This window comes from Oncorhynchus clarkii, chromosome 24, assembly GCF_045791955.1.
Source record: "Oncorhynchus clarkii lewisi isolate Uvic-CL-2024 chromosome 24, UVic_Ocla_1.0, whole genome shotgun sequence".
Lineage (NCBI taxonomy): Eukaryota > Metazoa > Chordata > Actinopteri > Salmoniformes > Salmonidae > Oncorhynchus > Oncorhynchus clarkii.
The window spans coordinates 5,579,587-5,651,184 of NC_092170.1; the positions used below are offsets into that span (position 1 = coordinate 5,579,587).

At 46.2% G+C, this 71,598-nt stretch overlaps 3 protein-coding genes across 6 annotated transcripts in view; 1 reads left to right on the forward strand and 2 right to left on the reverse strand.

The window, feature by feature from the left end:
* The window catches only part of LOC139382571 (neuronal PAS domain-containing protein 1-like), a 38,243-nt gene extending 28,970 nt beyond the window's left edge, over positions 1-9,273 (forward strand). Inside the window, exons 6-12 of one of the 2 annotated variants that reach the window (XM_071126686.1) lie at positions 755-929; positions 2,629-2,747; positions 3,040-3,236; positions 3,606-3,712; positions 4,169-4,316; positions 6,301-6,413; positions 6,684-8,071. In XM_071126686.1, coding sequence (XP_070982787.1) covers positions 755-929; positions 2,629-2,747; positions 3,040-3,236; positions 3,606-3,712; positions 4,169-4,316; positions 6,301-6,413; positions 6,684-7,684 — 1,860 coding nt within the window. In that variant the 3' untranslated portion in view covers positions 7,685-8,071. Of the gene's footprint in view, positions 1-754; positions 930-2,628; positions 2,748-3,039; positions 3,237-3,605; positions 3,713-4,168; positions 4,317-6,300; positions 6,414-6,683 lie in introns of both variants that reach the window. The other variant, XM_071126687.1, reaches the window with a different exon arrangement.
* A 3,015-nt stretch (positions 9,274-12,288) lies between these two features.
* Positions 12,289-16,055, reverse strand: LOC139382260 (transmembrane protein 160-like). Its single transcript, XM_071126124.1, has 4 exons — positions 15,779-16,055; positions 15,641-15,665; positions 13,712-13,804; positions 12,289-13,544 (listed from the first exon to the last, which is right to left on the reverse strand). Exons 1-4 carry the CDS (start codon positions 15,995-15,997, stop codon positions 13,252-13,254), a joined length of 630 nt encoding a protein of 209 aa, XP_070982225.1. The 5' UTR covers positions 15,998-16,055; the 3' UTR covers positions 12,289-13,251.
* Positions 16,056-31,975: 15,920 nt separating this feature from the next.
* On the reverse strand, positions 31,976-54,266 carry LOC139382261 (egl-9 family hypoxia-inducible factor 2). Of its 3 annotated transcripts, none has more exons than XM_071126127.1 (6): positions 54,002-54,266; positions 51,728-53,244; positions 36,935-37,054; positions 36,615-36,751; positions 33,941-34,008; positions 31,976-33,805 (listed from the first exon to the last, which is right to left on the reverse strand). In XM_071126127.1, exons 2-6 carry the CDS (start codon positions 52,997-52,999, stop codon positions 33,753-33,755), a joined length of 1,650 nt encoding a protein of 549 aa, XP_070982228.1. In that variant the 5' UTR covers positions 53,000-53,244; positions 54,002-54,266; the 3' UTR covers positions 31,976-33,752. The 3 variants fall into 3 exon arrangements, with proteins under 3 accessions (XP_070982228.1, XP_070982226.1, XP_070982227.1); XM_071126125.1 differs by having other exon boundaries at positions 33,941-34,025; positions 54,002-54,235; XM_071126126.1 differs by having other exon boundaries at positions 33,500-33,805; positions 33,941-34,025; positions 51,728-53,100; positions 54,002-54,207.
* Positions 54,267-71,598: the final 17,332 nt, after the last annotated feature.

Consider the following 71,598-nt stretch of genomic DNA (forward strand, 5'->3'; position numbering starts at 1 on the left):
AGGGAGAAGACAGGCAGCGAGCAGACAGGGAGCAGGCAGGCAGCCCAACAGGGAGCAGACAGGCAGGAAGCAGATAGGCAGGCAGGCAGGGAGAAGGCAGGGAGAAGACAGGCAGCCCAGCAGGGAGCAGGCAGGCAGGGAGAAGACAGGCAGCCCAGGAGGCAGGGAGAAGGCAGGGGGAAGACAGGCAGCCCAGCAAGGAGCAGGCAGGGAGAAGGCAGGGAGAAGACAGGCAGCCCAGCAGGGAGCAGGCAGGCAGGGAGAAGGCAGGGGGAAGAGAGGCAGCCCAGCAAGGAGCAGGCAGGGAGAAGGCAGGGAGAAGACAGGCAGCCCAGCAGGGAGCAGGCAGGCAGGGAGCAGGCAGGCGCTTTATCATATGAAATGGAATCTCACCTTAAATGATTGGAGTAGGACACTATGATGCAGGAGGATGATAGCTGGGAGGTGTTAGTGGTCTTCATCCCTCTCTGGGAGTGGGCTGGATACGCTGGTGTCTATGAATTAATAGGGAATGAATGAACCGATTCAAATAGTCAAATCTGACCTTCACAGATGGTATATCCCTGGTGTCTTTCAGCTACCTTTAATCACCAAATACAACAGGATTCTGTCCTTCCCGATGTGTATTATTGTCATCGGTGTCTGTCCCCCAGCTCAGGGGTGTGTGTGCGACGTGCGTCCGTGTGTTGTTGCGTGCATTCATGTGTTCATGCATGAGTGTTTGTGTCTCACCTCTACATTTGATTGTGTTCAGGTGGAGTTAACAGGCAGCAGTGTGTTTGACTACATCCACCCAGCGGACCATGTGGAGATGGCAGAGCGTCTGGGCATCAGGCCCCACCTGAGGGCCGAGGCTGGCTGCCACGTGGCCCCCGAGAGCGCTTCCAGCTCTGCCTCCACATCCTCCCTGGCCGGGACCCCCGAGCCTGGTACGTCTCACATACAGTGGGGCAAAAAAGTATTTAGTCAACCACCAATTGTGCAAGTTCTCCCATTTAAAAAGATTAGAGAGGCCTGTAATATTCAACATAGGTACATTTCAACTATGACAGACAAAATGAAAAAAAAAATCCAGAAAATCACATTGTAGGATTTTTTAATGAATTTATTTGCAAATTATGGTGGAAAATAAGTATTTGGTCAATAACAAAAGTTTATCTCAATACTTTGTTATATACCCTTTGTTGGCAATGACAGAGGTCAAACGTTTTCTGTAAGTCTTCACAAGGTTTTCACACACTGTTTCTGGTATTTTGGCCCATTCCTCCATGCAGATCTCCTCTAGAGCAGTGATGTTTTGGGGCTGTTGCTGGGCAACACGGACTTTCAACTCCCTCCAAAGATTTTCTATGGGGTTGAGATCTGGAGACTGGCTAGGCCACTCCAGGACCTTGAAATGCTTCTTACGAAGCCACTCCTTCGTTGCCCGTGTGGTGTGTTTGGGATCATTGTCATGCTGAAAGACCCAGCCACGTTTCATCTTCAATGCCCTTGCTGATGGAAGGAGGTTTTCACTCAAAATCTCACGATACATGGCCCCATTCATTCTTTCCTTTACACGGATCAGTCGTCCTGGTCCCTTTGCAGAAAAACAGCCCCAAAGCATGATGTTTCCACCCCCATGCTTCACAGTAGGTATGGTGTTCTTTGGATGCAACTCAGCATTCTTTGTCCTCCAAACACGACGAGTTGAGTTTTTACCAAAAATGTTAATTTTGGTTTGATCTGACCATATGACATTCTCCCAATCTTCTTCTGGATCATCCAAATGCTCTCTAGCAAACTTCAGACGGGCCTGGACATGTACTGGCTTAAGCAGGGGGACACGTTTGGCACTGCATGATTTGAGTCCCTGGCGGCGTAGTGTGTTACTGATGGTAGGCTTTGTTACTTTGGTCCCAGCTCTCTGCAGGTCCCCCCGTGTGGTTCTGGGATTTTTGCTCACCGTTCTTGTGATAATTTTGACCCCACGGGGTGAGATATTGCGTGGAGCCCCAGATCGAGGGAGATTATTAGTGGTCTTGTATGTCTTCCATTTCCTAATAATTGCTCCCACAGTGGATTTCTTCAAACCAAGCTGCTTACCTATTGCAGATTCAGTCTTCCCAGCCTGGTGCAGGTCTACAATTTTGTTTCTGGTGTCCTTTGACAGCTCTTTGGTCTTGGCCATAGTGGAGTTTGGAGTGTGACTGTTTGAGGATGTGGACAGATGTCTTTTATACTGATAACAAGTTCAAACAGGTGCCATTAATACAGGTAATGAGTGGAGGACAGAGAAGCCTCTTAAAGAAGAAGTTACAGGTCTGTGAGAGCCAGAAATCTTGCTTGTTTGTAGGTGACCAAATACTTATTTTCCACCATAATTTGCAAATAAATTAATTAAAAATCCTACAATGTGATTTTCTGGATTTTTCCCCTCATTTTGTCTGTCATAGTTGAAGTGTACCTATGATGAAAATTACAGGCCTCTCTCATCTTTTTGAGTGGGAGAACTTGCACAATTGGTGGCTGACTAAATACTTTTTTGCCCCACTGTACATGTCTGTAGGCCTGGACTGATGTTGTCCAAATCTGGTCCAAATGTGGTTTCTCCCAAGCTAACTCTGTCGTCCCCCTGTCTCTCCACAGCCCCCTCAAGCCCCCTCTCTCCTGGGAATGAACCTCCTGACCGAGGCTTCTTCATCCGTATGAAGTCCACCCTGACCAAGAGAGGCCTCCACGTCAAGTCCTCGGGCTACAAGGTCAGAGTAAGAGACATATATATATATATATATATATAGAGAGAGAGAGAGAGAAATCAAACTCTCCATTCCTAGAAATCATTCAGACTGTTTGGAATGTACAGGGTGGCAAAATTCCGGTTTCCTGTTTATTCCCTCGTAAATCCAGGAATCTTCCAGCCAGGATTTCTGTAAAAACAGAGAATTTCTGAAAAGTTACAAGAGTTTTGCAACTCTAGTAATGGACTACTCGCCGTTCGTTTAGTAGAGACACTGTACATGTGCAACCGTGCAAGTTACTGTAAACTCTTCCTGTCAGGTGATCCATGTGACCGGGCGAATCCGCTGTCGCCCTGCCATGGTGCCAGGCTCCGCCCGCTCGGTGCGTCGGCCAATGGGCTTGGTGGCCCTTGCGCACACGCTCCCGCCCTCCACGCTGAACGAGGTGCGCATGGAAAGCCAGATGTTTGTCTTCCGGGTCAACATGGATTTGCAGGTCACCTACTGCGAGAACAGGTACAGCTACAGTGACACACGACGACACAGCAACACGACAACAACACACACCGACACAGCTATACAACAACACAACAACACAGCAACATAACAACACAGCTACACAACGACACAACGGTACACAACAGCACATCAACACATCAACAACGCAACAACACGCCAACGCAGCTACACAACGACACAACAACACATCAACAACACGGCTGCACACAGGGGCCGGTGTCTGTATGGGGCGCATATATGGTTGTACTGTGAATAATTTTATGGTTGTATTTGACTCCATTAAGAAATGGTATGTGTTTGTTTGCCTGTGTATGTGTGTCTATTATGTTTACATCACGTGGATAAAACCATCGTTGTTCCCTGTAGGATCTCAGAGTACATGGACCTGAGCCCGGCAGAGGTGGTGGGACACACCTGCTACCACTTCATCCACGTGGAAGACCTGGATAACATCAGACAGAGCCATGAGGACTGTGAGTCACTGCCCTGCCCTGTGTGTGTGTGTGTGTGTGTGTGTGTGTGTGTGTGTGTGTGTGTGTGTGTGTGTGTGTGTGTGTGTGTGTGTGTGTGTGTGTGTGTGTGTGTGTGTGTGTGTGCGTTTAAGTTAATATTTTGCAATCAGCGCCCTCTGCTGCCAAAGTCCTGTAGTGCTACGCCAACTCTCTCTCTCTCTCTCTCTGTCTCTCTCTCTCTCTGTCTCTCTCTCTGTCTCTCTTTCCCCTCTCTCTCCCTCTCTCTCTCTCTCGTTCCCTCTCTCTCTCTCTCTCTCTCTCTCTCTCTCTCTCTCTCTCTCTCTCTCTCTCTCTCTCTCTCTCTCTCTCTCTCTCTCTCTCTCTCTCTCTCTCTCTCTCTCTCTCTCTCTCTCTCTCTCTCTCTCTCTCCCTCCCTCCCTCCCTCCCTCCCTCCCTCCCTCCCTCCCTCCCTCCCAGTGTTGAGGAAGGGTCAGGTGGTGACCGGTTACTACCGCTGGCTCCAGAGGAGAGGGGGTTATCTGTGGGTCCAGTCCTGTGCCACTGTCTCCATCAACCACAAAGCCCCCCACGAACGCAACGTCATCTGGGTCAACTACGTCATCAGGTCAGCCCCGTCGCCAGTCAGCCCCGTCGCTAGTCAGCCCCGTCGCCACGGTAGCCTCAGGTCAACCGCAGCAGACAACGCATCCAGCATTATGCTCTTAGACAAGGAGTCTGACTCCTTCAGTCCACCGTCATTTTAACATACTAAACTGTAATGCCGACTTATACATTTCATTATAGCATTATGTAGGGCTTTGTTCATTTACAACACCTAAATGATACAAGTATTCGCACATGGATTCAATATTTTCCTTTGTCTCTGTCTCAGGACCCACAACCCCCCAGCTCCTAAACACACATACACACTCCAAGACAAACAGACACACGTGCACGCACAGAGCAAGAGAGGAGTCGGACAAAAACAAGAGGAACAGGCTGAATTACAATACTAATTGAAGCTTTATAATTACAACAAATAGATGTCAGAATGTTGGGTCTGAATGGTGTTTTAGTTCATTAGTGCTGTAATTACAAGAGCTCATTAACTTCTCCAGCAGCAGCCCCCCCCCCCCCCCCCCCCCCGATCCTGTCTGGGCTCAGTTCTTTACGGGTGGGCTCCTGAGTGGAGCAGGGCTGGCTACGGGAGAGCAAGGGTGGCTGGTGTGTGTGTGCGTGAAATTGGGGGGTGGTTGGGAGTAGCTGATGGAAGGTGTTAGTTGGAGAGGCTGGTTGTTGTTGATAGATGAGGATAATGGTGTGGAGGAAGTTGATGGGAGGTATTAGTTGGAGAGGCTGGTTGTTGTTGATAGATGAGGGTAATGGTGTGAAGGAAGTTGATGGGAGGTATTAGTTGGAGAGGCTGGTATTGTTGATAGATGAGGGTAATGGTGTGAAGGAAGTTGATGGGAGCTATTAGTTGGAGAGGCTGGTTGTTGTTGATAGATGAGGGTAATGGTGTGAAGGAAGTTGATGGGAGCTATTAGTTGGAGAGGCTGGTTGTTGTTGATAGATGAGGGTAATGGTGTGGAGGAAGTTGATGGGAGGTATTAGTTGGAGAGGCTGCTGGTTGTTGATAGATGAGGGGAATGGTGTGGAGGAAGTTGATGGGAGGTATTAGTTGGAGAGGCTGGTTGTTGTTGATAGATGAGGTTAGTGGTGTGAAGGAAGTTGATGGGAGCTATTAGTTGGAGAGGCTGGTTGTTGTTGATAGATGAGGGTAATGGTGTGGAGGAAGTTGATGGGAGGTATTAGTTGGAGAGGCTGCTGGTTGTTGATAGATGAGGGGAATGGTGTGGAGGAAGTTGATGGGAGGTATTAGTTGGAGAGGCTGGTTGTTGTTGATAGATGAGGGTAATGGTGTGGAGGAAGTTGATGGGAGGTATTAGTTGGAGAGGCTGCTGGTTGTTGATAGATGAGGGGAATGGTGTGGAGGAAGTTGATGGGAGGTATTAGTTGGAGAGGCTGGTATTGTTGTTGATAGATGAGGTTAGTGGTGTGAAGGAAGTTGTTGGGAGGTATTAGTTGGAGAGGCTGGTATTGTTGATAGATGAGGGTAATGGTGTGAAGGAAGTTAAGACCATATAAAGCTCTCTGTAAAGTACTCCCTGCACCCATCTTGCTAAATCAGGAGACATAAACAGGGGTTTGCTGCAGCACTCAAGAGCTGTAAAAGGTGCATTTATTATCTTATATTTACTGTCTCACCCTCACTCTCTCTCTCTCTCTCTCTCTCTCTCTCTCTCTCCGGTTCCCTCTCTCTCTCTCTCTCTCTCTCTCTCCGGTTCCCTCTCTCTCTCTCTCTCGTTCCCTCTCTCTCTCTCTCTCTCAATATCTCTCTCCCCCTCTCTCTATCTCTCTCTCCCGCTCTCTTTCCCTCTCTCTCCCTATCTCTCTTTCCCCTCTCTCTCCCTCCCTCTCTCTCTTTCCCCCTCTCTCTCTCTCTCTCTCTCTCTCCCTCTCTCTCTCTATCTCTTTCCCACTCTCTCTCCCTCCCTCTCTCTCTTTCCCTCACTCTCTCTCTTTCTCTCTCCCTCTCTCCCTCTCAGTCGGACAGAGCTCCCAGACACTCCCCTGGATCTGCTGCAGCTCCCAGAGAGTCTGAGGGCGGAGCGTCTGAAAGCCAGCTCCTCCCCTTCGGAACACTCACCACAAACCCGGGGTAGGGAACCACACAGTCAAAACAGACACGCACACTCACACATACACAAACACACATGATGGGGCAGCAGGTAGCCTACCGGCTAAGAGCAATAGACCAGTAATTAAAAGGTCGCTGGTTTGAATCCCCGAGACCACTAGGTGAACAATCTGCCGATGTGCCCTTGAGCAAGGCACTTAACTCTTATTGCTCCTGTAAGTCACTCTGGATAAGAGTGTCTGCTAAATGACTAAAATGTAATGATACATCCAACTCTTTTCCCCTCCCCAGGCCCACAGCCAATGAAAAGCTCTGTGTGTAAAGGTGACCCTGACTCGAAACTGAGAGAGATCTATAATCCCGGTGTCCAATCAGGGGACAGGAGGAAACGTCCGCTGCGGTCTGACTCGGAGGGTGCTCCCGCGGAAACGCGGCGTCGCCTGGAAGAGTTCCGCCAGAGAGAGCGGAGTGTGTCAGCCTCCTCAGACCTGGGCAGCGAGAGCGGGGGAGAGGAGAGAGAGTGGGAGCATGGGGGAGACAGCGCGAGTGTCAAACGAGAGGAGGGGCCTTCGAAACGAGGCGAGGAGACCCCCATGAGGGGCGACAGGGGCGGCGGGGCGCACAACGGCCGTGCGGTAATCCAGCACCTGAAGAGTGTAGTGTCCTCGCCTCTCTCTGGCCGCCCCAACATCAAGACTGAACATGAGGCACTGATCGCAGGGGGTCGCTGGACACACACACACACCTCCTCACACATACAACCCCTACCCTCACACACACAAACACCCTGCGGCAGCCTGAATGGTGACAGTCCCCTCACCCCTATCCCAGACTCCTCCTCCAGCAGTGAAGCCCCACCCAATGGTATTTTCACCCCGCCCTCCCCCTCCATGTCCCCTCCGATGTCCGGCTCCTCCCCTCTACCCTGTGAGGAGCGGGGAATGTTGTCTGGAGGCAGGGGGGGCGGGCCGGACTTTGAGCTGTTGCATAGACTGGCAGCGGGGGGTGCTGCAGGACGGGTGTTGTTTCACCCCCTGGCCCTCGGCCCCCAGGGGCCACAGAGCCTGTACGCCCCCAGTACCATCCGCTATGCGCCCCCAGAGCTGCCCCACTCCCACCTCGGTGCTGAGGGGCTGCGCTCCGACCACCACAAGGGCCCCCCAGCCTTCTTCCCCCACCTCCAGAGGCTGGCCGGCCTGCCCTCCTTCAGTGGGTTCTCCGCCTCGGACAATCCCTTCAACCCCTTCTGTGTGAACGGACTGAGGGGGGCCGCGGGGTCTGAGGAGGACTGAAAGAGAGGAGGGGCTAGAGAGAGAGACATGGGGGGCAGGACGTCGGGACATATGGGGTTGGGAAACTGAACAAAGGACCATTTGCACAGCTTCCGTGGGGGAGTCAGATGGTGTCCGACGCAGGTGACAGGATGGGTGGCACTCAAAGTGGACTTTGACACTTGACTTTACCCCACTAGCTGTCCAAGCTTTGTCCCCCTCTCTGCTCTCCCACCTCCTCTCTCCGCTGCTGTTAAATGACTGTGCAGTGTTCCATGTCTAAAGCCATATTGTACATAGAGACAGGGCCATGACATAGCTTCACTATTCCTTCCTCAGTATTATAACAACTGCTCCTGAGCCTCTCAGACTGACTTAAGTGTGAATGAAAAAAAGAGAAAAAGAAAATGGATGACATTTGTCCCCCCCCCCCCCCCCCCCACCCCACATGTTTGCGTGAATACTGAATAATCTCTTAAAGAGAGAGTGAGAGAGTCTCAGATACATTCCATTCCACTCCGAGGCTGTTCTGTCATGATGTCGTCTGGGAAAGAAAGGCATGGGAGGGGAGAACGTACAACACCTCTACTGTCTGGTGACTTTGTAATGTTTTCAGTCTTGTAAAAACTGAAAAATGATCCTATAGAATGAAGTGTTGTGAAAGTTAGAGATGCTGGGCTGTGCTGGGTTTGAGATGAAAGCCATAGTCCTGTTATATTGTCATGTTGTTGCCATAGGGTGAAGTGGGAGAGGTGTAAGAACTATTGTCTTACTAGAGAACATACTTTGGGAAATGTCACAGTTGAATTCAGAAGCCCTCTACAAATGTATTCAAAATAAAGGATTTGGGGGGGGGGGGGGGGGTATTTATTTTGAATTATTCACATTTGTCCGAGCACTTCCTGAAATTTGTTATGAACACATAGCACTTTTGAATTTCCTCGTGTGCATTAAGGGTTGAATTACAGAGTGGTCATGATGAATACCACAAACGGACCACATGAACGAAAGACCACAGGAGTTTAAAAACGCGGTCATTAAACGGGCGGTCATTCAAATATGACCATGGGGATTTACTACAGTTGTGGTCAATAAAATAAGAACTGCAGCTTTTTGTTCTCAAAAAGTGGTTGTCCGAAACGTCCATATAAGGGCATTAGAGGCGGGGTGGAGAACATATATCAAATCATATCAAAGATCTTCATCTTTATACACATCACTCCAGAAATCCCATCCCAAACATTATGAGGCCATGAGAGAAAGACCATCATCCCAAACGGAATATTCTACCGATTAAAATGTCCCCAATCTTAAATCGCTGTCCTGGTTATAAGTGAAGAATTACTGACGGACAGGGGTCGGATGTCAGCTGTATAGGACCATGTGTGTCATACGAGGGGATGTCTGTCCGTCTGTATGTCTGTTCGCCTGTGCGTCGGTTGTAATTCCACTGGCTCGGCAACAACAACAAAACACTTCCCTGCCACATCAGTGACTCTAACCCCTTTCTGTTCAAATATTTCTGAATACACCACCCCCTTCTGATCTTCAAATGAAAACGAACCCATGTATAAATACTATGATACTGATGACGACAATAAAATATTACATTTGAGGAGTACAAGAAAGTTTTCTTATTTCCCTCTAGTGTCTGACTGGCTGTCGGTAAGAGTGGGCCGGGCGACTGCCTGTCTCGAAAAACATGCCTTCAGAATGTACCTCGAGAAGCCTTCAAATGTCTCTCGGTGTCTCAAGTCATCTCGACGTTACGTCTCGAGACATTGGAAGATGAAGGAGATGGCTGAATATGTCTATACCTGCCCCGCACAAGGGTGCACAACAATGTTCGTGAAAAAGTACCTGATGTTAAAAACCATCATCCATATTGGTCCCTGTAGACCCGGTTTGAGTGACCCGGGCCTGATGTGGTGCAGAGAAAACATGCCCGTTAGACAGTGTACTGTATATCCAGGTTTATGAGCCAAAGCTCTCTAAGTAATGGATCTGAAGATTTAGACAAAGGGGGTGTGTGTGTGTGTGTGTGCGCATGTGTGTGATTGAGGCAGTGTTTGTGTGTGTATGCCTGTGTGCGTGTGTCAGGCTGGGTGTCTGTCTGCCTGAGGCCGTGTGTATGCATACAGTGGGTTGTGCGAATAGCCGGTGTATCTGTGTGTGCGTATGCGAGCATGTGTGTGTTACCGAGGGGCCGTACGTGTGTATGTTTCAGAGCGGGTGTTGTGTTGTTCCAGGCAGCCCTAGGGAGGGGCTCTGACATTGAAGATGGGTTAAATCCTGTTTTACATTCTAGTGGCAGGCCCCAGTTCATTAGAGGGAGGATCATTCCTTCTCAAGACCAAAGGAAGCGCATACTAAACAAGAGCAGTTGTTGGGGAGAAAATGTGAGTACACGTGTGTGTGTGTGCACGTCTGCTGTGTTTGTGTGTGTGTGCACACGTCTGCTGTGTGGGTGTGTGCGCACGCACGTCTGCTGTGTGTGTGTGTGCGCACGCACGTCTGCTGTGTGTGTGTGTGTGTGTGCGCCCGCGTAAAGAGAGTTAAGAAATGACCTCAGGTTCCTCCTTTATCTCTTGCTTTCTCAGGAGTGAGTTCTTCCGCTGATAGCCTTTTCCATGGTGGGTGTGAAGGTGTGCCTCTACATCTCAGATAGGGACTGTGGGTTTGTGGGGGACATGGGCGTCTCTCCTCAACCCTACGCCCTGGCTGTCTGTCTGTCAGTGACTTTGAAGGCTTATCTCAGCCCCTGAACGGAGCTGCAGTCTCTAGGGAAATAGTACCTTGGCCACATGGGCTTGACACTGAAACGGAAAACACGAGAAGAAATATTTGAGTGAGAACTGAAGGTAGACCCCCCCCCCTTCCTTTACACCCCCTCTCCTCCCTCCCCCCATCCATCCTATCCCCAACTACACCACCCTCAACACCACTTTTCATTGTGCCCCACCCCCTCTCTTCTCCACCTCTTATCTTCCCTCAATCTAACCACTCATTTTACACTATCAACCCTCCTCCTTCAGTCTCTCCATCCTCACCCACGCCACCTGTTCCACTCATTATTTCACTGCCACAGCCCCATCCCTCTTCTATTCTGTCCAGGTCGTGAGGGGAGGGTAATACGCTCATCTATAACCTGCCATGGTGCCGTGAGGTGGGTTGAGTCAGTCCACGGTCCGGGTGTTTGTCAGTGTGGGTGCGTGCTGCTTGGCGCCATGCCCTTTAGACGCGCCAGGCCCCAGGAGCCGCCTGCATGCCAAACAGCGCAGTCTGACGCAGCCGAGGAGAAGGGAGGTGGTGGTGGGGGGGGGGGGGGGGGGGCACGATGCAGCACCCAGACACACCCTGCATGAGAAACTAACTGCGCCAAAACGCCTTGGGTGGAGAGAAAGAGAAGGACAGAGAGGGATGGTATGAAGCACTGGATGGGCTTCCGACCTCAGGACAGAGAGGTGAGTCTCAGCAGCTCGTGCCTCGACCCGAACCTTCTCATCTCTCCAGTGAATCGATGGATGAGAGATAACCCGCACCTGGGCCTGTAACCTACTCGGTGATCCCTATAATCACCCTCCCGCGGTGTTATCCAGACAGCACGGGAGGTGCTGCTCTGTGTGTCGTGTACCCAGAGCGGAGGGTGGAAGAATACATGGCATTAATGCTTGGTTGAGTGACAGGAACGACACAAGACGAATTAAGGGAATGTCAGCCATTTTGATTCCAAATTCTTATTCCATTTCTATGGTGTCAAATCTGATAGATAACCCTACGTGTGTGTATGCAACATTCTGATCTCTTTAAATAGGTGCTACACATAGGATACTTTTGCATTGTAATTTCAGAAATTAGAATATGCAAGTTGAGCCTTTTACTTCCGGTTTGGTTCCAACAGTAAAAGCTATATTTGTTGTTGGAAATATATTTCACTGCGATGTAGATGAGACAATGACTCCCTACACTATTCAGCGCTTATTTGCTTATTTGCATGAACTGAAATTGAGCAAACAGTGTAGCATTTTAACCATGACATAGCGATTTCCACAATATAACACAGCCACAAAGTCAGAACAGCAATGGTGGGTAAGTAATAAGTGAAACACTTTCATTCCACTATTAGCGCCAAATATATTATGGACATTTTCTGAAATTACAATGCAATTTTCATTTCGTTTTATCCTGTGAGTATTGACCACAAACATACAGTATGTAGTCTTTTCGCGTAGGGGTCAAACACACAGCAATAACACCAGTTTGATTTTGTAACTGTGTTTATGTACACATTCATACATACATAAAGTCTAATGATGTACCTATACGTTGTACTGAAGGCCATGCAGAAATCAAAACACACATCACACTGCAACTCCATACAGATGACCTCTAACCCGGAGACCAACTCGCCTCGTTCCACCATCCGGGTCTCGCAAGCTCATGTTCTGTAGCTCAGCGGCCAGGTCAGGATGGCGGCTACAGGCTACATGCTAACAATACCTAAATGTACTCTTATCATCTCACACAAAACATACAGGTTATACAAAATGGTATAGTTTCTTAAGGTTGGTATTTTGATTCAGTTGTAGCTCCCAACTATCAGCCCTCGATTGACTAAAGGTATGAAATATCATTACTTTGCAGTTCAACGACTCTATGGAAATTGAATATTGAATTCAAGATTGCATTGAACATGTTTAATAAACCAATTACAACTCATGACAAAAACAAAACTGGCAAAGTGCTATTTGCTATACGAATCACAAAACCCTTTGGAAAAATGTAAGCCGAAGCCTAAAGAGTTTTAAAAAAATAAAAATTATCTGTAAGAACAGAACAAACACATTAAAAAGAAAAACCCAGGCTTACACGCACACAGAGACCTATTTATACCCTATATCGTTCGATTCTCATAGGCCTAGTTCATCCACTCAACGCGTCGACATGGGCTACATCTCCTCCTTCTACGTCACCAGCAAGGATTACTACAAAGAATCCAAGTAGTCCTTTGTATGGATATAGAATCAACTGATGCAAAAAAAATTGAATTTATTTTATATCAATCAAAACCATATTTAGGTGAACACAGCATGAGCTGGCTCAGAGTATGGCTTAGGAATTGTACAGGGCTCTTTGATTCATAAAGTTAACATGATCAGGAGTAAATAAACTCAAATGAGGCACTCTCACAGTGTGTGTGTGTGTAAAATAAAACTAAATTGAAAAAAATCTAACATCTGATATTATTTAACAAGGCAAGTCAGTTAAGAACAAATCCTTATTTTCAATGACGGCCTAGAAACACATGGGTGGGTAAAACTGCCTCGTTCAGGACAGCTCGGGATTCGAACTTGCAACATTTCGGTTACAAGTGCAACGCTCTAACCACTAGGCTACCTGCCGCCCCATCTGATAGCTATCACAGTCACCCACCCACACAAACTACTCTCACAGAGGACATAACCAAATCATGCCTTTCACTGATCCCCTTTGTACTCACCTGTCTTTGAGTGTCATACACTCTCTCTGTCTCACTCACACACAAAGAAACAAAACACACACTTTGTCACCTTTGCCACTCAAGCGCTCTACTTGTCTTGGCCTTTGCCGTTGCCGTGGTGCCTGTCGCCATGGGAGTGGTTGCAGCGGTCGCGACAGTCTGGGCACTCCCCTCCGTCATCCTCATGAATAATCTCCACCTCCAGGCGTCCGATGTAGAGCAATACCGCACACAGCCAGAAGAGGGCGATGCTGCTCACCACAGCAACATTCAGCAGCACGGCAGGCAGGGAGAGAAGCATGATCCTCCTCAGGGAAAACAGGCTGCCCACGTAGGACGCCCCGCCGAACGATACACACACACCACCCAGGATGAAGAAAGCTGGGGGAGAGAGAGAGAGAGAGGCAGAAGGATTGATTACCGATAGCAGTATATTTATAATGGGTGTGTGCGTGGGTGTGTTTCAGCAACGTTAAGGACTTTTCTGATAATTATGCTTCGCTGCGACAGAATAGAGCCTTGCCCCTGGCCCTTCCTAGCCTCCTTACCATAGCCTGCTTCTCGTCCTACGTCACTCTGGACAAAAGCGATGACCCCGATACCGGTGGCCAGGAGTCCGTTACGGAACCAAGACAGGAAACCTAGAACAGAACAACACGGAGATACAGCCCAGTCTGAAAACAACCCCCTCATCCCTTCCTCTAACCCTATCAGTGTTTGCAGTCAGGAGCTTCTCCCATGTTGCGGAGGTTCATGGATTCAGATGTGTAAACATAGCCTAGAGACGCATGCAGAACTTCTTACACTACAACAACTAATCTAACTGTGCCAACAGGAATTCTAACAAAAATGCATAGCATAGTAATTAAATAAAAAGCCTGTCTTTAAACCTCTTCCTAATCTACAGTGCCTTCAGAAAGTATTCAGACCCCTTGACTTTTTCCACATTGTTACGTTACGGCCTTATTCTAAAATGTACAAAAATATGTTTTTTTTCCCCCATCAATATACACACTACACCCCATAATGACAAAGTGAAAACAGGTTTTAAGAAATGTTTGCACATTTATTACAAATAAAACAACAGAAATACCTTATTTACATAAGTATTCAGAACTTTTGCTATGAGACGTGAAAATGGGCTCAGGTGCATCCTGTTTCTATTGATCATCCTTGAGATGTTTCTACAACTTGATTGGAGTCCACCTGTGGTAAATTAAATAGATTGGACATTATTTGGAAAGGCACACACCTGTCTATATAAGGTCCCACAGTTGACAGTGCACGTCAGAGCAAAAACCAAGCCATGAGGTCGAAGGAATTGTCCGTAGAGCGCCGAGACAGGATTGTGTCGAGACACAGATCTGGGGAAGGGTACCAAAACATTTCTGCAGCATTGAAGGTCCCCAAGAACACAGTGGCCTCCATCATTCTTAAATGGAAGAAGTTTGGAACCACCAAGACTCTTCCTAGAGCTGGTCGCCCGGTCAAACTGACAAATCGGGAGAGAACGGCCTTGGCCAGGGAGGTGACCAAAAACCCGGATGGTCATTCTGTGGAGATGGGAGAACCTTCCAGAAGGACAACCATCTCTGCAGCTCTCTACCAATCAGGCCTTTATGGTAGAGTTGCCAGACGGAAGCCACTCCTCTGTAAAAGGTACATGACAACCTGCTTGGAGTTTGCTAAAAGGCACCTAAAGGACTCTCAGATCATGAAAAACAAGATTCTCTGGTCTGATGAAACCAATGTTGAACTCTTTGGCCTGAATGCCAAATGTCACGCCTGGAGGAAACCTGGCACCATCCCTACGGTGAAGCATGGTGGTAGCAGCATCATGCTGTGAAGATGTTTTTCAGTGGCAGAGACTGGGAGACTAGTCAGGCTTGAGGGAAAGATGAACGGAGCAAAGTACAGAGAGATCCTTGATGAAAACCTGCTCCAGAGCGCTCAGGACCTTAGACTGGGGCGAAGGTTCACCTTTCAACAGGACAACAACCGTAAGCACACAGCCAATACAACGTAGAAGTGGTTTCGTGACAAGTCTCTGAACGTCCTTGAGTGGCCCAGCCAGAGCCCAGACTTGAACTCGATTGAACATCTCTGGAGAGACCTGAAAATAGCTGTGAAGAGACATTCCTCATCCAACCTGTCAGAGCTTGAAGAATGAGAGAAGCTTTTAGTGTCATACTCAAGGCTGTAATCGCTGCCAAAGGTACTTCAACAAAGTAGTGCGTAAATGGTCAAAATACTTATATAAATGTAATCAGTTTATTTTAATTTTATAAAATTTGCAAAAAAATCTAAACCTGTTTTTGCTTTGTCATTATGGGGTATGTGTAGATTTGAGGGGGGGGGGGGGGGGGGGGGGGGGGGGGTAATTTAATCCATTTTAGAATAAGGCTGTAACGTAACAAAATGGGGAAAAAGTCAAGGGGTCTGAATACATTCCGAATGCTCTGTAAATGTGCAGTTACCGGTTTCGTGGGACTTTCTCAGCATCTGCAGAGCAAACAATAAGAAAAATCCCAGTGATTTAGAAAGGTGCTTGATGTCAGCACACACACATCATTTCTGTAATGCAGGAAGGAGTCTGTCTATTCATTGTAATTTACCAAGGCATCCGCCTTATCGAGTTCTGTCAGCTGATGATACTCGGGAACCCGAGCCTTGCCCCATTGCTCCTTCTCAACCACCCATTTCCGCGAAGACCCGTGGACTCTCCTCGCCGGCAGTCCTCCGAGGTATTGCGGCCGGACGTGTTTCACAACCCGGGCGAACTGAAATGCAATCCGCGGCAGCTGCCTGCAAGTAAACCAACTCAAGGCAGCCATAGCTCGCTAAAAACACGACCTTAGCATGCCCTGTGAACTTTCACACTGCAAACGTCACACGGAAGGAGGTGGTGCTCCCGTGCACAATGTTGGGAAATGTATTATTTGTAGCGCCGTCCTGCGTTTGGTATGTAAAATAAACCGTGCCATATTCTTCCCTTATTACATGTGTATTTTATTTGTGTAAACGTTTAACGTAGTCTGTTTCTCTTTTACCACTGGTTTCCTCTCTCGGTACATCTGGTTAATCTCTTTATACTTTTCCTGCACCTTGTGTTTAGCTTATTCAGCCACCAGATGGCGCCGATAGACCTCAACATGGAGTCCATTATCACATAAGGCCAATTAAACAGTTTTAGTGTTTCAAATTGTTTGTGTGACAGGGAAGGAACCAACGACCCTGTAAGGATTACAAGGGAACATGTAAACGGTATGAAGCCACCTTTGCACCTGGTGACGCTTTCAAATTTTTCTACATGGTCCTGTGTAGAATGTGTGCCTGGCTTTAATTGCTGTGCCGGGCTTTATTGCTGTGCCTGTCTGTTATGCTCATGTGGCCAACCATGCAGTCTGATTGAGAAGAAATGTTTGAGGTGTGATTCATTGTAGTGAGAACCAAATGCAACACAACACTTCTGTGTTATTTGTTTGACAACATTCCATGTGTTTTTGTAAAGTTATGCCTCCAGTGCCCTTTAAGTTTCCAGCTGGTTTGTGTTCGGACAGGCTTTATAAATGTGCCTGTGATGCTTGTCATTTGGTGCCAAGCAGACAGGGTGGCGTGAGTGGTGAAACAGAAGCCAGTGTCTGTTCTTTTGAGTTTACAGGTTGAATCTGTGCCTGAAAAAGTGAACTGCGAAGATGGCGCCGAAGAACATGGCTGACGTTTTACATTCATTTTTTATTTATTGTGTACATAATGTTGCTGCTACCGTCTCTTATGACCGAAAATAACTTCTGGACATCAGAAAAGTGACATTTTTTCCTTTTAATGAGTCCGACAAGAAGGATATCCTGCTTTCACTGAAACAGGCCCAGATCCACGCCTTTGCGTGAAGATAAGATGGTGGAAAAGGGGATCCTTCTGAGAATCCGGAGGCCAGCGAGTAAACTCCCACTGCCTTCCATTCTCCTTGCTAGCGTGCAATCGTTAGAAAATAAAATGGATGACCCACTATTAAGATTATCCTACCAACGGGACATTAAAAACTGTAACATCTTAAGTTTCACCAAGACGTGGCTGAACGAAGAAACGGACAATATAGAACTGGCGGGATCTTCCATGCACCGGCAGAACAGAGACGCTACCTCTGGTAAGACGAGGGGTGGAGGTGTGTGTCTTTTTGTCAATAACAGCTGGTGCGCAATGTTTAATATTAAAGAAGTCTTGAGGTATTGCTCACCTGAGGGAGAGTACCTTATGATAAGCTGTCGACCACACTATCTACCAAGAGAGTTCTCATCTATATTATTCATAGCCGTCTATTTACCACCACAAAGCAAAGCTGGCACGAAGACCGCTCTCAACCAACTCTATAAGGCCGTAAAGAAGAAAATGCTCACCCAGAAGCGGTGCTCCTAGTGGCCGGGGACTTTAATGCAGGCAAACTTAAATCAGTTTTACCAAATTTTTACCAGAATGTCACATGTGCAACCAGGGGAAAAAGAATCCTAGACCACCTTTACTCCACACACAGAGAAGCATACAAAGCTCTCCCCAGCCCTCCATTTGGCAAATCTGACCACAAATCTATCCTCCTGATTCCTGCTAACAAACAAAAACTGAAGCAGGAAGTACCAGTCACTCACTCAACACGGAAGTGGTCAGATGACGCGGATGCTACACTACAGGACTGTTTTGCTAACACAGACTGGAATATGTTCTGGGATTCATCCAATGGCATTGAGGAATACACCACCTCAGTCATCGGCTTCATCAATAAGTGCAACAGTGACGTCATCCCCACAGTGACTGTATGTACACATCCCAACCTAGAAGCATTGGATTTCAGGCAACATCCGCATTGAGCTAAAGGCTAGAGCTACCGCTTTCAAGGAGTGGGAGACTAACCCGGACGCTTATAAGAAATCCCGCTATGCCCTCAAACGAACCATCAAACAAGCAGAGTATCAATACAGGATTAAGATTGAATGCTACTACACCGGCTCTGATGCTCATCAAATGTGGCAGGGCTTGAAAACTATTACGGACTACAAAGAGAAACCCAGACGCGAGCTGCCCAGTGACGCGAGCCTACCAGATTAGCAACATTTATTTTTATACTGCTTCGAGGCAAGCAACACTGAAGCATGCATGAGAGCACCAGCTGTTCTGGATTACTGTGTGAGAACGCTCTCGTAAGCCGATGTGAACAAAACCTTTAAATAGTTACCAACTGTCAAGTGTCTTCACTGACATTTTCAACCTCTCCATGGCCAAGTCTGTAATACTTACATGTTTCAAGCAGACCACCATAGTCCCTGTGCCCAAGGAAGCGAAGGTAACCTGCCTAAATGATTACTGCCCCATGGCACTCACGTCAGAAGCCATGAAGTGCTTTGAAAGGCTGGTCATGGCTTACATCAACAGCATCCTCCTGGACACCCTAGACCCACTCCAATTCGCATACTGCCCAAACAGATCCACATATGACGCAATCTCAATCGCACTCCACACCACCCTTTCTCACCTGGACAAAAGGAACACCTATGTGAGAATGCTGTTCACCGACTACAGCTCAGCGTTCAACACCATAGTGCCCACGAAGCTCATCACTAAGCTAAGGACTCTGGGACCAAACACCTCCCTCTGCAACTGGATCTTGGACTTCGTGACAGGCCGCCCCAAGCGGTAAGAGTAGGCAAGAACACGTCTGCCACGCTGATCCTTAACACTGGGGCCCCTCAGGGGTGTGTACTTAGCTCCCTCCTGTATTCTCTGTTCACCCATGACTGTGTGGCTAAACACGACTCCAACACTATCATTAAGTTTGCTGACGACACAACAGTGGTAGGCCTGATCACCAACAACGATGAGACGGCCTATAGGGAGGAGGTCAGAGAACTGGCAGTGTGGTGCCAGGACAACAACTTCTCCCTCAATGTGAGCAAGACAAAGAAGCTGATCGTGGACAACATGAAAAGGCGGTCCGAACAGGCCTCCATTAACATTGATGGGGCTGTAGTGGAGCGGGTTGAGAGTTTTAAGTTCCTTGGTGTCCACATCACCAATGAACTATCATGGTCCAAACATACCAAGACAGTCGTGAGGAGTGCACGACAAAACCTTTTCCCCCTCCTGAGACTTAAAAGATATGGAATGGCCACCCAGATCCTCAAATGATTCTACAGCTGCACCATCGAGAGCATCCTGACCACTTGCATCACCGCCTGGTATGGCAACTGCTCGGCATCTGACCGTAAGGCGCTACTGAGGGTAGTGCGGACGGCCCAGTACATCACTGGGGACAAGCTTCCTGTATAATAGGTGATGTCAGAGGAAAGCCCAGAAAATTGTCAGAGACTCCAGTCACCCAAGTTATAGACTGTTTTCTCTGCTACCGCACGGCAAGCGGTACCGGAGCACCAAGTCTAGGACCAAAAGGCTCCTCAACAGCTTCTACCCCCAAGCCATTAGACTGCTGAACAACTCATAAAAACGCCCCCAGACAATTTACATTGACCCCCCCCCCCCCCCCCCTTGTACACTGCGGCTACTCGCTGTTTGTTTGTTACCTATGCAAAGTCACTTCGCCCCCACCTACATTTACAGATTACCTCAACTAGCCTGTACCCCTGGCACTGAATCGGTACCAGTGCCCCTGTATATAGCCTCGTTATTCTTATTGTGTTGCTTTTTATTATGACTTTTTATTTTAGCCTACTTGGTAAATATTGTCTTCTCCTAAGAACTGCACTGGCGTGTGTGGCAAGTAAAGTTTGATTTGATGTTAGGATATACAGTGCCTTGCGAAAGTATTCGGCCCCATTGAACTTTGCGACCTTTTGCCACATTTCAGGCTTCAAACATAATGATATAAAACGGTATTTTTTTGTGAAGAATCAACAACAAGTGGGACACAATCATGAAGTGGAACGACATTTATTGGATATTTCAAACTTTTTTAACAAATCAAAAACTGAAAAATTGGGCGTGCAAAATTATTAAACTAAAAAAAGTTTATTAAACTAAACTCAGCAAAAAAAGAAACATCCTCTCACTGTCAACTGCATTTATTTTCATCAATCTTAATATGCGTAATATTTGTATGAACATAAGATTCAACAACTGAGACATAAACTAAACAAGTTCCACAGAAATTAAATAATGTGTCCCTGAACAAAGGGGGGGGGGGGGGGGGGGGGGGTCAAAATCAAAAGTAACAGTTGGTATCTGGTGTGGCCACCAGCTGCATTAAGTACTGCGGTGCATCTCCTCCTCATGGACTGCACCAGATTAGCCAGTTCTTGCTGTGAGATGTTACCCCACTCTTCCACCAAGGCACCTACAAGATTCCAGACATTTCTGGGGGGAATGGACCTAGCCCTCACTCTCCGATTCATTAGGTCCCAGTCGTGCTCAATGGGATTAATGATCCGGGCTCTTCGCTGGCCATGGCAGAACACTGACATTCCTGTCTTGCAGGAAATCATGCACAGAATGAGCAGAATGGCTGGTGGCATTGTCATGCTGGAAGGTCATGTCAAGATGAACCTGCAAGAAGGGTACCACATGAGGGAGGAGGATGTCTTCCATGTAACACACAGCGTTGAGATTGCCTGCAATGACAACAAGCTCAGTCCGATGATGCTGCGCCCCAGACCATGACGGACCCTCCACCTCCAAATCGATCCCGCTCCAGAGTATAGACCTTGGTGTAACGCTCATTTCTTCTACGATAAACATGAATCCAACCATCACCCCTGGTGAGACAAAACTGTGACTTGTCAGTGAAGAGCACTTTTTGCCAGTCCTGTTTGGTCCAGCTACTGTGGATTTGTGCCCGTGGGCAACGTTGTTGCCGGTGATGTCTGGTGAGGACAAGCCCTCAGTCCAGCCTCTCTCGGCCTATTGCGGACAGTCTGAGCACTAATGGAGGGATTGTGCGTTCTTGGTGTAACTCGGGCAGTTGTTGTTGCCATCCTGTACCTGTCCTATTGTTACACATGGTCTGCCACTGCGAGGAAGATCAGCTGTCAGTCCTGTCTCCCTGTAGCGCTCTCTTAGGCGTCTTTGGATTTTTACAAATTGTCTTTGAAAGACATTTCTTTTCTGGCTGAGTTTATTAGTGTTTAATTTTTCAGAAATAAACACTAGTATATCTTGACTAGATAAGTATTCAACCCAAGAGTCTTTCTGGGTGAGTCTCTAAGATCTTTGCACACCTGGATTGTATAATATTTGCACATTATTATTTAAAAAAGGCTTCAATCTCTGTCAAGTTGGTTGTTGACCTTCTTCTTCGATGAGGTTTAACGGCGGTTGGCATCCAATATATTTTGCATTAGCGCTACCTACTAGACTTTACTAGACTTTGCATTAGCGCTACTACTCCCTTATACTTTGCTTGACAAAATAAAACAAATACCCTCCCACACTATTTTGTGTAGATTGTTAAAAAAAAGGTTTAAATCCATTTTAATCCCACTTTGTAACACAACAAACTGTGGAAAACGTTCAAGTGCTGCTGTCGGATCTGTGTGCGTGCATGTGTGACTGGTCACTGTAGGATAAGTGGGGGACCTCTTCCTGTCTGTCTCTCTGTGCGGTGGGCCCTTTGTCTCCCTGCAGTCCTTGGGGACACAGACCACGTCTGCCCTACCTGACGATTGTTTAGCATGAGGAGCACAGGGAGGCAGACGGGGGGGTCTCAGGAACAAGGTGCTTGTGTGTATTGACAGGGTTCTTTCAGGAAGGCCAACAACCCTTTGATGTGATGAGCAGCTGACACTCTGGTCTCAGTCACACCACCATTCTGACCATGCTGGACACACACACACCCACGTACACACACACACACACACACACACACTTGTACAACTAACCTCGTGGGGGGACACAATTCAGTCCCATTCAAAACCCTAACCCTAACCTTAAATCAAAAACCTAACCCTAAAACTAACCCTAGCTCTTAAACCTAGTTCTTATCCTAACACCAATTCTAACCTTAATCCTAAACTCCCTAGAAATAGCATTGGACCTCGTGGGGGCTAACGGAATGTCCCCAGTTGGTCAAATTTTTGTTTGTTTACTATTCTTGTGGAGACTTCTGGTCCACACAAGTATAATTAAACACACACACCAGTTTAGTTTTAAGATCTGTTTCTGTGTTTACTTGAATCATGCTCAGGGCTAGGGACTGAAGCAAATTTGATCAGAAACTGAGAGTAATGGAATGAGTATATTATGTTGGAGAAAGCTTTAGGTTGGAGAACCTAATTAGTTGAAGTCAATGGCAGAAGTGTGCTACAGTACAGAACATCCCTCCTAGACCTCTCAGCTGTCAATATCCTGGGTTAGACTAAACATGAGAAGACATCACATTTTATCGGTCACGTACACATGGTGAGCAGATGTTATTGCGGGTGTAGCGAAATGCTTGTGCTTCTAGTCCCGACAGTGCAGCAACATCTAACGAGTAATATCTAACCAATACCTAATACACACAAATCTAAGTAAAGGAATGGAATAAGAATATATAAATATATGGATGAGCAATGACAGAGCGGCATAGGCTAAGATGCAATAGAATACAGAATATACATATGAGATAAGCAATGCAAGACATGTAAACATTATTAAAGTGACTGGTGTTCCATTATTTAAAGTGGCCAATGATTTCAAGTCTGTATGTAGGCAGCAGCCTCTCTGTGCTAGTGATGGCTGCTTAAAAGTCTGATGGCCTTGAGATAGAAGCTGTTTTTCAGTCTCTCGGTCCCAGCTTTTATGCACCTGTGCTGACCTGGCCTTCTGGATGGTAGCGGGTGAACAGGCAGTGGCTCGGGTGGTTGTTGTCCTTGGGTGATCTTTTTTGGCCTTCCTGTGTCATTGGGTGCCGTAGGTGTCCTGGAGGGTAGGTAGTTTGCCGTACCAGGCGGTGATACAGCCCGACAGGATGCTCTCTATTGTTCATCTGTAAAGCTTTGTGAGGGTTTTAGGTAACAAGCCACGTTTCTTCAGCCTCCTGAGAATGAAGAGGCGCTGTTGCACCTTCTTCACTACACTGTCTACGTGGGTGGAACATTTCAGTTTGTCCGTGATGTGTACGCTGAGGAACTTAAAACTTTCCACCTTGTCCACTGCTGTCCAATCGATGTGGATGAGGGGTGCTCCCTCTGCTGTTTCTTGAAGTCCACGATCATCTCCTTTGTTTTGTTGACGTTGAGTGAGAGGTTATTTTCCTCATACCACACTCCAAGAGCCTTCACCTCCTCCCTGTAGTCTATCTCGTCGTTGTTGGTAATCAAGCCTACTACTGTTGTATCGTTTGCTTGATGATTGAGTTGGAGGCGTGCATGCATTTTCTTCCCCAAGATGGCGTAGCAGTGCAGATGTGGTTTGTCGTCCTCTCGTGTACTTTTGTATTTTTCGTCTTTCTTTTGTATACAGTGCCTTGCGAAAGTATTCGGCCCCCTTGAACTTTGCGACCTTTTGCCACATTTCAAGCTTCAAACATAAAGATATAAAACTGTATTTTTTTTGTGAAGAATCAACAACAAGTGGGACACAATCATGAAGTGGAACGACATTTATTGGATATTTCAAACTTTTTTAACAAATCAAAAACTGAAAAATTGGGCGTGCAAAATTATTCAGACCCTTTACTTTCAGTGCAGCAAACTCTCTCCAGAAGTTCAGTGAGGATCTCTGAATGATCCAATGTTGACCTAAATGACTAATGATGATAAATACAATCCACCTGTGTGTAATCAAGTCTCCGTATAAATGCACCTGCACTGTGATAGTCTCAGAGGTCCATTAAAAGCGCAGAGAGCATCATGAAGAACAAGGAACACACCAGGCAGGTCCGAGATACTGTTGTGAAGAAGTTTAAAGCCGGATTTGGATACAAAAAGATTTCCCAAGCTTTAAACATCCCAAGGAGCACTGTGCAAGCGATAATATTGAAATGGAAGGAGTATCAGACCACTGCAAATCTACCAAGACCTGGCCGTCCCTCTAAACTTTCAGCTCATACAAGGAGAAGACTGATCAGAGATGCAGCCAAGAGGCCCATGATCACTCTGGATGAACTGCAGAGATCTACAGCTGAGGTGGGAGACTCTGTCCATAGGACAACAATCAGTCGTATATTGTACAAATCTGGCCTTTATGGAAGAGTGGCAAGAAGAAAGCCATTTCTTAAAGATATCCATAAAATGTGTTGTTTAAAGTTTGCCACAAGCCACCTGGGAGACACACCAAACATGTGGAAGAAGGTGCTCTGGTCAGATGAAACCAAAATTGAACTTTTTGGCAACAATGCAAAACGTTATGTTTGGCGTAAAAGCAACACAGCTGAACACACCATCCCCACTGTCAAACATGGTGGTGGCAGCATCATGGTTTGGGCCTGCTTTTCTTCAGCAGGGACAGGGAAGATGGTTAAAATTGATGGGAAGATGGATGGAGCCAAATACAGGACCATTCTGGAAGAAAACCTGATGGAGTCTGCAAAAGACCTGAGACTGGGACGGAGATTTGTCTTCCAACAAGACAATGATCCAAAACATAAAGCAAAATCTACAATGGAATGGTTCAAAAATAAACATATCCAGGTGTTAGAATGGCCAAGTCAAAGTCCAGACCTGAATCCAATCGAGAATCTGTGGAAAGAACTGAAAACTGCTGTTCACAAATGCTCTCCATCCAGCCTCACTGAGCTCGAGCTGTTTTGCAAGGAGGAATGGGAAAAAATGTCAGTCTCTCGATGTGCAAAACTGATAGAGACATACCCCAAGCGACTTACAGCTGTAATCACAGCAAAAGGTGGCGCTACAAAGTATTAACTTAAGGGGGCTGAATCATTTTGCACGCCCAATTTTTCAGTTTTTGATTTGTTAAAAAAGTTTGAAATATCCAATAAATGTCGTTCCACTTCATGATTGTGTCCCACTTGTTGTTGATTCTTCACAAAAAATACAGTTTTATATCTTTATGTTTGATGCCTGAAATGTGGCAAAAGGTCGCAAAGTTCAAGGGGGCCGAATACTTTCGCAAGGCACTGTATATTTCAATTTATTTTCAATCTCTTTTCCATTATTAAATTAAATATACCTTCCGGTAACCCGCCTCACCCAATGTGACACAGATCCGCTATTTTTTTTTAACTTATACCCAGAACCTCCATCAGAGCTAGCCATCAGAAGATAACCAGCTAATTAGCTACTAGCTAACCCATTGTTAGCCACTGCTAGCTGCCTTTCCTTCTGCACAGACACCAGCTGTTTTTTTTAGCCTGGATAATACTTGCCAGCATCGGACTGTTTTCTCCACTACAACGCCGTATTCCTGCCATAAACCCTGGACCATTACTACTGATCATCACAGCTAGCTAGCTGCCACCGAGTGACCCAGCCCCGAAGCTAGCCTTGAGCCAGGCCCACCTCCCGGCCTACTCTGTGATCACCCGGCTACCTAGCCGATGCCTTCCGGATTCTACCCCAACACCGCTAGAATCCACCACTCCACCGGATCCTTGCCGTAAGCTCTGGACCTGTGCATTTGATCATCGCTGCTACCGAGTTGCTATAGTGGCTAACGCCCCTGCCCAGAAGCTAGCACCAGTTAGCCACGAGCCAGGCGCATCTCCAGGCTAGCAAAAGAAATAACTACAACTACAATTACCTCTTTCGCCATCTGGTCTGGACCCTTTGTCGACATGGCTTCTCACCGTACCACCACGACTGGTCCACTGACTTAACTCCATCTGCTGTGCCCTCAACCGGCCTTTGCCGGACGTCGGAGAAGACACTTCTACTTACCCCGGCCTGCTAACTTTAAACGCTGTGTATCCCGCGTGCTAGCATAGTAACGACTACCCCGCGGCTTCCCTGTTCCATCTATTGCTGTTCACTGGACCCTATGATCACTTGGCTACATAGCTGATGCCTGCTGTTCATAATTGTAAAGTCCCTCTTTGCCTTGCAAATTAACTGAATCCCCCAAAAACATTTCTACTGCATTTTAGCCCTGCCACAAAAGGACCAGCTGACATCATGTCAGTGATTCTCTTGTTAACACAGGTGTGAGTGTTGATGAGGACAAGGCTGGAGATCACTCTGTCATGCTGATTGAGTTCGAATAACAGACTAGGAAGCTTCAAAAGGAGGGTAGTGCTTGGAATCATTGTTCTTCCTCTGTCAAACATGGTTACCTGCAAGGAAACACGTGCCATCATCATTGCTTTGCACAAAAAGGGCTTCACAGGCAAGGATATTGCTGCCAGTAAGATTGCACCTAAATCAACCATTTATCAGATCATCAAGAACTTCAAAGAGAGCGGTTCAATTGTTGTGAAGAAAACTCTAGGGTGCCCGAGAAAGTCCAGAAAGCGCCAGGACCATCTCCTAAAGTTGATTCAGCTGCGGGATCGGGCACCACCGGTACAGAGCTTGCTCAGAAATGGCATCATGAGTGCATCTGCATGCACAGTGAGGCAAAAACTTTTGGAGGATGGCCTGGTGTCAAGAAGGGCAGCAAAGAAGCCACTTCTCTCCAGGAAAAACATCACGGACAGACTGATATTCTGCTAAAGGTACAGGGATTGGACTGCTGAGGACTGGGGTAAAGTCATTTTCTTTCTGATTGTTTGGGTCATCCGTAAAAAAGCTTGTCCGGAGAAGACAAGGTGAGCGCTACCATCAGTCCTGTGTCATGCCAACAGGAAACTCCCCAGACCTTAATCACATTGAGAACTTGTGGTCAATCCTCAAGTGTGTGGGTGGACAAACAGAAATCCACACATTCTGACAAACTCCAAGCATTGATTATGCAAGAATGGGCTGCCATCAGTCAGGATGTGGCCCAGAAGTTAATTGACAGCATGCCAGGGCGGATTGCAGAGTTCTTGAAAAAGAAGGGTCAACACTGCACATATTGACTCTTTGCATCAACTTCATGTAATTGTCAATAAAAGCCTTTGACACTTATGAAATGCTTATAATTATACTTCAGTATTCCATAGTAACATCTGACAAAACATCTAAAGACACTGAAGCAGCAAACTTTGTGGAAATTAATATTTATGTTATTCTCAAAACTTTTGGCCACGACTGTAGTAAACCAACCCTCTCTGCCCATTCATCGCCATTTTAGCTGTTGTTGTTGTCTTAGCTGATTAGCTGTTACACGTTGTTGCCTTAGCTAGCTCTCCCAATCAACACCTGTGATTGTATTATGCCTCTCTTTATGTCTCTCTCAAATGTCAATATGCCTTGTACACTGTTGTTTAGGATAGTTATTATTGTCTCAGTTTACTGCAGAGCCCCTAGTCCCACTCAACATCCCTCAGATACCTCCCACCTCCCACACATGTGGTGACCTCACCCAGCATAACTAGCCCGTCCAGAGATGCAACCTCTCTATTTTACCACACCCAGAAATTGTCTCCTTTTATTCTCTGTCCCCAACGCACTAGATGACCAGTTTTGATAGCCTTTAACCATACCCTCATCCGTACACCTCCTCTGTTCCTCGGGTGATTTGGAGGTTAACCCAGGCCCTGCATGTCCCCAGGCACTCTCATTTGTTGACCTCTGTAACTGAGAAAGCCTTGGTTAACATCAGAAGCCTCCTCCCTAAGTTTGTTTTACTCACTGCTTTAGAACACTCCTCCAACGCTGATGTCCTCGCCGTGTCTAAATCCTGGCTAAGGAAGGCCACCAAAAATTCTGAGATTTCCATCCCCAACTACAACATTTTCCGTCAAGATATAACTACCAAAGGGGGAAAAGTTGCAATCTACTGCAGAGTTCTGTCATACTTTCCAGGTCTATTCCCAAACAGTTCGAGCTTCTAATTTAAAAAAATAATCTCTCCAGAAATAAGTATCTCACTGTAGCTGCCTGTTATAGACCCCCCTCAGCTCCCAGCTGTGCCCTGGACACCATATGTGAATTGATTGCCCCCCATCTATCTTCAGAGTTCGTTCTGTTAGTTGACCTAAACTGGGATATGCTTAATAATAAGTCTCTCACTGTTGCTGCCTGTTATAGACCCCCCTCAGCTCCCAGCTGTGCCCTGGACTCATATGTGAATTGATTGCCCCCCATCTATCTTCAGAGTTCGTTCTGTTAGTTGACCTAAACTGGGATATGCTTAACACCCCGGCAGTCCTACAATCTAATCTAGATGCCCTCAATCTCACACAAATTATCAAGGAACCCACCAGATACAACCTTAAATCCGTAAACATGGGCACCCTCATAGATATCATCCTGACCAACCTGCCCTCCAAATACACCTCTGCTATTTTCAATCAGGATCTCAGCGATCACTGCCTCATTGCCTGCATCCGCGATGGGTCCGGTCAAACGACCACCCCTCATCACTGTCAAACGCTCCCTAAAACACTTCTGCAAGCAGGCCTTTCTAATCGACCTGGCCCGGGTATCCTGGAAGGATATTGACCTCATCCCGTCAGTTGAGGATGCCTGGTCGTTCTTTAAAAGTAATTTCCTCACCATCTTAAATAAGCATGCCCCTTTCAAAAAATGTATAACTCCAGACTTGACCGCCCTCGACCAGCACAAAAACATTGTGTGGTGGACGGCACTAGCATTGAATAGTCACTGTGATATGCAACTTTTCAGGGAAGTCAGGAACCAATACACGCAGTCAGTTAGGAAAGCAGGCTAGCTTTTTCAAACAGAAATCTGCATCCTGTAGCTCTAACTCAAGCCACTACAGTGAGGCTAGGTAACACTGTCACCACCGATAAATCGAGAATTTCAATAAGCATTTCTCTACGGCTGGCCATGCTTTCCTCCTGGCTACTCCAACCCTGGCCAACTGCTCCGCACCCCCTGCAGCTGCTTGCCCAAGCCTCCCCAGCTTCTCCTTCACCCAAATCCAGATAGCAGATGTTCTGAAAGAGCTGCAAAACCTGGACCCGTACAAATCAGCTGTGCTAGACAATCTGGACCCTCTCTTTCTGAAATGATCTGCCGCCATTGTTGCAACCCCTATTACCAGTCTGTTCAACCTCTTGCGTATTGTCTGAGATCCCTAAAGATTGGAAAGCTGCTGCGGTCATCCCCCTCTTCAAAGGGGGAGACACTCTAGACCCAAACTGTGATAGACCTATTTCCATCCTGCCCTGTCTTTCTAATGTCTTCAAAAGCCAAGTTAATAAACAGATCACTGACCATTTTGAATCCCACCGTACCTTCTCCGCTGTGCAATCCGGTTTCCGAGCTGGTCATGGGTGCACCTCAGCCACGCTCAAGCTACTAAACGATATCATAACCGCCATCGATAAAAGACAGTACTGTGCAGCCATCTTCATTGACCTGGCCAAAGCGTTCGACTCTGTCATTCACCATATTCTTAATAGGCAGACTCAACAGCCTTGGTTTCTCAAATTATTGCCTCGCCTGGTTCACCAACTACTTCTCAGATAGAATTCAGTGTGTCAAATCTGAGGGCCTGCTGTCCGGAACTCTGGCAGTCTCTATGGGGGTACCACAGGGTTCAATTCTCGGGCCGACTATTTTCTCTGTATATATCAATGATGTCGCTCTTGCTGCTGGTGATTCCCTAATCCACCTCTACGCAGATGACACCATTCTGTATACTTCTGGCCCTACTTTGGACACTGTATTAACTAACCTCCAAATGAGCTTCAATGCCATACAACACTCCTTTCCTTGGCCTCCAACTGCTCTTAAACGCTAGTAAAACCAAATGCATGCTTTTCAACCATTTGCTGGACAGTTCTGACTTAGAATATGTGGACAACTACAAATACCTCGGTGTCTGGCTAGACTGTAAACTCTCCTTCCAGACTCATATTAAACATCTAAAATCCAAAATTAAATCTAGAATCAGCTTCCTATTTTGCAACAAAGCCTCCTTCACTCACGCGGCCAAACATACCCCTCGTAAAACTGACTATCCTACCGATCCTTGACTTCGGCGATGTCATTTACTGTTTCCTACCTTCACCACCTGGGGTCGGCCCTTCATGAAGTCCAGGACCCAATCGCACAGGGTGGGGTTGAGACTCGGGCCTCAAGCTTAATGTTGAGCTTGGAGGGTACTATAGTTTTGAATGCTGAGCTATAGTCAATGAATAGCATTCTTACATGTCCAGATGGGATAGGGCAGTGTGATGGTGATTGCATCGTCTGAGGACCTATTTGGGCAGTAAGCAAATTGAAGTGGGTCTAGGGTGACAGGTAAGGTGGAGGTGATAGGATCATTGACTAGTCTCTCAAAGCGCTTCATGATGACAAGTCAGTGCTCCTGGGCGATAGTAATTTAGTTCAGTTACCTTTGCATTATTGGGTACAGGAACAATGGTGGCCATCTTGAGGAATGTGGGGACAGCAGACTGTGATAGGGAGAGATTGAATATGTCGGTGAACACACAGCCAGCTGATTTGCGCATGCTCTGAGGACGTGGCTAGGGATGCCACCTGGGCCGGCAGCCTTGCGAGGGTTAACATGTTTAAATGTCTTCCTCACGTCAGCCACGGAGAAGGAGAGCCCACATTCCTTGGTAGCGGGCCGCGTTGGTGGCACTGTGTTATCCTCAAAGCGGGCAAAGAAGGTGTTTAGTTTGTCTGGAAGCAAGGCGTTGGTGTCCGTGACGTGGCGGGTTTTCCTTTCGTAGTCCGTGATTGTCTGTAGGCCCTGCCACACACCAGGGCTTCTCTTTATGGTGATCACACTTTTAAAATGAAGTGCAAGCAGTACATTGCTTTTATACTGTGACAACACCCCACATTCCAATAGGAACAGTCCATTCATCATTGCAGCCTGCTTGTCTGGATGTTTGGGCCCGTATCCACAAAGTGCCTCAGAGTATGAGTGCTGATCTAGGATCAGTTCATATAATCTCATGAATGTGATCTAAAATGCACAACTGATCCTAGATCAGCACTCCTACTCTTGAGACGCTTTGTGGAGATGGGCCCTGAACACTGAGCACTGAGAGGTTGAGGTTGTGCTTGTGTGGTGACTATAGACTCCTGGACTGGCTCCAGGAGGGTGCAGAAAAAGAAGTGGATGTGAATGGACTTTTTTTTCCCAGACGAGAAGTGAGAGGCACTAGGACCATTGTCTTGGTGTGTGTTTGTGTGGCTGGGTTTATCTTTCCAATTATGTGTGTGTGTCTCTTCGTGTGAGCGAGTGGATTTATGTTGTCATACTGTAGCAGCCGTGTTGGTAGATACTTGATATTGATATGGTTACATAAAGGGGGCTGAGGCTATGAGCATTTGGGTTATGAAAAGAGGTGGTAGAGAGAGGAGGAACAGGAATGTGGTTAGTATAGAGGGAGGGGCAGATTCAGGGATATCATAGACTTAGGTCCCAAATAGCACCCTTATTCCCTTGTGCACTACTGGTCAAAAATTGGAGCCATGGAGTTCATTCTGGTCTGCAGAACACCGTGTGACCACGCTGTGATCTCAAATCTGTAGTGACATGCAAGCTGCCCACCCACCACCAGTTTAATATTACTCTCTCTGTTTGTCTCTTGCCAGTCTCTTGCCATTCAGTCTATCTTTATACCTCCCTATTCTTCCCTCACCACTGCTGAGACAGGTCTGGGAGAGGAAATGGCTGCATGATTGTGGTAAGAGAGTGGACTTCTTACTGTATGGCCTCAGTGTGTGTGTGTGTATGTATCGTTCATAATTCCCCTGAATGTCCAGACAGTGTCAGGGTCCCTGCTCTGTGTTGTATCAGTGACTCTGTCCAGAATGAGAAAGGAGTACTCCATGTTCAAGAAGGCAAAAAATAAACAAGTCTTCTTGTACAAAAACACGTTTTAATTCAATAATGCAAAATATCTGAAAAAACTGAGGCAACATTTTTTTGTTCTCATTGTTTTAGTCACTATTGCATCTCAACCATATTATCCACAGCATAAAAGCAGTTTGTTTCAAAAATTTACACTGATCATTCACAGATAGCATTTCTGAAAAGTCATATTTTTACTTCTCTCTTACCCAGTCTGTCACACACACACACACACACACACACACACACACACACAAAACACAGTCAAGCGCCTCCCCACCCCCATTCAAGGCCAGACACACACACGCGCACACACACACATTTAACTAACCTTGTTGGGGGGTACAATTGATTCCCATTCAAAATCATATTTTCCTTAACCCTAAACCCCATAGAAATATACTTTTTCCTTGTGGAGACAAACTAAAATGTCCACAGTTAAATGTTTGTTTATTTACCATTCTTGTGGAGACTTCTAGTCCCCACAAGTATAGTTAGACAGACAGACACTGCAGTAGTTTCACACAGACCCTTCTGTGCATTAACATTTGCTTCTGTGGAGTATAACAAGGTTGACTGAGGGTTTGGGTTAGGTTAGATTCAGATGTTGTGGTGAACCGTGTCCAATCTATTGTATGTTTGAGTTGACCAGAATGCACTGTAGGTGATGATAGTGCTGATGCAGCCTCTAGTCTCCGTATAGGGAGGGGTGGGTCTTACAGGTGCAACTGGGACCACCAAGGTACTAGTAACAGGGTTGCTTGTACAGTACATTTTCACACACACACACACTATAACATTCAGCAAACCCTGTTTCGACCTGCCTTCGACCCACCTTTGTTTAGGTGTCGTCTTCAAAAACGTTCACAAACAAAAACACGCTCTTGGAATTGTATTACATTGCTTTCTGACATTACACACTCCTTTCTCACTGACTGTCACATGAACAAACATTATTGATTTTTTTCTGTTGACTAGTTTAGTTAAAGAGTCTTCATGTTTCTCTGCGATAAAGAGAGTCTTCAGTCTTCTCTGTACACTGGTGGCAGGTGGATACCCTAACAGGGTCTCCAACAACATGAATGCTGGGATAGCTGAATGTCACACTACTGTGTGATATGTAAAGGACCATTTCCTGTGAGGTCACTTCCTCTTTAATGGTGCGTTGTTTACTGATGGCTGGGTGTAAGCTGAGGCAACACACTGGATGTGTCACGATGTGTGTGAATGTCAGGACCTCCAATCACATTTCCTTAACTGTCTTAACCTGATGAGAGAACTACATGGCGAGGTTCTCTTCTGCACTGTTGAACCAATCTAGTAAATGTGAAGGTGGAGTTAAGATGGAGTATCGTCTTGTTAATGTCCAAAAGCTCTTTTTCAGTTTCCCCTGAACCAGATGCAATCGTATTCCTCCGCCGCCGCCGCAGATGGTGCTCCTTTTGATTGGAGAAATGTCTATTGTATGTTACCCCTTATCTTTTGACCGAGATGAAAAGTTTGCGAGAGCAGAGAAGATTGCTTTCTGATTATATTATAATAGCGCTGATTATTGATGAGGCAAAAACAAGAGTCTGTCCATTCAGTTTGTTGTCTTTAAAGAATTTTTGAATTATCTGATGAAGTCATCCTCTTTGGCCCTTATGCCACCTGAGTCAGTCTGACCCTGCCTCGCTCCATTCGCCAACTGAGTCCACTGTGTTCTATCTCCGCCCTCTTTCCCTCAACTGCCCAATCAGATGCTGCCGTATCTCCTCTCAACCAATAAAGAGATTGGTTTAGGATTTAGGTTTTGTTGTTTTGAGTGACGGGCACTTGAACACCTTTCTGTCCGGTTGCTATGGACACAAGAAATGGCAGTGGAGCCAAGAGTCAAAAACACTTTTTGAAAAATGTACTGTACAAAGTGCATAAACCGTTTCATGCACGCTATTACGGTACATGTAAGTCAGACATTCAGAACTGTAACTCACCCAGTCTGTACTTCTCTCTGGCCTCGGCCCTCTCCTTGGCATCAAAGTACCAGACAGTGATGGCATAGCTGTAACACACGATGATCTGATCAGACTGACAACAGAGATTCTCAGCTCACAAGCAAGTACAGACTAATTCAGCACAGTATAGTACAGCATAGGACAGCATAGGAGAAGGTTAAGTCTGTGCTATATACGGTCAGTGGAGGGTTAAGCCGGAGCTGGTTTTGGTCCGTGGAGGGTTAAGCCTGAGCTGGTTTTGGTCCGTGGAGGGTTAAGCCTGAGCTGGTTTTGGTCCGTGGAGGGTTAAGCCTGAGCTGGTTTTGGTCCGTGGAGGGTTAAGCCTGAGCTGGTTTTGGTCCGTGGAGGGTTAAGTCTGAGCTGGTTTTGGTCCGTGGAGGGTTAAGTCTGAGCTGGTTTTGATCCGTGGAGGGTTAAGTCTGAGCTGGTTTTGGTCTGTGGAGGGTTAAGTCTGAGCTGGTTTTGGTCTGTGGAGGGTTAAGTCTGAGCTGGTTTTGGTCTGTGGAGGGTTAAGTCTGAGCTGGTTTTGGTCTGTGGAGGGTTAAGTCTGAGCTGGTTTTGGTCTGTGGAGGGTTAAGTCTGAGCTGGTTTTGGTCCGTGGAGGGTTAAGTCTGAGCTGGTTTTGGTCCGTGGAGGGTTAAGTCAGGGTCATTGCCTCTCCTGTGGGGCTTCTCAGTGGGGTTGTGTTGTTTATTCCTGTCTCTCTCCCTCAAGCACGAGAGCTGCAACTGAACCAACCGCCCTCCCTCTCTCCCTCCACCCCTGACCCCAATCCCAGTCAGGAAATACGTTCTTCCTGTCCTGAGCCCCACCTCACCCCCCAGCTGTCAGACAGAGAGGAGAGGACTAACTAATGAACTAGAATCAGGCCAATCACGTGTCAAATTTTTGTGGCGTACTTCTGACTACTGCGTTCCAGCTTTCAGTATGTATAGGAAAAAAATAATCTGCATGATCACAACATCATGAATAGCCTCTGGCTGAGTTCATACTTCTCTCAACAGTGGATCATCAGCATGAGAGTGGATCTATAATCTGTTAAAGGGATACGTCGGGATTTTGGCAATGAAGCCCTTTATCTACTTCCCCAGAGTCAGATGAACTCCCGGATACCATTTTGATGTTGTCTTGCGTGCAGTTTGAAGGAATTTGCTAATGAGTGTTAGCGCATGCTAGTAGATACCATAGACTTCCAGTCACTGCACTAACACTAGTTATCATTGACTCGCGAAACTACCTCTAACTTCCTTCATGCCGGATGCAGAGACATACAAATGGTATCCACGAGTTCATCTGACACTGAAGTATCCCTTTAACAGAGCAGGTAAAAGCATCCCCAACACCATTAAGAGCCTTTAGTGAACAGATACTGCACTGTGTGTGAAGGCAAAAAAGTGGGTTAGAGGTTGTAACGGCTCGGCAGAGAGGAAGTGTGGTGGGGGTGGGGGGGGGTTGAGTGGATGTGGTTATGGTCAAACGATGTGGCACACTTTCAGGGAACTGAAAGCAGTGGGAGTCATCCAAAAACCCTCCCTGGGAATGACTTTGTGTGCCTTAGTACATAGTAAATCTCTGTTTGACTATACAATACCTATGGGACATGTGTGAGTGTGTGAGAGATGGGATACATTGCGTCTCAGCGAGCATGCAGTGGCTTTGTAAGTGTACATTCTGTGTCACCTCTCTGACCCTAGTGCGAGTCCATGTCAGCATGCATTTGTGTGTGCTCGGGGAGGGGCCATACGGGTACGCCTGGTGCCCAAATAGATAGACGTATGTCACGCAGCTGAGAGTTGAGTAGATTTGGTTCAGTCAGTTATCCTGGTAAGTCCTTCCCAGCTAGCTAGGTTATGCTGGCAACAAAAGCAACACTGTGCCAGTTGAAACAGGTAAAAGAAAGAGATGTTTATTTAGATATGCGAGGGAGAAATAACTTTGTAGTACTGGCCCTCATCTGGATGTCACCGTGACATGCCAATTAGCTAACGCGACGACAAGCGGCTGCAACGGTATTGTATAGAGGTGCTACGTCGTTGCTTCCCCCGGGGCAGCCGTATCACATGTCGCTGGCGAGGGGTTAATGTCGCCAATTTGTTCCATCCCACTTTATTTTGAGAAGGATAGCAGCCTACACAAGAAACAAATACGCAATACTGCATGTGGTAGTAACCACCTAGGTGTCAACATGATACAGTCTAACGTTACTGCTCAACGGGGAGAGTTTGTGCCGCATGCCGGCAACACAACAACATCAAGGGGCCCTCTTGGCGAGCAGGGGAAGTATCTAGATAGTGTAGCTAGTATCAGGCCAGGATGACAGCTAAAGCATGGTTTTCACCAAAAAATTACAACTACGGCATTATAGTAAAAAAACAAACAAAATAAATACTAATTTAAAAACTTAATGATTCTGAACACTCTCCCAAGTCCCAAATTCGGCAGACAAGTTTCAAATTCTCACTGAACTTTCTAGCCACAAGCATAAATTAGCTAGCTGGGAAGGGCTCATCAGGACGAATGATTAAATCAGTTTGTCTCCACTCGACTCTCAGCTGCGCGACATACATCATCAATTTGTGCACCAAGCGTGTCCGTATATCCTTTCCCGTGTGTGTGTGTGTGTGTGTGTGTGTGTGTGTGTGTGGTCACTCACCGTGTAGCGTAGGCCGGCTTAACCTCGTGTGGGTTCCTGCGGTCGGACCAGAAGATGAGCAGGCGGTCAAACAGCGGTTCTATGTTGGCCACCACACTCTTCCCCTCTGGATAGATCTGCAGCAAACCTCCTTGAACCTGACCACACACACAAATAGGTGTCATGTTAGATGCACAGTGCCTTATCCATAGCCTTGAGGTTAGAGAGGCAGGTGAGTATCCAGAGGGTTGCCGGTTCGAACCCCATGGCAGACAGGGAAAATCTGGTGGGACTGTAAAATACGGTAGATTAGATATATGAGACTCAATGTTCCATTGTACCTTGACATCCCAGTTCTTGTTGAGATAGTAAATGCAGGTGATGCAGCGGCCGTCACCGTTAGGGTTGTCCACGTGACGGATGTACCCTGTGCCGTTACCTGGGTAACAGGCCACCATAGCCTGAGGAGAGAAGACAGGGATGTTAGTCGGTTACAGTAAGAACACACACCTCGGGCCTCCCGAGTAGCGCAGTGGTCAAAGGCACTACATTGCAGTGCAGGACCTGGGTTCATTCCCGGGCTGTGCCACAACTGGCCGTGGCCGGGAGTCCCACAGGACGTTAGAATTTCCCCACCGCCCACTTCGCTTCCCTTTATTGAACGGGGCTTGGTTGTTTCATCGCCCCCAACCAACGCGTTCAAAGGATCACGCCCTTTTGACACTGAAAAGCCCTATACAGATTGACCTTGGAATGCGTGCTACCAGCAGGATGCACAGCCAACAACTATGGTTTGCATGCCCTGCCGAAGGACCCTATATCATGCAGAAAAGGTAGAAGTTCGTTGGTCCCCAGTGATGGTGAGTATACTGGTAGCTAGACAATAGACTTCTGGTTATGTATCTGGTTATGTATATTTTGATAATCATTATCACCATTATCGCTAGCATAGCTTGCTAGCTAGCTAACGTTAGCCTACCTAATACAATTCAGATTTGGCTTGGAAACACGATAACATCATGATTGCGATCATCATGATTGTGATGTTGCCAGATTGACTTTAGATGCTGAATACTGTAACTTTAGCCAGCTTTAGCCAGTATTTTAACAAGCTAACGTTAACATTGCTAGCTAGCTAAATTTGACAAACAGTAATGGCAATATTGCCATCTCTCTAAAGTAAATTTGACGACATCTTATGGCAAAATGGTTTCCTACCAATTATTTGCCTACTTTAGTAAAGCCATCGTATTTCCATGCCACTCTAAGTTAGTGTAATTTAGACTACAGTCACATTAGCCTCTGATGTGCAACCAATGTCTAGGGCACAAATTAATATTGGATGCAGCTATGGTGGTATTAACTAGCTAACTCATGCATGACTACAATAGTGTACTAACTAGCAGCAACAAACTCAAACCAACCCAGGTCAATAGCAAAACATGTCACCGTTGGTTGCAGAGTGTAAGGGCGTCACCGGCCTGAATCTAATCCAATTTGGAGTCAGTCAGTCTACATCTGTAAAGCATAGAATTTGCTTCCAAACAAGATTACATTCTTTCTCGAGCTATGTTTATATTTGAGGTATGATGATAGTTGTTGACCGTGTTTTTTCTGGGGGCCAGACTGATCTCCTGGTCATGAATGGATTCCGGGACCTACCAGAAGGAGCAAAGTTGGATTTCATTACATGTCCACCAATGTGATTGCAATGGTTTAACGACCTCCAAAAATCATTTTATTCACTGTTCACTTGCTATTTTTAAAGCTTGTCGGGCAAGACCTCCGAATGAAAGTGTGTAATGCGACACAAGTAGCCTTGCCAGTCTCCCTCGACTCCAATGAAAAGGACATGCCATCCTGAGGCATAACTGAACAGTGACTATGTGTGTATGTGTTTCACAGAAACATGTATGGAGCCAGGACATGGAAACTTGCAAGATAATGTGATGACGGGCTTGATACTGATGTCTCGGAATGATGTCTCGTCTTTTTTTTTTAAATGATTGAATTGAATCAGTCAATATGGGGAGGGAGAAACCCTATGTGTTCTACACCAGGATCAGGGAACTCCTGTTGTATACTGGGCACCACACAGGAAGGTATGACCACTCTGAAATATTTGCCAAGGTAGCCCCATTACCACCACCAGTATCTGTATCGGCTGGGAATGACAATGAAAGGTGCCACCTTGTTATATTAGCAGAACACTACTTCTATGGTAATTATGTAAAGGGTTGTTTTATTCTACATCAGTGGTTACAAACCGGTCGATTGCAATCGACTCGTCGATCTTCAAACATTTCTGTATGAAAGCCAACAACAAGGCTTGCGCTCCTTTTTCATTTTTTTGTGATTTTTAGAAACACTTCAAATAAGGGGGCTGTGTTTCGTGTAGTCTTACCCTGTCGTGACGTTTTGATGACCGTGTAAATCTCTCTCGGACAAGGTGACTTTTATCAGTATGTTTGGCTTTATTTACTCTCAGATTCGAAAATGCTAATTAGCATCAAAGTAGACGACTAGCAAAACTACAAATCCCTGCAAGCTCCTGCACGTCATCTCTAGCTGACACATTTGCTAACAGGTATTGGGTCCTTTTAAAACTTGCACAAGACAGTTCAAATAATTGTTCATTTAAATAAATGTTGCCAATTTATTAATGACTACATTTAGCTAACATTAGATAGTTAATCCAGAGATTCTTACCTTTGCCACAATCCAGCAGTCGTGTCCAAATCATCAGGCATTTGTAGTTCTTTATGATAGCTAATTAGCGGTACAATATATATAAAAAATGTAAAAAAATTTGGGGGGGTAAATACTGCCGACAATATTGATAAGTCACCTTGTACGAGAGAGATTTACACGGTTATCAGAATGTCACGCCAAGGTAGGCCTACCCAAAACACAGCCCTTATTTTAAGTGTTTCTAAAACCTCCTGTGGAAAAACGATTGGAACCATTTCCCTATTTTGACCGCTAGGTTTTAAGATATTATGACTCATACTGTGGTACTCTCTGATGTGTCTTGGTGGTGGCAAGGACCCACATCAAACCACACCGTGTTTGGCTTCCATCATGGCCGCCAGCATTTCTTGAGGAAACAAGAGGGAAAAAAAGAGGCCAAATCAGCAGGTGCAGTTCCCCTTTAAGACGTGTTATAAAAACACAACCCAGACATTCCCTCCCTCCCCGTGAGGCAACTGGAACACCCCGGCATTGGGAGGTAGGGTGGCAGGGAAACAGCCTGGCCTGGCCTTGGGAGCTGGGAAACTTCCATCCTCCTCACCAGGGACCGAGCACATTTTACCCTATATATGGGTTCTGAGAGAGCACTGTGTGAGTTAAGCAAGGTGATAAAGAGAGTAAGGGCCTCCCTGTAACCAACGTTAGAGCTTCCATTTAACCTGTAATTGTAGGACTACAAGGGTTAGGTTTTTGTTTGGCTACTAACGTGGCGGCGGGTCTGTAATAAGGGTTTTGTGCCATGGCCCATTTTAAATCGTGTGAAGAGTGAAGCATGCACACTCAGTCTGCGCTGTGAAACTAGACGCTGTGCCTTTAAGCCATAATGGCCGGGTATGGCAGCCATGTCGCCACCCCCATTTCACTGAGCCTGTACCGTATCATCAGTGGGCCGAACCCTTTACCCACCAATCAGGTAAAAGGCTTGATATTCCACTGCATAGGGCACCATATAGGTTACTGTACTCACTCAGAGTCCCATGGTTCTGTATAGAGACAGTCAGTGTCCCAATGATTTCTCTGTGTCTTAAACACGGTTGTGCAGGACCACTACAATTCTAACCCACATGCTTTCATTACGGGTCACACATTACTATAAACTCGGACTGTTCTAAGAGCTTTATTATAGAGAAAGACATGGGTTATCGTCTTCACAAGACGGTACTCAAACTCTAACTAGCTGGTCCTGTTGAGGATTGGACAGTGAGCATGTAACTTCTCAGCTAATGTTTCAACCTCACCTGTACTGGACTGGACTGGAGACAGTCCCTTGAGTATCAGTAGAGTAACAATGGCCTCTGGCTGGCATTTCCCCCTGCTAGGCAAGGCTGTGTTAGGCTGTGCTTCTCTAGGGATGTGTGTTTCTGAACGGGCTGGGAGTACACATTCCTTCGCTGCACGCAACTGTGCGAAAAGCTAACACCACATTTCACCAACACCACATTTAACACAGGCTGGGTTAACACAGGCTGCCCAATTCTGAACTTAAAAAAAAAAAAAATTGACCAATCAGATCAGCACTGAAAAAGATCTGATGTGATTGGTCAAAAGAAAATAAAAAAATATCAGAATTGGGCTGCCTGTGTAAACCTAGCCACACATGATGCATGACCTTGTTCAATACTAATCCTAATAATAATACTGTGTCACAAAGGCTCTGATCCAACACCTCTAGAACACCAAGGGGTGGTTTCCAAGACACAGATTAATCCTTATACTGAAATAAAAAGCATTTTCCATTGAGTTTGCTTTTTAGTCCAAGACTAGTCTTAATCTGTGTCTGTGGAACTGACCCCAAGTCAACCACTTGGCCGTCATTTTGCGGAGGAAGCAAATGAAGGTAAACTAAACAATGTAATTAAATGGAATGATAATGTAGGCTATACCAACTGAATGGAACTAACCGTAAATTGGCAGTTGGATATGTGCGGTTATTAGGCCTACTGACGGCCGATACTGATAGTGGGTAATATTTAACATGACAGAAATGGTCAACAGAGAAAGTCGGGGTAGCCTATAAATAAGATAATCGAGAGTGCCCATCCCTGAAAGTTAAAAGGCCATACAATTTAAATTCTGCATATTGGCACAGCATTTCAGATTTTCAGTTTTCTGCCATACGACTGGTTTCACATTTGTCTCCGGTGATTACAAGTTAAAATATAACTAAAACAAGAGTCATTTATATTTACACTTCCCTTATCCAAATGGATTACTCATTTACCTAGCTCGTATCAATAGCTCTTATAGTTAGTTGTACATTACAGTGCATGGAGAATGGTGCTATTTCTATCTGGGGAAAAATGAAGTAGGTTTCCACTTGGAACTGGTAGGTTCGCTAGACGATATTCTTGGTTTCCTCGCTCGTAAAGGTTGTGTAATTATTAGGGAATTAAATCAAGGTCAGAAAGCGGCGTATCTGTAGACAGATACCTCAGCCACACCGTCATTTAGTCCATCTCCACCCAAAACTAATAGCACGCTATTCTCATGCTTACGTTCAAGGTCAGAATATGCATAGAGAAGTGGATAAAAATGGAATTACGGTCCATTTACTCACGCTTAACTCGAGTCGGAATCGGGCCCCTAGCCTTTGTATCTCTGCTGGGGAGGTTGTTTGGGTCAGGTTTGGTGCGTGTGTGTGTGTGTGTGTGTGTGTGTGTGTGTGTGTGTGTGTGTGTGTGTGTGTGTGTGAGAGCAGGAATGTGAGAAAGAAAGCCATCAGGGTCCCGATGACGGTGTGTTCTGTCAGGGCACGGATACTTCATCACGATACAGATCAGAACCCTGGAGAGTACAGTACAGTACACCTCATCCCTTCACCAACTCTGAACAAGAACCTTTTCTCCCTTTTTGTTTTACTCTGCCTGTCTTTTCTCACTCTTCCACTGTCGTTTCTCTCTGCCTCCCTTTGTTTTCTCTCTCTCTCTCACTTGGTCTTCCCTTCCCTTTAAAAATTCTGTCATTATTTCTCCTTTTCTCTCTGTCTTTACCTTCCCTCTCCTCTGTCCCTCCATAGCTCCTCCTTTCTCTCTCCTCCCCTCTCCCAGCCCATCACAGAGTACAAGGGGGAAGAGTAAACACTGGTGAAGAGCGAAGGACTGACTTCCTCTTTCACTCCAGCTCGGCTCATTTAGACAAATATTGGCTCAGTTATCAGTAAGGAATGAGGAGCGAGCAGGGAGTGAAGACAGTATCATTCAGTGTCACTCCAGAACTGTCAAGCCCAGAAGCTTCAATACAGAGTGACGACAAAGTCCTTCATGTTCAAATCCACTGAATCCATTGCAGTGCCAGTCAGCCGTCTGCATGCCGTGGTGCAAAGCAGCTGTGTCAAATACACACCTCAATAATCATATCCGACATAGTGAACAGTCACGGGATACCAAGATGACACCCAAATACTCCCATCTGTAGCCAAACCATAATCTGGCTCAGTCTCATTATGGAAGAGTGATACAGGCCAAAGTACAAGTGTTCATTTCTGCCTGTGTGACTCTCTGGCCAGCCTGCCGGCCACCATCGTCTCGCCTCATTACCACGCGACGCTCACACGCTGTGTGTGTGTTCATTAACCTCTGACTCCAGCCCCAACCCGCTGGTCTCTACCCACCAACAAGTCCCACACACACAGCCAGGACAGAGCTCCTCTGAAGTCCCTCCAGGAGTCAGTGTGTAGAGGACAGACATTACAGTAATCCCGATGTGATTTACTGTACTTGGGACTGTTGAACGTGGCTACATAATTCAACTGATAACATTTTGGTGTATAAACACACAGGACATGGGCTGTAAGTAAGACTTGATTAAAGGTTTGGCTAGTGAACATAGTACAGTAAATCGGTACAGTAGCTTTTTTAAGAACACTCAAAATACTGCTCTAATGTAATGTATTGTGTTTTGACAGATGGGGGGTGGGGTGTTCGTTCACGACAGGGTCAGGCTGCTTCTGGGAAATATGATGTCATCAGCACCATGGGTGGTGGTGTTGCATTGTGGGAAAGAATGGCCTTACTAAGGCATTTGCGTTGATCCCGACTCACTGTGGAAGAGCTCTTTATCTGGGATTGAGATGGAAATCACAGTCTCAATTCACTCTGCTCTGTTGCTAAGCAATCAGTGTGAGGGCACAGAGAAATGCTGGTGAACATTTATATGTTGTCAAGCACTTCCAGCGGGCTTCCAGAATGTTTTAGTCGCTAATAGTCGCATCCTCTAACCTCGCATCCCCTAACCTCACTCATTACCCTCGCAATAAAATGTCAACGGAAACAAATGAGAAAAGCACTATAGTGGTAGATATGCAGCCAATAAAATGTTTGATGCTTAGTGGTAGATATACAGCCAATAGATGTTTGATGCTTAGGGGTAGATATACAGCCAATAGATGTTTGATGCTTTGGGGTAGATATAAAGCCAATAGATGTGTGATTGCTTAGCGGTAGATATACAGCCAATAGATGTTTGATGCTTAGCGGTAGATATACAGCCAATACATGTTTGATGCTTAGTGGTAGATATACAGCCAATAGATGTTTGATGCTTAGGGGTAGATATACAGCCAATAGATGTTTGATGCTTTGGGGTAGATATACAGCCAATATATGTGTGATTGCTTAGTGGTAGATATACAGCCAATAGATGTGTGATTGCTTAGTGGTAGATATACAGCCAATAGATGTTTGATGCTGGGTGGTAGATATACAGCCAATAGATGTTTGATGCTTGCACTGACCATGGTGTTGAAGATTGCAGCCCACTGCATGTATGCATGTAGTATTTTATAAGTGCACATTTTTGGGGCCTGAGAGCACATGCAACTGTTGCATACTTAACCACAATTAACATGTACCGTGCCACAGCACAGCCCTAGCCTGGAGGATATGCACATGCATGTACAAACACACAAAGTTCTTGTACACCAGCGTTCATTGAGACATGACACAGTCCAAACCAGTGCTAGTAGAGATGTAAGCCAGTAGTCAACCAGATCTGTGAGAGTCAGTCAAACCGGCATATGAATGTCACAAACACTGTGACCATACAACGGCATCCCAGTCGCTCTCCTCTCCTGTTGCTCCCAGCCCCTGATCTCATTCAAACGGCATGACCCGACGTGTCGCGATCAGATCAGCCTTCTTCAATCTCTGTTCAAATCTCTCAGCTCTTCCGTGCCAATCTAATGGGCACCACTGGCACCAGCATTAATGCCCTAATAGCGTTGCCTCCTGTCTCTGCCCGCATGCCTGCCTGCCAAGATGAAGGCCAGAGAGAGAGAGAGAGAGAGAACAGGCTGTTCCTGGAAAGAAGTAAAATAAAAAAGTCAGAGCACGCTGTCATAGCATACTGCCAGCAGATAAGGGGCATGGAGGACAGAGGCAGGAGAGAGATAAGGCTGAACAAATACAGGGCCTGACCCTGATGAGACAGACACACAGACAGACAGACGAGAGGGGGGAGAGCATCAGGGTAGTGCTAGGCTAACTAACTAGCACTGGGATAGGTAGGTGTATACTGGGCTGGGGATTTGCCAGGCTGAGCTTAGCTGAAGTGGGCCTGTGTGGGTTTTACTGGACTGGGCTGATGTGAGCTGTTCTATGCTGTGATGGCAAATTCTGTGCCGATCAGACAGTGACAAATGTGTTGGACTGAGGTGAACTCTTGTGTGCTCAGCTGGCCTGTGTATTTCTGGATGAGTCAGTAAGGTTGAGCTAAGGACAGACGGTGCCTGTCCAGGGATCGATACAGGTACATTGGGTTCTAAGGCTCTCTGTGGACCTGCAGTAAGTCTCGGGCCTGACTAACCAGCTGAGCTGACACTGACATAAGTTGATGAAGTAATGCACCATGCCCGTCTGTGAATTATTGGAAGCAAATAGGAAAAATAGGAGTGTATTATTACAGGTTTACTTCTAGTGAAATACACTTTATTGGATAGTCAACCATTAAATCCCATTATATTTCTATCTTCCTCTTCACCTCTCTAATCGTATATATCCATCATCTCACAGTTTCCAGACTGAAATCAACTCATCATTTTCCCTCCGCTGCGGCTGAGTGTGCACTTGTTAATGAGGTCAGGTATCTAGCAGAAAAAGCTGATCAGCCTTGATGAGTCATGCCTGGTGATGGACCCCATCTTGCTTGAGTCACACTAACCACAGGGCTGAGGGTGTGTCTCTGTCTCTCTCTGTGTGTGTGTGTGTGCTCCTCCATTTCCAGTAACCTGACAAAGCGGTCATTTATACTATGTACACTCTTTTCTCCCCTGCTCTGTAAATCAGAACGTCACACTACCCACCAGTGTGACTCTTTATGCAAACGCAACCAACCCAGCCTACTGTCAGCATAATCTGAGACCACACACACACACACACACAAACAAAACACAACGTAAACACACAGGCAGTCACACACTAGAACACACGCACGCCGAGACACAAACAGTGACACGCTGAATTTCAAACCCAAGATGGACTGCACTTGGGAAGTGCTCTCTGTGTGTGAGAATCGCTTGAAAGGTGAGTGGGCATGTGTTCATACAGTAAGTAGAGAATGTGTGACTGTTTGGCATAGGACACCGAAACGCAGTCCGGACTGCTCTCAGAGTCAGTATGAGTCATCAACCCCTGCTGTAAAAAGCTCCAAAACAAGCTGAGATCACAAGAACCATGCTCTTCCAGAGCCTACTCTCCCAGGACAAACAACAAGCACTAAAATCCCCTAGTAGGTCACCCAGAGAAAAGTAAATGCTCATCTTTAAAACGGTTTTGAATTCGAGTGCAAATGGTTACATGATCCTTCGGCCTTCTGTAAACTGAACGGGTAAGGATAGGAAGTGCGAAGAGCAGTGTGATCCTCTCAGTACCTTAAAGCCTATATAAAGCTCTCGTCATTTGTTTTACATGTCTCTTTGTCTTAGCAGCTAGCTTGGTACTGGATCGTGAGTGCGCTAGGCTAAATGCTAGTTGCTAGCATCTCCCTGGCTGTTCCTATGTGCAGCAGCGCGGCAGTCTCTCTGGGAGGGGCATCTGAGGGCACACTGCACTAGACACTCGTGATACGGCTGGCGCTGCTGCATCCCTCTGAACCACCTCTCATCTCACTCCTTCGAAATAACATCCATCTCTCCCTACCTAAGATATCTTCTTCTTCCTTCCTTCTCTCGTCCACTCTTCTCTTCATCTACTACTCGCTCTCTCTACCCATCTCTCGCTCTACCACTCTTTCTCTGCGCCTTTTCTTGTGATATATTGTCGCTGCTGCGTTGTGCTTGGATGGAGCTAGAGCTGGTGTGTGTTTGCTGAGCGTGCATTGGGTTGAGCTCCAGCTGGTGCTATGGTGGCATTATTCTGGGCACACACACACACACACACACACACACACACACACACACACACACACACACACACACACACTGCAGTGCTACGCTCTGTATGGCCCTGTTACCAAGGAAACGGAGGGGAAATAGTTTGGCAGAGAAGCTAGAGGGGCTGATAAGACGCAGGAGAAAAGGAGTGGGAGAGAGGACCGAAAGGAAGAAGTGGGGGGGGGGGGAAAGAGGGAACAACGAGAAAGAAGGACAAAAGGAAAGAATAGACACATAACATTAGAGAGAAACAATGGTGGGGGACAGTACTTTCTGAGCCATATAGACAGTAGGCTAATACAGATCGGAGCTACGTACAGATCGACATATGAAAACGAAAGCAAGTTTCAGGTTGGGGGTAAATGTATATAGCTTTTGTTGTGATTTTGTTGCAATTTAAAAACCAATAAATAAAAAGTCTTAAAAGCTACAATATGTAACTTTTGGGAGACCTGACTAAATTCACATAGAAACGTGCATTATAGATCTGTAATTCTCATTGAAAGCAAGTCCAACAAGCGGTAGATATGTTCTATGTGCACTATTTCTATGCTTCCCTTTCTTAAGTTTTGTTTTTGCGTCTTTTACGTTTTACTTCAAACAGCTGAAAATACAATATTTTGGGTTATTGAAAATATATTTCACAGCAGTTTAGATGGTACAATGATATTCTACACTATATATTGCTTGTTTGGTCACAAACTGAAATTAGGAAACTAGTAGAAATTCTGCAACCAGGAAATGGCATATTGCACCTTAAAAAAAAAAGAAGAAACATTAAAGAGCAGAGAACTGCTGGCGCAATGACCTTGTAAATTAGCCAAACTCCTCCCTCCCTTTCTGTTATTCTAATCTTTGCCTCGCCCACTTCCACCCCCTCAATTCATACCTTGATCTATGACTCATTGCTACTGTTCTATCCACTTCCACCACACTACATAACACACAGCAAGTACATTCTTTCCGTTCAAGATGGCACAGTATACCAAGGCAAGAGTAGGGGAGTTGTGATGGAACATATGAGCAGGGACATTGGCTTGTGGCTCAACTAACCCATTTAGCATCAGCTGCCTGCCTGCCACACTCATGGACCAGAGCAAGCATAACCTTTGACCTGGAAGAAGAATAGTCAGTTCCATGACAGAGGAGCAAAGGGCTGATGACTGGGAGAGTGACGTCCCTGTTCAAACACATGGTGTCTGGGTATTCCAGAAAGTATGTCACTGTGGGGGCAAGGTGTATCTCTACTACTCCCACGGGGTCGCCACGCAGCTACGGTTTGATAATGTAGTGTACACAGACGCGCACGCACGCACGCACGCACGCACGCACGCACGCACGCACTGCACCCCACGAGAGGTGAAGAGCCCATATTCTGACAGCTCTGACCCACTGAACACTGTTACTGCTGCTACCCCTCACATCTCTACTGCATACACACTGTTAACCCTGGAACTGGTGCTCCACTCGCACGCTAGGCTAAATCCACAAGTACTGCAGTACCACTATGACTACCACTACTACTACCCTACCTTACAATTACTACTACTTCTAAAGCTACAACTATTACTACCACCCTACACTACAGTTACTACCCTACCTTACAGTTACTACTACTACCCTACCTTACAGTTACTACTACTTCTAAAGCTACAACTATTACTACCACCCTACACTACAGTTACAACTACTTCTAAAGCTACAACTATTACTACCACCCTACACTACAGTTACTACTACTTCTAAAGCTACAACTATTACTACCACCCTACACTACAGTTACTACTACTTCTAAAGCTACAACTATTACTACCACCCTACACTACAGTTACAACTACCCTCCACTACAGTTCCTACTACTTCTAAAGCTACAACTATTACTACCACCCTACACTACTGTTACTACTACCCTACACTACAGTTACTACTACTTCTAAAGCTACAACTATTACTACCACCATTCACTACATTTACTACTACTTCTAAACCTACAACTATTTATACCACCCTACAATACAGTTACTACTACCCTACAATACAGTTACTACTACTTCTAAAGCTACAACTTACTACCACCCTACACTACAGTTACTACCACCCTACACTACAGTTACTACTACTTCTAAAGCTACAACTATTACTACCACCCTACACTACAGTTACTACTATGTATAAAGCTACAACTATTACTACCACCCTACACTACAGTTACTACTACCCTACCTTACAGTTACTACTACTTCTAAAGCTACAACAATTACGACCACCCTACACTACAGTTACTACTACTTCTAAAGCTACAACTATTACTACCACCCTACACTACAGTTACTACTACTTCTAAAGCTACAACTATTACTACCACCCTACACTACTGTTACTACTACCCTACCTTACAGTTACTACTACTTCTAAAGCTACAACAATTACGACCACCCTACACTACAGTTACTACTACTTCTAAAGCTACAACAATTACGACCACCCTACACTACAGTTACTACTACTTCTAAAGCTACAACTATTACTACCACCCTACACTACTGTTACTACTACCCTACCTTACAGTTACTACTACTTCTAAAGCTACAACTATTACTACCACCCTACACTACTGTTAATACTACCATACCTTACAGTTACAACTACTTCTAAAGCTACAACTATTACTACCACCCTACACTACTGTTAATACTACCATACCTTACAGTTACTACTACTTCTAAAGCTACAACTATTACTACCACCCTACACTACTGTTAATACTACCATACCTTACAGTTACTACTACTTCTAAAGCTACAACTATTACTACCACCATACACTACAACTGGGCAATTCCACTATAATGGAAATACGTAGAGATTTTTTTACTTTAAAATGTATGCCAAACAAAAAACAAACATTGATTTCAAAGCACAACGACTGCTTTGAACAATTCACTCAAATAAATAAAAACACATTTACTGGAAAAACTGTGCCGATGCAAAGCTTGATAAAATCTCAGTTTTGTTCGGTTACCAAACTTTGTATCTGCACAGTTTTTCACGTAATGTGTTTTTGTAAAACTTTGTGTGAAATTGTTCAAAGTAGTCCTTGTGCATAGAGTTGTATGGTTTGTTCAACTTTGAAAGCAATGGTTTTTGTTTGGTATACATTTTAAAGTGAAAAAATGTGAGTCTCTGCGTAATTCCGCTACCATGGAATTGCCCAACTACTACCACTAGTGAGGCTACAACTACCTCAACTATTACTACTATTACACGTAGTACCCTACATTATAGCTACTACTACTAATTCTATTAAGGCTACAACTACCACAACTATTACTGCTATGCCCTCTACCACTTCTATCACGACTTCTATCCCCACCATCACTACTTTATCTGCTATAAATATTGAAATGAAATATTTCACTTCAAGCTCTTTGAGTAAATGTGGCATAACAAAGTCTAGACAGTCCTTCAATGACTAACGCCACTGATAAGAGGCAGACCCTGGGGTCAAGGTTCAGTAGTGAACAACTGAGATAATATGTTAATATAACACAGTCACTAGGTAGCAGATTATATCAAAGTGACTTACAGTGAAACACAATAGGGTTATATTCAGTATAATGTACTGCAGCTTGTACAGGACTCAAACCATGCTCTAGTCTAGTTGAACCAAGGACTAGATAGGTCTGAACCCTGCTTTGGGAGAGGGCTGAGTGGGCTGAGAAACTGGGTCAGGGTGGGATGGAAACCTGGGAGAATGCAGTGAGACTGGGTGACAGACGTAGGACCGTGACATAATACGCAAAGATAGATGTAGGACCTGGCTCAAATATCCAGACCTGCGTCACTGGGCAAGCTCACTGACAGCTTACAGCACTGTAGCCAACTACTGCTCCTTGGTAATCGAATGAAAGTCAGTCTATTCAGGAAGTCAACTGAAATTCCAATTGAATAACTGAACAGGGCTTTTCAGGGAATTCTTAATAAACTGAAAAGGAGAAACTATTCATTTAAAAAAAAATATATATATATATATATATGTATATATGTGTATACACACACACACACATTTTTTTTTTGCTTCCTGAATTGTGTGACTTCAATTTGAACTGAACCCAAACCTGTCAGTCATATCTGGCCATTGTCTAAGCTTGTAATATTAATGTTTTATGCTATGCTGAGGACGGTTAAAAATAACCATTCTTTCGTACATTCATAATCTCAAACACACAAAGACAAAAACGAGCCAAACAAGCGCATACCATACAGAACTAGCCTACAATAGGCTAGGCAAGCAAACAATCAAACATACACAGCCATCCAAACAGACACCAACCAATCAAACACACGCACCCTTACCAAACCAGCCACAAGAATGCCTTGTTTGCGTATGGGTGAGAGATTGAAAGAGCGGTCTTCAAAGCTAGTGAAACACCGATCTCAGACCAGATAGCTCCCAGAAGGTTGACTTGCTGCCAGTGGTATGAGAACATTGGCATAAACAGTGGCATGACAATAGGGGCATACACTGGCATGGGAGAAGTCGGGGGCATATAGGACAGTTATGGCCCCACTTACCTGAGGGTGTGGCCCTATCACATTGAATGAGACAGGGAGGGAGAACAGACAGGATTACATACCCACCCTTTGTCAGTGATATGATAGTGCCAGTTCAGGATCACAGTAGATGATGTCATCAAAATGGGACACCGCACCCCCCTATCCATGGCGTAGAATTACATAAAACGTTGACATTGGTACTAATCCTTTCTATTTCAGTCTCTCCTCCTTCTCACCCCTCATTCTCCTCAGCATGATATGGCCATTGATGACACTGAGTCCCCAGCTCACCCTGTTCCCTTCCACAATTCTCTATATTCCCTCTTTCCCAGCTTCTCGTCCCACATCTCCCCTCATCTTGGTGCTCCAAGTGATGACGCCGTCCCTTCCTGTCCTCAAACCCACCGTCTCTACCTGCTACCCTGCCCCTCGGTCCTCCCCCACCCTTCCAGTTCTCTCACCTTGGTGCGTCCATTGATGACACAGTCCCCCAGCTGCCCGTTGGCAGCGCTGTGCATCACGGCCTCGTCGATGTGTGCCATCAGCATGGCGATGCCCTCGCAACCCGGCTCGTGCCCCTCCACCCAGGCAATCTGGTCTCCACGGATATTCCGTGAGGGGATGCTCCTCTGGCTGACCAGCTGACCCCCCCGGAACTTCCCGCTGTGGTTCAGACTCTCCACCTCGCCCAGCACCGACTCACCCAGCCGTGGCCCCAGGAAACTGTCCTTCACACAGATACCATAGGAAGTCAGGCAGGGCACGATGTACTGCTGGGCGATACTCTCCGCCGACCAGCCCACCCCGGCTGGTAACGGTAGAGACTGGATGCTGTTGGCCTCCACCGGGGACATCTGGCCTGGAACAACCCCAGGGCCCATCAGCATCACCTTGTGTACATTGTGGTGCAGCTTGTTGTTGTGAGGGTCAGGCAAAGAGGGGTGAGGGGTGGCGCAGTGGTTGAGGTTGCTATGGTTATTGTTGATGCTGCTGTCGCCGTTGGCAGCAAGAGGGAGGACAGCCTTGCCGGGTTTGGAGGGCTCCACTTTGTGAACTTCGCTCTCCGACACTCGTCTCCGTTTGCAGTCCGGGGTTATCGACTCACCTGGTCCATAGGCCATCATACCTAGAGTACCTAAACCTGAACCCACTGATAAGGCACAACCTTTGGGCGTCTCAGAACCCATGTCCCGGTTCTCCTCACCTCTCCGCTTCCTATGGTGCAGCTGTTTGACCTGCGGGTCACCATTGGGCCTCTTCACCAGAAGAATGCATTTCTCATGTTGTGTTCTGTCCCCATTCTCCACGAGGCGTGCTCTGCTGCCTAGGGGTTGCGCAATGCCATTGGGTGTCTCCCCCACCCCTTTCACTTGCGGAGGGTAACCGTTGGGACCACTGTGGCTGCCCTCCATGGTTGCGAACGGAGACACAATCCCACCGTTATAGAACGGCAGCCCAGTATTCGTCTGTTTCTTTAAAACCGTGATGCTGGAAGTGATTGTTTTTGAAGCCAGACCAGACAGTAATTCCGCGGCCGTGGCGCTCCCAACCGGCGCTATGCCCTGGCAGTAGCCGTTTAGTCCATTGAGTCCCATGTTGGTTTGGAAAGGTTGAAACTCGGCAGCTCCAAATATGTGTTCACCGTTTCTCACTCTCTCGCCGGAGGCTGGAAAACTGTTGTGTCCGTGGGAAGAGCTTGGATTTAAAAGGTCCGTGTGTTCCAAGCTCTCCATTTCATCTCGTCTAGTGCTAGATGCGCACGTAGCCCACGTCCTCGCCTCATTTTTTACGGGAGCCACCGTGCGAGAGCGAGAGTGCAGCACAACTGCCGAGGCTGCGAGAGAGGAGCGGTGCCACAGTTTTGGGAAGTTTCATATTTAAAAAGTCTCCTTGTCACCGTTTTTCTTTCATTCATGATTTTCCTTTAAATGGTTTCACATTTGTGTTGTTTTCTGGTATTCAGAAGCTTGAAACGTTTCTAAAACAAAATGATACAATAATTACTTGACTGCGATTTCCGTTATAGCCTATAATAAGTAGGCTAATCGTATAGCCTCACATGCTTGGGACAAAATACTCAAGCTAAACATAAATCAGCCTAATCTTCCCACCAGGCCTAGACTATTCATATTCCATAAATTAAGAAACCTCCAAGGGACCCTACACTTTGTAGACAAATTTAACCGTAGTCCTAATATCTTATGTAGCGTTGCCTACATTTATTGACTAACTTTAAATAGGCCTACATTGCTTTAAATATGTTTTATTATATTCTAATAATATAATATATATTCTATTCCGACATGGGGCTATAGTGACTCGGGTAGTTAAATAGTAATTGATTTGTTACAGCAGTTCAATCCTAAAATATTTTTATGACATATTTCAGGCAATAACAACACATTAAAGTCATAATATTGATATCGGTTATAATAATTCCCCACTTCACGATGAGGGGGAAAACACATTGTCAGAGCAGCTAATCTGAAGAACGCATGCCACTCTACCTTGTTATGCATTCACATTACTACAGTGTATAGCCTGCATGCATAGCCAATAATTTAAGACATATAGCCTACACGTGTTTGCATTCCTTCCAACATACAGATAGCCTATGTTGGATTATTTTGGAGTGAGTTTAGCTACGATTCAGAAATCAATTCAACAACGTGCATGTAATAATAGTAGCCCGGGCAAATTATAGCCCTCTGTCTGTCAGCTGATTGTACACTTACCTATCAGTAACGCAAAGCTTCCAGCAACGTAGCCTACGTGACCGGCTGAGGGTATGTCTGTTATTTCCGGGATTGTCTTGGTGATGTTCTAGACACATTTCTTTGTTTAACCTATAAATATCCATATATGTCCACCACCCGGGGTTACATTTGGAAACTGATGCTTGTCCTGGGGAGGGAACTACCGCTTCTGCCGCGGGAGAAACTCCGCTGGTAACTCCCACTAGCATCTCTCTTTATCTCTCCTGCCTCGCTCTCCCTCTCCCTCTCCTGTCCACGAACGACCCTGTCAATTACATGTGCTCATGAACAAGTCATGTGACACCAATCTGCTACAGAAACAAAATACATTCCACGCGTGTGTTTAGACTATTTATCTTCAATATGTTGAAGGTTCATAGAGTGTAATATTAGGATCTAAAATATAAGGGAAACAGTGGAGTGTACTCATGGATGACAATGGAAGGCAAGCTTCCCCAAATATTTGACCAATAAAAATGATGAAATAATGTCTCTTTCCTCTTCGTGTTTTCATAATTTAACATCAATTCCTGGTGGAATCATCTGAGTGAGGGAAACAGCCACCGCCTGTCTCAGTATGGGTAGCCCATGTACTGTATCTGATGCTCTCTGGAACAAACTAGTATGACATGTTGTCGCTGTAGCATTTGATAATATTTATTTTTAATAAAAAAATGCCAATCAGCGTTAAACTGAGCTCAAATGTGGGTTGTCCTGGCACAGCAAAAGGGAGACCAGTTTGGTTCTCTTTCAAGTATTCGTTTTGGTTGTACTATGCCAGCCATGATTATCTGGACATCGAGACGTGTGCGCCGGGGAAGGGTGTCCCTCCTACCCTATAAAAGGCAGCGTCTCTGAGTCATTCAAACACCTCTTCTCGCTTTTCATCAGAAAACTTACGTCAACACGACTGCATTTTCTAGAACTAGCTAAACTGTTCAGACGTGAGCTTACAACTAGCTCGCCGGGCGCTATTCTCGGGACTGTGCGGTGGTGACAATTTTCCTTTTCCTTCACCATAGTTAGAGAAATATTATTTGAGGGAGAAACTGGTACAGCTGTGACACGGCTAACTCGTTCACGACCAAGTTAGCTGTATCCAATCAGTGACTAATCATTAGCAAGCTAGCCACCATGCTAGCTAGCTTTTGTGGTTTACCAACAAGAAAAGCTTTTACTAGCTACACCAAGCTATCTTTTCTAACCTGTCTTTTCGGAAACGTTTTCCAGCCATCACACTGAGTGCCATCATCGGAGGTAACCCACTAATTGCTAGCTGTCGGACTAGCCTACCACGCTAGTTTTTTTCTGACGGCTAAAAACATAGTATCCAAGCTATGGCGACAAAAGCATCTCCCACCCCAAACGAGAAGCTCCAGGCATTAATATGCTTCTGTGGAAACAAGACGTTGGCCAAAGACACCCACTTGGGTGTGTTCCGCTTTCCGTGGGCTGCAACATGCCCTGGAAGCCAAAGCCAAACGGGCAGCAAGGCAATTACTAACAGTCTCCCTGAATGCTTGGAGGAGGTTACCTGTACCTGGAGTACACCTTTCTCCCCCAAGAACCCTGTCCAAGGTGGGTCGGTGTTGGACTGTGTTGACATGGTGGGGATTGTGGGGCTTGCCCACATGCCCCCCATCGAACCCCTGGTGTCTTCCCATCTACATCCCATCCAGAAGTCCTACATGACCTCAACTGGCCCTACCTTACCACACAAGTAAGAGCATTTCCAGTCTTCTGCAACAGAGAAGTTCTACAGGTCGGTCGCCACAACGGTGAGGGCTCTAAGGACCACCTCCATGCTCTCAGCATACCAAGCTGAGCTACAGGAGGAGCTAGCGGTCACACCGGAGCCAGGTCTATGGGATGAATCTGTATTGCCACAGACCTCAACCTGCGTCTGTTGAAAGCCGCTGTCCAGGGGTCAGGAAGAGCGATGGCGCTCATGATATCCCAGGAGAGGGCTCGATGGCTCAACCTATCCACGGTGTCTAATAGTGAAAAGCTGAAGATCCTGGATGCTCCACTAGACCCTAAAGGCCTTTTCGGACCCACCGTCGAGATGATGCAGAAACGGTGTGAGGAGAAAAAGAGGGAGGGTGAAGTCCCCAGGAAGACACAGCCCAGTGCCTCCCCTGTGCCTTGCCACACACCTTTGCCCATCCTGCAGCAGTTCGACCCCCCTCAACCTTTAAGATCCCCAGACGTCCAGACCCCCAAGCTGCAATCCCAGGGCAGCAGAGAACATTGGACCCTAAGGGCCCCTGGTCTAAGAAGCGTATTTTCCCACCCATGGCACCAAGGAGCCAGCCTGCCTCCAACCCCACCCAGGGTGTAAGGAGGAAGAAGCGGATGGCCTAGCGATGTACCCATCGCCAGAGAAGCAAGAATGGCCTCCCCCAAGCGCAGTTCTATCGCCTCCGCCAATCCTGAGCTTGTTCCAGGGTGCAAGTTCTCAGGCACCTCTGTGTTCTTTCCGGCATACCGGGACCAAGACTGTGGCAACAGAGTACAGCCCAAAGAGGAGAAGAGACAATGTTCAGGTGGATGCTCCTACAAGGCCCCCTCTTGTCTCACAAACACTCCCCAATGTAAATTTACATTAAATATGTTAACACTAGCGCAACCAGGCTACAGGCCAAGGGCGCAGTCAAAAATCGAAACAAACCGCGTGCCTCCCTATAATGCCACCAGAGGAAGCTACTACTCCTTCTGGAGTGATAGGCCACATAAGCGCTCTCCCGCTACGAGCCAGCCGGACATGCGCAGGGCGTCACGGACTGTCGTACACCCTTCCCCGACAGAGGGGGAGGGTGTACTGCTGTACAGTCCTATGGGGGGAAGCCCGATCAGCTCTCTCTCGGAGTGGCATGCGCAGTGTCAAACTGGATACAGGGCATGATAGACAGAGGATATAGACTGCAATTCACGTTCACCCAGACTTGATTCAAGGGAATCATACACACTCAGGCTCAGGGGAATCAGCACGTGTACTCTGGGAGGAAATGACATTGGGGGAAAGCATACACCCGATCCTAGATCTACGTGCTTAAACAGGCACATGAGAAAGTACACGTTCAGAATGTTGAGACATACTGCTCTGCTACGTTCTAAGGCCCCAGGCGATTGGTTCGTGTCCATCCACCCGAAGGATGCTTACTTTCACTTCTCAATATACCCTCCTCACAGGAAATTTCTCAGAATTGCTTTTCAAGGCATAATCTACGAATATCTGGTACTTCCTTTTGGCCTCTCATTTCACCTCATGTTTTTGCGAAGTGTATCGAGGCAGCCATAGCCCCACTCAGAGAGAGGGGGATTCAGCTGATGATGTTCATAGACGATTGGCTGCTGTGCGTGCAATCGAGACAAGAGGTCTTAGAACACAGTCAGCTACTCTTGGAACACCTTCCTTGTTTGAATATGAGAAGGTTTCAACGCTGGGTCTGTCTCTAGGTCTGAACCCAATACGTCACAAACATCACCGTGTACAGATCTCCATAGACTGCATGGTAGCACTGCACTCCTGGAGACAACAGACATTTTTGTCACAGGGTGCCCAGATGGCCACTGTTTTATCCAGAAAAGTAGTCACGGCGGACTAATCTCTCTCGTGTTGGGGTGCGACCCACGAGGGCAGAACAGTCAACGGGGTGTGGGGACCCCATCTCCGATCTACTCATATAAACTGCCTGGAACTCCTTGCAGTGTCCCTAGCATTAAAGTCGTTCCTCACATTTCTGGAGGGTCGTCACGTTCTAGTCAGAACAGACAATACCACTGTTGTAGCTTACATAAACAGACAAGGGGGACTGCAATCCCCTCACTTACACACACTGGCACACATACTGATTATGTGGAGCAGTGTGCATCTCCAGTCACTGAGAGCTACTCATGTATCGGGAGTACTGAATCTGGGGGCAAATTTACTTTCCAGGGGGAACCCTCTATACGGAGAGTGGAAGCTCCACCCAGAGGTAGCCAATCAGGTTTGGATGCACCCAGCAGTGGATCTTTATGCGTCAATAGAGAATACTCGGGATACACCGATGGGAGTGGATGCATTGGAGCACATGGACATGTCCTCCTGTGTGCATTCCCCCCACTATGCGATCAACCGTGGCCCCTCCCCCTGCGTCGGGACCAGCCACGAGGGGAGATTTTCCATCCTCACTCGGAACGGTTGGCACTCTGGGCCTGGGCCATGAATGGTTCAACTTCAACACTGCCGGGTTTCCCCAAAATGTTATTTAGACTATTCAGAGTGCTAGAGCCTCATCCACCAGATCCCTTTATAGTTGTAAATGGCACATGTTTGAGGAATGGTGCACTAAATCACAGACAGTGCCATTCCAGTGCTCTGACTAATAAGGTATATCTAGCAGCTATTTCGGCTTGTCATGTGGGTTTTGGGAGCACAACAGTGGGGCAACACCCCCTTGTTGCCGGTTTTATGAACGGTGCACATCGTTTGCTTCCGGTGTCCAAAACAGCTTTCCCGGTCATGGGATTTATCAATTGTTTTGAATACTCTATGCTAACAGCCGTTTAGCCCCTGGATCAGGTGGAGCTGAAGATGCTTTCATTTAAGGCCGTGCTATTACTAGAATTGTCCTCCGCCAAGCGTGTAAGTGACATTTACACACTCTCAGTGCACTCATTATGTGTACAACTTGCACCCGGTAACAATAAGGTATCATTGCGGCCTAACCCCGCCTCCCTAAGATTATTAACCCATCTTTGATGCATCTTCCCCTTGAGCTGGTAACTTTTTATCTCCCACTGTTTTCCTCTCCGGAAACATCAACATTTGCATATGTTGTGCCCGATGTGCGTTCTGGCAATCTACATGGACAGGACAATGGGATTTAGAAAATGTGTTCAGTTGCCTGGGCGAAACCTCACACAGGTAAATTGCTCACTGAACAACGCCTCTCCCACTGGATAGTGGAGGCTATCACTTTGGCCTACACAAGTAAGGGTCTTCAGTCTCCTGTTGGCCTACGGGCTCATTCCACTGGAGGAATGGCTACATCCTGGGATTTATTTAAGGGCATATCTATCCAATATATTTGCTCAGCAGCGAGTTGGGCTTCGCCTCTTACATTTGCAAAGTTTTATAGGCTCAATGTCACTGCACCGACCCTGGCGCATACTGTTTAACGTGCAGGATCTTCTGAGGGTATTTTCCATAAGGGAAATACCAAAATAAATATTTGAAAGAGAACTTTAGGTTACAACCGTAACCCCGGTTCTCTGATAGTATGAGTGAGGTATTTCACAAGACCACCCTCCTTGCATGAGTGAGGAAGAGGTATTGCTTATTTTGTAAAGGCTCAGAGACGCTGCGTTGGACCTTTTATAGGGTAGGAGAGACACCCTTCCCGATGCACACATCTCGATGTCCAGCCAATCATGGCTGCTGTAATAAAGGCTTCTGACGAATACGCTGGGGGCATATACCATGGTCAGGCTCCGGAGACGGGCACATCGTGCGCATTCTACTCGCCAATGTCCAGTCTCTTGACAACAAGGTTGATGAAATCCGAGCAAGTGTAGCATTCCAGAGGGACATCAGAGACTGTAACGTTCTTTGCTTCACGGAAACATGGCTCACTGGAGAGACGCTATCGGAGTCGGTGCAGCCTGCTGGTTTCCCCACGCATCGCGCCGACAGAAACAAACATCTTTCTGGTAAGAAGAGGGGCGGGGCCGTATGCTTCATGGTTAACGAGACGTGGTGTGGCCACAACAACATACAGGAACTCAAGTCCTTCTGTTCACCTGATTTAGAATTCCTCACAATCAAATGTCGACCGCATTATCTACCAAGGGAATTCTCTTCGATTATAATCACAGCCGAATATATTCCCCCCCAAGCAGACACATCGATGGCTCTGAACAAACTTTATTTGACTCTTTGCAAACTGGAATCCATATATCCTGTGGCTGCATTCATTGTAGCTAGGGATTTTAACAAGGCTAATCTGAAAACAAGACTCCCTAAATTGTATCAGCATATCGATTGCGCAACCAGGGCTGGAAAAACCTTGGATCATTGCTATTCTAACTTCCGCGACGCATATAAGGCCCTGCCCCGCTCTCCTTTCGGAAAAGCTGACCACGACTCCATTTTGTTGATCCCTGCCTACAGACAGAAACTAAAACAAGAAGCTTCCGCGCTGAGGTCTGTTCAACGCTGGTCCGACCAATCTGATTCCACACTCCAAGACTGCTTCCATCACGTGGACTGGGATATGTTTCGTATTGCATCAAACAACAACATTGACGAATACGCTGATTCGGTGAGCGAGTTCATTAGAACGTGCGTTGAAGATGTCGTTCCCATAGCAACGATTAAAACATTCCCAAACCAGAAACCGTGGATTGATGGCAGCATTCGCGTGAAACTGAAAGCGCGAACCACTGCTTTTAATCAGGGCAAGGTGACCGGAAACATGACCGAATACAAACAGTGTAGCTATTCCCTCCGCAAGGCAATCAAACAAGCTAAGCGTCAGTATAGAGACAAAGTAGAATCTCAATTCAACGGCTCAGACACAAGAGGTATGTGGCAGGGTCTACAGTCAATCACGGATTACAAAAATAAAACCAGCCCCGTCACGGACCAGGATGTCCTGCTCCCAGGCAGACTAAATAACTTTTTTGCCCGCTTTGAGGACAATACAGTGCCACTGACACGGCCTGCAACCAAAACATGCGGACTCTCCTTCACTGCAGCCGATGTGAGGAAAACATTTAAACGTGTTAACCCTCGCAAGGCAGCAGGCCCAGACGGCATCCCCAGCCGCCCCCTCAGATCATGCGCAGACCAGCTGGCTGGCTGGTGTGTTTACGGACATATTCAATCAATCCCTATCCCAGTCTGTTGTTCCCACATGCTTCAAGAGGGCCACCATTGTTCCTGTTCCCAAGAAAGCTAAGGTAACTGAGCTAAACGACTACCGCCCCGTAGCACTCACTTCCGTCATCATGAAGTGCTTTGAGAGACTAGTCAAGGACCATATCACCTCCACCCTAGACCCACTCCAATTTGCTTACCGCCCAAATAGGTCCACAGACGATGCAATCTCAACCACACTGCACACTGCCCTAACCCATCTGGACAAGAGGAATACCTATGTGAGAATGCTGTTCATCGACTACAGCTCGGCATTTAACACCATAGTGCCCTCCAAGCTCGTCATCAAGCTCAAGACCCTGGGTCTCGACCCCGCCCTGTGCAACTGGGTACTGGACTTCCTGACGGGCCGCCCCCAGGTGGTGAGGGTAGGCAACAACATCTCCACCCCGCTGATCCCCAACACTGGGGCCCCACAAGGGTGCGTTCTGAGCCCTCTCCTGTACTCCCTGTTCACCCACGACTGTGTGGCCACGCACGCCTCCAACTCAATCATCAAGTTTTCGGACGACACAACAGTGGTAGGCTTGATTACCAACAACGACCAGACGGCCTACAGGGAGGAGGTGAGGGCCCTCGGAGTGTGGTGTCAGGAAAATAACCTCACACTCAACGTCAACAAAACTAAGGAGATGATTGTGGACTTCAGGAAACAGCAGAGGGAACACCCCCCTATCCACATCGATGGAACAGTAGTGGAGAGGGTAGTAAGTTTTAAGTTCCTCGGCGTACACATCACAGACAAACTGAATTGGTCCACCCACACAGACAGCATCGTGAAGAAGGCGCAGCAGCGCCTCTTCAACCTCAGGAGGCTGAAGAAATTCGGCTTGTCACCAAAAGCACTCACAAACTTCTACAGATGCACAATCGAGAGCATCCTGTCGGGCTGTATCACCGCCTGGTACGGCAACTGCTCCGCCCACAACCGTAAGGCTCTCCAGAGGGTAGTGAGGTCGGCACAACGCATCACCGGGGGCAAACTACCTGCCCTCCAGGACACCTACACCACCCGATGTCACAGGAAGGCCATAAAGATCAAGGACAACAACCACCCGAGCCACTGCCTGTTCACCCCGCTATCATCCAGAAGGCGAGGTCAGTACAGGTGCATCAAAGCTGGGACCGAGAGACTGAAAAACAGCTTCTATCTCAAGGCCATCAGACTGTTAAACAGCCACCACTAACATTGAGTGGCTGCTGCCAACACACTGACTTAACTCCAGCCACTTTAATAATGGGAATTGATGGGAAATGATGTAAAATATATCACTAGCCACTTTAAACAATGCTACCTAATATAATAATGTTTACATACCCTACATTATTCATCTCATATGTATATATGTATATACTGTCCTCTATATCATCGACTGCATCTTTATGTAATACATGTATCACTAGCCACTTTAACTATGCCACTTTGTTTACATACTCATCTCATATGTATATACTGTACTCAATACTGTATCTTGCCTATGCCGCTCTGTACCATCACTCATTCATATATCCTTCTGTACATATTCTTTATCCCCTTACGCTTGTGTCTATAAGGTAGTAGTTTTGGAATTGTTAGCTAGATTACTTGTTGGTTATTACTGCATTGTCGGAACTAGAAGCACAAGTATTTCGCTACACTCGCATTAACATCTGCTAACCATGTGTATGTGACAAATACAATTTGATTTGATTTTGATTTGAGGTGAAATAACTCACTCATACTATCAGAGAACCGGGGTTACTGACGTAACCTAAAGATTTGACTTTACACAATTAAAATCACATCCTAGGCAACAGGTCATCATTATCGGAAAAATGTGTCTGTTTCTGGCCTGCTTTGTTGATGTCCTGCAGTAGCTTGCTAGCTTGAGTGGGCTTTCAATCATGAGTGAATGAGCTTTTCAGAGCTGCAGGTGTTGATATTCTTTGATAGTTAGCGAGTTATTAGCCCAGTTCTAGATTCGTATAGGTCAGCAATGGGGAGTTTTTGCTTCCTACAAGAGCACAAACGTGTAGGCTACTTTTCAAACTGTCTTTGAAAAACCAGTCAGTTAAAAAGCCTGTCTTAATTAAAGGGACAGTGTTGTATTTTAAGAAAGGCTTGAATATGCAAATAAACCATTTGGCAGAGGGGTAGCCTACATTGTCTACATTGTCTACTGGGCTGTGGAGGCGCACTGGAGGTCTGGAGCGTAGAGCTGGCACAACGTGTCCTGGACAGATGACAACCTTCCCACGGCAAGTGCGGGAGCACTTGTTCCTCCTTCGCTGCTTCCGCCTGTTTCCATGGCAGGCTTTTGTCTCCTGACATTATTTCCTCCCAAGTCCAGGATGTCCTCCACTCCTGGCGTTCCTCCCAGGCCCAGGATCTCCGCTCCTCCTGGGCACGCTGCTTGGTCCGTTGGTGGTGGGATCTTCTGTCACGATAGTTGGTTGAATTAATGGACCAAGGCGCAGTGTGCATAGAGTTCAACATTTTTATTTGATGAAACTCACAGAAAACAATAAAGCGCAAAACGAAACGTGAAACTAATGTAGTGCTCGCAGGCAACTAGATATAGACAAGATCCCACAAAAACCCAGTGGGAAAAGGCTGCCTATTTATGATCCTCAATCAGAGACAACGACAGACAGCTGCCTCTGATTGGGAACCATACCAGGCCAACATAGAAATGAAAAAACTAGACTGCCCACCCTAGTCACACCCTGACCTAACCAAAATAGAGAATAAAAAGGATCTCTATGGTCAGGGCGTGACAATGGTACAGTAATAATAATTCATTTTATAAAGTGGTTTCTTGCATCATACAACACAATGCAATGCAATGTACAGTCATAACTTGTAGACTTGTTTACGTGCTGCTGTGCGGTTTGTTGCTAACCTTACTTTGCTACCTGCCAACTTTACGGTTTATACTTTTTAATTACCGTTTATATTTTTAGTTTTTCCCTCGCTCAACTTTTTTCATTCAACTTTTTCAACCCGGACGCTTTATCTGGATGTGGTTCGTCAGGACCTCCACCAGACGAAGCTAAGTAGTAACATTAACATGGTGTCTTCTAATTGCAGTCGCTGTACTCATAATATACAGGAGAACGATCGCCTTATGGCGAGGATGGCTGTGCTGCAAGCCCAGCTTCAGACGCAATCGTTAGGCAAGGGTAATTTTAGTGTAGGAAAGGATGAAACAGCATCTATGCCACCAGTAAGTACAGATTTTAGTTTAAATCCCCTCGCACAGTCCCAGCAGCCGGGCAATTTTCTCATGGCTTCTGGAAGGAAATGCTGTAGGAATGCTCATTCAGCCGACAGAAACTTTCAACCGGTTCTCCCCATTAAGAAACGGGGCAGAGTCAGAGGCCAAGCCTTCGTGGGCTCTCTACTCCTCCCGTTACGGGGTCTGAGAGACCGAAGCTCTGACAAATTGAAAACCTTAATCATTGGCGACTCCATTACCGGCAGTATTAGACTTAAAATGAATCATCCAGCGATCACACACTGTTTACCAGGGGGCAGGGCTACCGACGTTAAGGCTATTAAGGCGTATCTGAAGATGGTACTGGCTAAAGCTAAAAGTATAGGGATATTGTTATCCACGTCGTTGAGTAGGGTGTTGGAGGCTATTTTGTAAATGACATCGCCGAAGTCGAGGATTGGTAAGATGGTCAGTTTTACGAGGGTATGGCAGCATTTAGGGATGGATGCTTTGTTGCAAAATAGGAAGCCAATTCTAGATTTAACTTTGGATTGGAGATTTTTGATGTGAGTCTGGAAGGAGAGTTTACAGTCTAACCAGACACCTAGGTATTTGTAGTTGTCCACATATTCTAAGTCAGAACCGTCTAGAGTAGTGATGCTGGACGGGCGGGCAGGTGCATGCAGCGATCGGTTGAAGAGCGTGCATTTAGTTTTACTAGCATTTAAGAGCAATTGGAGGCCACGGAAGGATAGTTGTATGGCATTGAAGCTCGTCTGGAGGGTTGTTAACACAGTGTCCAAAGAAGAGCCAGAAGTATACAGAATGGTGTCAAGATTGTCTACCCGGCTGATTTGTGGGGGTCCAGATTTTGCAGCTCTTTCAGAACATCAGCTGACTGGATTTGGGATAAGGAAGTCTTGGGCGAGTTGCTTGAAAAAGCTAGCCTTGGCTTTTCTAACTGCCTGTGTATATTGGTTTCTAACTTTCCTAAAAAAGTTGCATTTCACGGGGGCTGTTCGATGCTAATGCAGAACGCCATAGGATGTTTTTGTGTTGGTTAAGGGCAGTCAGGTCTGGAGAGAACCAAGGGCTATATCTGTTCTTGGTGTTAAATTTCTTGAATGGGGCATGCTTATTTAAGATGGTGAGGAAGGCATTTAAACAAAATTACCAGGCATCCTCTACTGACGGGATGAGGTTGATATCCGTCCAGGCTACCCTGGCCAGGTCGGATAGAAAGGCCTGCTCGCTGAAGTCTTTCAGGGAGTGTTTGATAGTGATGAGTGGAGATCGTTTGACCACTGACCCATTACAGATGCAGGCAATGAGGCAGTGATCGCTGAGATCTTGGTTGAAAACTGCAGAGGTGTATTTAGAGGGCAAGTTGGTTAGGATGATATCTATGAGGGTTCCCGTGTTTACGGCTTTGGGGTTGTACCTGGTAGGTTCATTGATAATTTGTGTGAGATTGAGGGCATCAAGCTTAGATTGTAGGATGGCCGGGGTGTTAAGCATGTCACAGTTTAGGTCACCTAGCAGCACAAGCTCTGAAGATAGATGGGGGGCAATCAGTTCTCATATGGTATCCAGAGCACAGCTGGGGGCAGAGGGTTGTCTATAGCAGGCAGCAACGGTGAGAGACTTGTTTTTAGAGAGGTGGATTCTTAGAAGTAGAAGTTCAAATTGTTTGGGTACAGACCTGGATAGTAGGACAGAACTCTGCAGGCTATCTCTGCAGTAGATTGCAACACCGCCCCCTTTGGCCGTTCTATCTTGTTTGAAAATGTTGTAGTTAGGGATGGAGATTTCAGAGTTATTTAGTGGTCTTCCTAAGCCAGGATTCAGACACGACTACGACATCCGGGTTGGCAGAGTGTGCTAAAGCAGTGAATAAAACAAACTTAGGGAGGAGGCTTCTAATGTTAACATGCATGAAACCAAGGCTTTTACGGTTACAGAAGTCATCAAAAGAGAGCGCCTGGGGAATAGGAGTGGAGCTAGGCACTGCAGGACCTGGATTCACCTCTACATAGCCAGAGGAACAGAGGAGGAGTAGGATGAGGGTATGGCTAAAAGTCATGAGAATTGGACGTCTAGGACGTCCGGAACAAAGAGTAAAAGGAGCAGGTTTCTGGGGGTGATAAAATAGATTCACGGTATATTGTATAGACAAAGGTATGGTAGGATGTGAATACAGTGGAGGTAAACCTAGGCATTGAGTGATGATGAAAGAAATATTGTCTCTAGAAACATCATTGAAACCAGGTGATGTCAGCGCATGTGTGGGTGGTGGAACTGAAGGGTTGGATAAGGTATAATGAGCAGGGCTAGAGGCTCTACAGTGAAATAAGCCAATAAACACTTACCAGAACAGCAATCGACAAGGCATATTGACATTAAGGAGGGGCATGCTTAGCCGAGTGATCATAAGGGTCCAGTGAGTAGTGAGGTTGGTTGGGGTCACGGCGATTCAGACAGCTAGCTGAGCCATGGGTAGCAAGCTTGCAGAAGATGGAGGTCTGTTTTTAGCCTCCCCGTGCGTTTCCATTGGTAGATTAGTGGGTTCCGAGTGGTAAAGGGGACCAATCAAATTGTCAAAATAGTTATAGTTATAGTGGCCCAAGAAGATTGTTCGGTAGACCTGTTCAGATAGCAGCCGATATGCTCAAGACAGCTAACGATTAGCGGGCGGCAGTTAGCAGATGGGCGTTCAGGTTACGTCGCGATGGAGGGGCCAGTTGAATAACTCCCTCGGGCAGATAACGTTGGTATTCCAGTCGTAAAGGTGGGGCTCCGCATGGGCAGTAAAACGGGTCCGGATAGGTGATTGTAGCCCAGGAGTGGCTGATGGAACTCTTCCGCTGGCTAGCTCCGGGATAATTGGTGTTTGCTCTGGAATCGACGGTAGCCAATAGTCACTCGGATAGCAGCTAGTTAGCTGCAAGATCCAGGTGTAAATGTCCAGAGCCTGCGGTAGAAATCCGGGGATATGGAGAAAAAATAGGTCTGGTATGCTCTGGTCTGAGTCACGTTGTTCAAAACTGCCGATAGCTTTCCGAGCTAAAGGATAGCTGATGACCGCTAGTTGTGGTTAGCTGAATACTAACATTAGCTAGTGAACTGGCTAGCTTCTGGCTAGCTTCTGTTGTGGATTTCAGATACGAGGTAAATAATACTTTTGAAAAAGAAAAAAAACAGATCCTCACCACATTTGGTGAGGTGGGTTGCAGGAGAGTGTTTTGAAGTTGAGTTTTTAGAAAAAAAATATTAAAAAATATGCGAAGAAAAAGACAAAAAGATACAAAACATGTATACACGGGACAAGACGAGTACAAAGGACGTCTGACTGCTACGCCATCTTGGAAACCTAAGATTACAGGGGCTGAGTCATTTGCTTACTGGTGCTCTTCCATGCCTTCCAATGGAGGGGTGCGTCACTCGAATAGGTTGAGTCACTGATGTGATCCTCCTGTCCGGGTTGGCGCCCCCCTGGGTTGTGCCGTGTGGGAGATCTTCGTGGGCTATACTCGGCCTTGTCTCAGGATGGTAAATTGGTGGTTGGAGATATTCCTCTAGTGGTGTGGGGGCTGTGCTTTGGCAAAGCGGTTGGGGTTATATCCTGCCTGTTTGGCCCTGTCTGGGGGTATCTTCGGACGGGGTCACAGTGTCTCCCGACCCCTCCTGTCTCAGCCTCCAGTATTTATGCTGCAATAGTTTGTGTTGGGAGGCTAGGGTCAGTCTGTTATATCTGGAGTATTTCTCCTGTCTTATCCGGTGTCCTGTGTGAATTGAAGTATGCTCTCTCTAATTCTTTCTCTCTTTCTTTCTCTCTTTCTCTCTCTCTTTCTTTCTCTCTGAGGACCTGAGCCCTAGGACCATCCCTCAGGACTACCTGGCCTGATGACTCCTTGCTGTCCCCAGTCCACCTGATCGTGCTGCTGCTCCAGTTTCAACTGTTCTGCCTGCGGCTATGGAACTGACCTGTTCATCGGACGTGCTACTTGTCCCAGACCTGCTGTTTTCAACTCTCTAGAGACAGCAGGAGCGGTAGAGATACTCTGAATGATTGGCTATGAAAAGCCAACTGACATTTACTCCTGAGGTGCTGACCTGTTGCACCCTCAACAACCACTGTGATTTATTATTATTTGACCCTGCTGGTCATCTATGAACACTTGAACATCTTGGCCATGTTCTGCTATAATCTATACCCGGCACAGGTTTCTTCCTAGGTTCTGGCCTTTCTAGGGAGTTTTTCCTAGCAACCGTGCTTCTACACTTGCATTGCATGCTGTTTGGGGTTTTAGGCTGGGTTTCTGTACACTTTGTGACATCAGCTTATGTAAGAAGGGCTTTATAGATACATTTGACTGATTGATTGACCTATCTGGCCCATGGTGTTACAGACCAACTAAAGAAATCATGAATTCATGTCAAGACCTTTATAACCTTTTTAAAAGTCTCATGCAATGTAGGCCTGCATTGAACACCACATACAGGCTATTGTAGGCTACATCATAGACATCAACAGAAGCTATTTCCATGTGAAAATGGGATTTGCTCGATTGGTTTTGTTGCTAGGGCTGAAATAACCACAATAGCCTATTGGATACTGTCTAAAACTGTAAGGGTACAGCCTCAGTGTTCACTGTAAACGCTCGCAGGAAGTTGCATAAAATTCTCACAACTTTCAAGTTTCTGCTCACAAGACCAAATATTTGATCAGTGCCCCCCAAAAATTGAGGGAACATTGCTGGACAGATGTTGCTCTCCGCTTTTGTGATGATGCAAACGTATGTGTAGTTGAATTTATTCCACCACTGTGTGAATTTAGTATTTTTGTTGTCACAGCCTTATTGTGGTGAATGAACTAATGGGTTATAGTTATATATGAAATAATATGGCTTTTTTTTACTGGCTTGGCTTCCCCAGTGAATGTATCCACACACTGCTACAGAAGGGAAAACCTCTGTGATACAATGTAACCGTTTTGAGGAAGTGGGCTATCACGAGCTTGGCAGCAATGTATGCTATCACATTCCTGTTTGTATGAAATTGGTCCAAAAGTCAATGATAGTCAGTGGCTATTAAGTCGTTCCCAATGCAATGACGACAAGCCTTTGAAACCTTTTGAGCTTGAAGCTGCCATTGACAACTTGAGCATGTGAGTTTGTTATGGATTGGGCCTAAAAGGAGGCTTACAGTTATTACATTATTCAGTGTATTGCTATGGGTGCGCTACTACATTGACAATGTTTTATTTAAACTCTTAGACATACAGTAGGCTATTAACCTGCTGACATTTTGGGTTTTTGTATATCTTCATGTACTGTAGTAGGCCTACAGATGTAGGATCTTAATTTGATCATTCTCACAACAGGAAAATAATCCTTGCAGCTATCGGAAATGTGAATAAGTGTGTGGATTATTGTTTTTAAATTATACGTTTTTTTGTTGGAGCATATCGAGTCTGAAAATATAAAGTGGAAATTACAATCTTTAGAAGCCTTTTTCAACCTAGAATACGTTAAAAGTGTGCATTTCCTGCTGTGCAGGACATTTCCGAAACAGCAGAGTGATCAAATTAAGTTCATACATCTGTATGTGTTGAAGGAGGAGGTGAGATAATGTGAGCCTGTGCCCGTGGATTAGTTCCACTCTGTGGGATTATAGACAGGGAGTTGTTTTGTTTCCACAGAGCACACTACTCTCATCTGCCACTTTCCAGGAACAATGGGTACGGGCAGCCGCCATGTGGAGTGACTGGGTCACCAGTCACACTGTCCCTCCTCACACCTCAGCAGACACACACAGAGAGACAGAGACAGGCAGGCACGTGTACAATGCATACAGGACAATACGGACAAACGAACAGACAGACAGACAGACATGCACACAGACCAGACAGAAGGAGAGACTTCGAGACATTAAGGCAAAGTCCAGAGAGGAGATACAGTATGCCCGATAGTGTAAGCCTATAGGTTAGACACAGGGATCAATGGGGAAACCAAACAAACCATGAGTACAGGGTCAGCAACTCTGTGACTGACACTCATGACCATTAGGATGTGGCGTACATAGTGTGGCTTCCATTAGGCAGGGCACTCAATGTGGGCAGTAGGGGCTTTCCTTAGGACGTTCCACAGCCTTCAGGCTTAAAGAAAAACTCTTTTAATACTCATTGACAATATTTTCCCACATAGGCCTACATACTACTTTATAAAATAAACCTGTGCAAGGTTATATGTATTTTATTTAAAGAAGGGGGAAGGGTGGGGGTACGTTTGCTATTGAATTTCTTTATTCTGTCAAAGCCGTTTCAGGAACTGAAACAAGTGCACCAAGATATACCAGTCATTGAATTAAGTATAGCCTACCATTCATTCTCCAGCCTGATGCTTAGTCACATGTAAAAAAAACAAATATGTCATGGACAGATTTTGTAAATAGTTGCGTTCAAAGTACTAAAGTTGATGATTGGCTTTAGGCTGCAGCCTGGCAGTGTTGGAAGAATGGACAATGTACCCAGCCGTGTGCCCACCCACAGTCCTTGGCAGTGCCCCCTGCAAGTTCTTGAACCGCCCACACAATATTAGAGGTCAGCCAGTTCGATACTATTTAAATGACTCATTCTGTCTTTCACTTTGGGTAATGCCTTGTTAGGGGCGGAGTCTAGGAAGATCCGATCACACAACGTCTGTCATAGACCACTCTACTTCCTATATAATGGGCCATAGTCCTCTCCCATCCTCACTTCTTTCGTCTTCCTCGCGGATTCAAATAAAATCCTCTACTCTTCTCAGCATCAACTTGGACCTCTGCTTTCCTGCTAACACAGGTGAACGTCAAAGACTCTGCTACCGAGTGTAGCACAGCAGCTTCTAATCGAGAGGATTGAGCTCGCAGCAAAGCTACTTCTCTGGCTCAGCTAGCGCCACATGGCTAGCTCTCGCCCTAACAGCCCGCTTAGCTACCTGCTTCGTGCTGCTTATTCCCACCAAGGTGGAAGAAAGGAAATAGACTTTTGAGATTCGGTTAGCCACACTCTAAGCCAGGAATGGTCAGTTTTTATGGAGGTGGGGGCCAGAAAAAGGGGCTGCAGTGGCTCGCAGGTCTGTGTACCCACATTCATACTGACTTAGTCAGAGCCAGCACTAGCCTTTTGGGGGCCATAAATAAAATAGGAAAAAAAAACAAGTTTTAGAGTTAATTTCCTGCAATTATGCACATTTTGCCATAGGGTGGAGAGAAATTTTGCAGTTTTTAATATTATATCTGAGTGGAAGTGACTAACAAAATCAATGGTTGGTTAAATGTTCAGATAGCTGGTCGCTAGACTAACTTACCAACCTAAAATTGTTTTGCATATAGAGCAACGCCAACTAGTGGTGCTTTCCAGCTGATTGTGTGCCATTTACGACAGGCTTGTAGCCCACTCTACAGACTCATAT

Excerpts from the sequence above, each read along its gene's own strand:
- LOC139382260 (XM_071126124.1), bottom strand. The coding sequence starts at position 15,997 with ATGGCTGCCTTGAGTTGGTTTACTTGCAGGCAGCTGCCGCGGATTGCA. Across the intron at positions 15,666-15,778 it reads TCGATAAGGCGGATGCCTTG|ATGCTGAGAAAGTCCCACGA; the intron begins GTAAATTACAAT and ends TTTGCTCTGCAG. Across the intron at positions 13,805-15,640 it reads GAGAAAGTCCCACGAAACCG|GTTTCCTGTCTTGGTTCCGT; the intron begins GTAACTGCACAT and ends GTTCTGTTCTAG.
- LOC139382261 (XM_071126125.1), bottom strand. The coding sequence starts at position 52,999 with ATGGAGAGCTTGGAACACACGGACCTTTTAAATCCAAGCTCTTCCCAC. Across the intron at positions 37,055-51,727 it reads TCATCAATGGACGCACCAAG|GCTATGGTGGCCTGTTACCC; the intron begins GTGAGAGAACTG and ends TTCTCTCCTCAG. Across the intron at positions 36,752-36,934 it reads ACAAGAACTGGGATGTCAAG|GTTCAAGGAGGTTTGCTGCA; the intron begins GTACAATGGAAC and ends GTGTGTGGTCAG.